This window comes from Triticum urartu, chromosome 5 (assembly GCF_003073215.2).
Source record: "Triticum urartu cultivar G1812 chromosome 5, Tu2.1, whole genome shotgun sequence".
NCBI lineage: Eukaryota > Viridiplantae > Streptophyta > Magnoliopsida > Poales > Poaceae > Triticum > Triticum urartu.
The window spans coordinates 181,586,487-181,657,949 of NC_053026.1; the positions used below are offsets into that span (position 1 = coordinate 181,586,487).

The window sequence follows — 71,463 nt, forward strand, 5'->3', positions numbered from 1 at the left end:
GTTAGACAACGGTGAACCTTCGAACTATGAAGAAGCAATGGCGGGCCCAGATTCCGACAAATGGCTGGAAGCCATGAAATCCGAGATAGGATCCATGTATGAAAACGAAGTATGGACTTTGACTGACTTGCCCGTTGATCGGCGAGCCATAGAAAATAAATGGATCTTCAAGAAGAAGACAGACGCGGATGGTAATGTGACCATCTATAAAGCTCGGCTTGTCGCTAAGGGTTATCGACAAGTTCAAGGGGTTGACTATGATGAGACTTTCTCACCCGTAGCGAAGCTGAAGTCCGTCGAATCATGTTAGCAATTGACGCATTCTATGATTATGAGATATGGCAAATGGACGTCAAAACGGCATTCCTTAATGGTTTCCTTAAGGAAGAATTGTATATGATGCAGCCGGAAGGTTTTGTCGATCCTAAGAATGCTGACAAGGTGTGCAAGCTCCAACGCTCGATTTATGGGCTGGTGCAGGCATCTCGGAGTTGGAACATTCGCTTTGATGAGATGATCAAAGCGTTTGGGTTTATGCAGACTTATGGAGAAGCCTGCGTTTACAAGAAAGTGAGTGGGAGCTCTATAGCATTTCTCATATTATATGTAGATGACATACTTTTGATGGGAAATGATATAGAACTTTTGGAAAGCATTAAGGCCTACTTGAATAAGAGTTTTTCAATGAAGGACCTTGGAGAAGCTGCTTATATATTAGGTATCAAGATCTATAGAGATAGATCAAGACGCCTCATAGGTCTTTCACAAAGCACATACCTTGATAAGATATTGAAGAAGTTCAATATGGATCAGTCTAAGAAGGGGTTCTTGCCTGTGTTGCAAGGTGTGAAATTGAGCTCAGCTCAATGTCCGACCACGGCAGAAGATATAGAAGAGATGAGTGTCATCCCCTATGCCTCAGCCATAGGGTCTATTATGTATGCCATGTTGTCTACCAGACCTGATGTAAACCTTGCCGTAAGTTTGGTAGGAAGGTACCAAAGCAATCCCGGCAAGGAACACTGGACAGCGGTCAAGAATATCCTGAAGTACCTGAAAAGGACCAAGGACATGTTTCTCGTTTATGCAGGTGACGAAGAGCTCGACGTAAAGGGTTACGTCGACGCTAGCTTCGACACAGATCTGGATGACTCTAAGTCACAAACCGGATATGTGTATATTTTGAATGGTGGGGCAGTAAGCTGGTGCAGTTGCAAGCAAAGCGTTGTGGCGGGATCTACATGTGAAGCGGAGTACATGGCAGCCTCGGAGGCAGCACACGAAGCAGTCTGGGTGAAGGAGTTCATTACCGACCTAGGAGTCATACCCAATGCGTCGGGGCCGATGACTCTCTTCTGTGACAACACTGGAGCTATTGCCCTTGCCAAGGAGCCCAGGTTTCACAGGAAGACCAGGCATATCAAGCGTCGCTTCAACTCCATTCGTGAAAGTGTTCAAAATGGAGACATAGAAATTTGTAAAGTACATACAGACCTGATTGTCGCAGATCCGTTGGCTAAACCTCTCCCTAGAGCAAAACATGATCAACACCAGAATTCCATGGGTGTTCGATTCATCACAATGTAACTAGATGATTGACTCTAGTGCAAGTGGGAGACTGTTGGAAATATGCCCTACAGGCAATAATAAAATGATTATTATATTTCCTTGTTCATGATAATTGTCTATTATTCATGCTATAATTGTATTATCCGGAAATCGTAATGCATGTGTGAATACATAGACCACAATGTGTCCCTAGTGAGCCTCTAGTTGACTAGCTCGTTGATCAACGGATAGTCATGGTTTCCTGGCTATGGACATGGGGATGTCATTGATAATGGGATCACATCATTAGGAGGATGATGTGATGGACAAGACCCAATCCTAAGCTTAGCTCAAAGATCGTGTAGTTCGTTTGTTGTAGCTTTTCTGAATGTCATGTATCATTTCCTTAAACCATGAGATTGTGCAACTCCCGAATACCGTAGGAGTACTTTGGGTGTACCAAACGTCACAACGTAATTGGGTGACTATAAAGGTACATTACAGGTGTCTCCGAAAGTGTCTGTTGGGTTGGCACGAATCGAGACTGGGATTTGTCACTCCGTATGACGGAGAGGTATCTCTGGGCCCACTCGGTAATGCATCATCATAATGAGCTCAAAGTGATCAAGTGGTTGATCACGGGATCATGCATTACGGTACGAGTAAAGTGACTTGCCGATAACGAGACTGAACAAGGTATTGGGATACCGACGATCGAGTCTCGGGCAAGTAACGTACCGATTGACAAAGGGAATTGTATACGGGGTTGCTTGAATCCTCGACATCGTGGTTCATCCGATGAGATCATCGAGGAGCATGTGGGAGCCAACATGGGTATCCAGATCCCTCTATTGGTTATTGGCCAGAGAGCCGTCTCGGTCATGTCTACATGTCTCCCGAACCCGTAGGGTCTACACACTTAAGGTGCGGTGACGCTAGGGTTGTAGAGATATTAGTATGCAGTAACCCGAAAGTTGTTCGGAGTCCCGGATGAGATCGCGGACATCATGAGGAGTTCCGAAATGGTCCGGAGGTGAATAATTATATATAGGAATTGCAGTTTCGGCCATCGGGAGAGTTTCGGGGGTCACTGGTATTGTACCGGGACCACCGGAAGGGTCCCGGGGGTCCACCGGGTGGGGCCACCCATCCCGGAGGGCCCCATGGGCTGAAGTGGGGAGGGGAACTAGCCCCTGGTGGGCTGGTGCGCCCCCCCTTGCCCCCCCCCCATGCGCCGGCCCTAGGAGATGCAGACATGCACCGAGAATTAAAGTAAAGTAATTACATGACGTTTATGTTGACACGCGGGTCATAAATAAATAAAGACAACTCCTATGGCTCTTGTCGGTTGTCATACTCATCGACATGCAAGTCGTGATTCCTATTACAAGAACATGCTCATCTCATACATCACATATATCATTCATCACATCCTTTGGCCATATCACATCACAAAACACTTGCTGCAAAAACAAGTTAGACGTCCTCTAATTGTTGTTGCAAGTTTTTACGTGGCTGCTATAGGTTTCTACCAAGAACGTTTCTTACCTACCCCAAAACCACAACGTGAATTGCCAATTTCTATTTACCCTTCATAAGGACCCTCTTCATCGAATCCGATCCGACTGAAGTGGGAGAGACAGACACCCGCCAGCCACCTTATGCAACTAGTGCATGTCAGTCGGTGGAACCAGTCTCACGTAAGCGTACGTGTAAGGTCGGTCCGGGCCGCTTCATCCCACAATGCCGCCGAATCAAGATAAGACTAGTAACGGCAAGATAATTGACAATATCGACGCCCACAACTGCTTTGTGTTCTACTCATGCATAGAAACTACGCATAGACCTAGCTCTGATACCACTGTTGGGGAACGTAGCAGAATTTTAAAATTTTCTATGCATCACCAAGATCAATCTATGGAGTCATCTAGCAACGAGGGAGAGAGGAGTGCATCTACATACCCTTGTAGATTGCATGCGGAAGCGTTCAAGAGAACGGGGTTGATAGAGTCGTACTCGACGTGATCCAAATCGCCGATGACCTAGTGCCGAACGGACGGCACCTCCGCGTTCAACACGCGTACGGTTGGGAAGACGTCTCCTCCAACTTGATCCAGAAAGGGGGAAGGAGAGGTTGATGAAGATCCAGCAGCACGACGGCGTGGTGGTGGATGCAGCAGGATCCCGGCAGGGCTTCGCCAAGCGCAAGCGGGGAGGAGAGGTGTTACGGAGGGAGAGGGAGGCGCCAAGAGCCAGGGGTGCGGCTGCCCTCCCTCCCCCCCCCTCTTTATATAGGGGCCTAGGGGGGCGGCGGCCAAGGGGTGGCTTCCCCCCCAAGCCAAGTGGGGGGCGCCCCCACCCATAGGGTTTCCCAACCCTAGGCGCAGGGGAGGCCCAAGGGGGGGCGCACCAACCCACTAGGGGCTGGTTCCCCTCCCAATTCAGCCCATGGGGCCCTCCAGGATAGGTGGCCCCACCCAGTGGACCCCCGGGACCCTTCCGGTGGTCCCGGTACAATACCGGCGACCCCCGAAACCTTCCGGATGGCCGAAACTAAACTTCCTATATATAAATCTTTACCTCTGGACCATTCCGGAACTCCTCGTGACGTCCGAGATCTCATTCGGGACTCCAAACAACTTTCGGGTTACTGCATACTAATATCTCTACAACCCTAGCGTCACCGAACCTTAAGTGTGTAGACCCTATGGGTTCGGGAGACATGCAGACATGACCGAGATGCCTCTCTGGTCAATAACCAACAGCGGGATCTGGATACCCATGTTGGCTCCCACATGCTCCACGATGATCTCATCGGATGAACCACGATGTCGAGGATTCAATCAATCCGTATACAATTCCCTTTGTCAATCGGTACGTTACTTGCCGAGACTCGATCGTCGGTATCCCAATACCTCGTTCAATCTCGTTACCGGCAAGTCACTTTACTCGTACCGTAATGCATGATCCCGTGATCAACCACTTGGTCACATTGAGCTCATTATGATGATGCATTACCGAGTGGGCCCAGAGATACCTCTCCGTCATACGGAGTGACAAATCCCAGTCTCGATTCGTGCCAACCCAACAGACACTTTCGGAGATACCTGTAGTGTACCTTTATAGTCACCCAGTTACGTTGTGATGTTTGGCACACCCAAAGCACTCCTACGGTATCCGGGAGTTGCACAATCTCATGGTCTAAGGAAATGATACTTGACATTCGGAAAAGCTACAGCAAACGAACTACACGATCTTTGAGCTATGCTTAGGATTGGGTCTTGTCCATCACATCATTCTCCTAATGATGTGATCCCGTTATCAATGACATCCAATGTCTATAGTCAGGAAACCATGACTATCTTTTGATCAACGAGCTAGTCAACTAGAGGCTCACTAGGGACGTGTTGTGGTCTATGTATTCACACATGTATTACGATTTCCGGATAACACAATTGTAGCATGAACAATAGACAATTATCATGAACAAAGAAATATAATAATAACCATTTTATTATTGCCTCTAGGGCATATTTCCAACATTGTCTATGTACCCTCGTAAACCGTAAGCGGAAGCGTTATGACAACGCGGTTGATGTAGTCGTACGTCTTCATGATCGACCGATCCTAGTACTGAAAGTATGGAACCTCCGCGATCAGCACACGTTCGGCTCGGTGACATCCCACGAACTCACGATCCAGCAAAGTGTCGAGGGAGAGCTTCGTCAGCACGACGGCGTGATGACGGTGATGATGATGCTACCAGAACAGGGCTTCGCCTAAGCACCTCTACGATATGACCGAGGTGGATTATGATGGAGGAGGGCACCGCACACGGCTGGAAACAATCAACTTGTGTGTCTATGGGGTGCCCCTGGCCACGTATATAAAGGATGGAGGGGGGAGGAGGTCGGCCCTCATAGGGCGCGCCCAAAGTGTGGAGTCCTACCAGGACTCCCTAGTCCTAGTAGGATTCCACCTCCCACATGGAATAGGAAAAAGGGAAAGGAGAAGGAAGGAAGGGGGCGCCTCCTTTCCCTAGTCCAATTCGGACTAGTCCATGGGGAAGGGGCGCGGCCACCCTTGAGGCCTTTCTCTCCTTTCCCGTATGGCCCATTAAGGCCCAATACGAATTCCCGTAACTCTCTGGTACTCCGAAAAATACCCGAATTACTCGGAACCTTTCCTATGTCCGAATATAGCCTTTAAATATATCGATCTTTACGTCTCGACCATTTCGAGACTCCTCGTCATGTTCTCGATCTCATCCGGGACTCCGAACAAACTTCGGTCATCAAATCACATAACTCATAATACAAAGTCACAGAACGTTAAGCGTGCGGAGCCTACGGGTTCGAGAACTATGTATACATGACCGAGACTCATCTCCGGTCAATAACCAATACGGAACCTTGATGCTCATATTGGTTCCTACATATTCTACGAAGATCTTTACTGGTCAAACCGCATAACAACATACGTTGTTCCCTTTGTCATCGGTATGTTACTTGCCCGAGATTCGATCGTCGGTATCTCAATACCTAGTTCAATCTCGTTACCGGCAAGTCTCTTTACTCGTTCCGTAATGCATCATCCCGCAACTAACTCATTAGTCACATTGTTTGCAAGGCTTATAGTGATGTGCATTACCGAGAAGGCACAGAGATACCTCTTCGACAATCGGAGTGAAAAATCCTAATCTCGATCTATGCCAACTCAACAAACACCATCGGAGACACCTGTAGAGCACCTTTATAATCACCCAGTTATGTTGTGACGTTTGGTAGCACACAAAGTGTTCCTCCGGTATTCGGGAGTTGCATGATCTCATAGTCATAGGAGCATGTATAAGTTATGGAGAAAGCAATAGCAACAAACTAAACAATCATCATGCTAAGCTAATGGATAGGTCAAGTCAATCACATCATTCTCTGATGATGTGATCCTGTTAATCAAACGACAACTCATGTCTATGGTTAGGAAACATAACCATCATTGATTCAACGAGCTAGTCAAGTAGAGGCAAACTAGTGACACTTTGTTTGTCTATGTATTCACACATGTACTAAGTTTCTGGTTAATACAATTATAGCATGAATAACAAACATTTATCATGAGATAAAGAAATATAAATAACAACTTTATTATTGGCTCTAGGGCATATTTCCTTCAGTTACGCCTTCCGAGAATAGTGCCGCACTTATAACCGTCAGTAAATTTTGAGCCCGTGTCCTGTCACATTCCAAATTGCAAACCTGTTCACAACGATCAAAACCTAAATGGTTTCCCACTTAGGAGCGTATTAGTACTCGGTTATAAATACTACTACTCCAAGATGACTGCACAATTCTGCTCAACTCCTCATCCACAAAAACAAACAAGTCATTCATCATCGTTCCCTTGTGTTCGCCATGCTCGGCGTGAGTTTTGGATCGAGAGATTGCCACCAGGGAGATGCGAGCATGGAAGCGGAAGCACGAGAGATGTCCCGCCTCGCCGCGAACGCAGCCGACATGTCCTGCCGCGCGGCCGTAGCAGCACCGAGGCCCCGCCGTGCCGCCGAAGCAGCACGGAGGTCCCGCCGCATCATCGATGCAGCAGACTAGTCCGGCCGCTCCACGGAAGCAGAAGAGATGTCCCGCCGCGCCACGAATGCAGCAGAGATGTCCTCCCGCGCCATGGCGGCCTGGAAAAATGTCTCGCAGGCAGGCGAGGACTCTTACAAGCGCATGCATGCGATCGTCCATAGCCAGATGGATCAGATCTCCAACTAGGAGAGGTTGGAGGACGATATGAAAGCCTCTTTTTAACAGGCTACCGGTGTCATCCGACAACTAAATGAGAGCAATGTGAAGCTCCTGGCCGAGCGCGACCTGCTAAGGGCGAAGATCGTCGGAAGTGCGGAGCAGTAGGAGGAGACCACTGCCTTGTTGAAGAGGACCGGTGTCATCGTCGAGAAACTTATGGACGAGAATGCCATGCCGCACATCGAGCGCAGAAGGCTGGTGGAGAAATCCGTGGATGCTCTCAAGCAGTATCTTGAGGACGAGAAAGAGCTCATCGCCGCTCACCGTGGAAACTAGTTCCCGCGGCCTGCAGCAACGCATGAAAAAAGTAGAGATCAGTGAGCCAGATCGTTGTCTTCCTTCTTCTTTTGCCCTTGTGTATTTCGGGCGTTGCCGCATGTGGCTTTTTTTAATTATGTTCCTAAATATGCAAGACAATTATTATCCATTGTCATCGTCCTTATAATCATCATGCTTGCTATAAGTCGCAGTCGATGCTATATAGGTCCGTCGGATCTTACATCAAGATCCATGCAAAACTTTCTTTTCAGATTTTTATTTTTCTCTCTTAAATCTCAATCCAGTGAGACATATAGCCACACCGTAGAAAAGGGGCTCGGGCGCCATTAATCAAGACGTTGGGAGGGAGGTGCGCGGCGGGTAGAGGTCAAAGGGTTCTCATCTCGATGAGCACGCGCAGGGGTCTGATCGCATGCCTCCCGTACTCAAATAGCTACCCCGCACGGCACCTCCTAGTCAATAAAAAAGGGGATGCATGGCGGCACGTAATTGGCAAGTAGAACGCCCACGGTGTCAATAATACTTGTGTTTCCGATTTGTACGTAACGTAACACCACTTGCTCCAAAATGACTTTGTTGATTGTTAATGTGTGCGCCTTCGCAAATCGGACAGAAAAATTACCACAACATGTTGGTGCCATGTCATGACACCATGCCAAGTTTCATGATTTTCAGGCGTGTTTTGGATTTATAGGAATTAAAAACCAAGTTTCTCAATCTTTCCGGCCGAGCCACAATGCCTAGATGTTTGAATTTCATTCCCATTTTTTGCATGGGACCTAGAAATTCACCCAAGGACACATATGTGATTTTTCAACCAACTTTGATGCACTGGAGCATGTGCTTGTAGTTCAAATTTGAATTATGCACATTAAATGCCCAGAAACTCAATTAATGTGTAAAAAAGGCCAAACGAACCCGGAATAATTCCAAAAGTTAGCACGGTACTTCTATTTGGCCTAATATGCATGTGTAAAAAATTTAAGATGGGAGAAGGCAGTGTACGTATGTCGTTTCGCACACGTAAGTGACACGTTCCCTCTCGGAACCACGAGCCTTCTTGAGGGAAGCTCCGGTTTACAAGAAGCTTACACCAAAGCTTGTCACAGTTCGGCCAAAAAAATTACTACAGCATGTTGGTGCCATGTCATGACACCGTGCCAAGTTTCATGATTTTGAGGCGTGTTTCGGATTTATAGGAATTAAAAAACCAAGTTTCTCAATCTTTACGGCCGAGCCACGACGCCCAAATGTTTGAATTTCATTCTCATTTCTTGCATGGGACCTAGAAATTCACCCCAAGGACACACATGTGATTTTTCAACCAACTTTGGTGCATTGGAGCATGTCCTTATAGTTCAAATTTGAATTATGCACATTAAATGCCTAGAAACTCAATTAAGTATAAAAAAGGTCAAATGAACCCATAATAATTCCAAAATTTAGCACGATACTTGTATTTGGTCTAATCTGCCTATGTAAAAAAATTAAGGCGGGAGAAGGCAGTGTACGTATGTCGTTTCTCACACGGAGGTGACACGTTCCCTCTCGGGACCGCGAGCCTTCTTGGGGGAAGCTTCCGTTTGCAAGAAGCTTACACCAAAGCTTGTCCCAATTCGGCCAAAAAATTACCACAGCATGTTGGTGCCGTGTCATGACACCATGCCAAGTTTCATGATTTTCAGGCGTGTTTTAGATTTACAGGAATTAAAAAAATCAAGTTTCTCAACCTTTCCGGCCGGGCCACGATGCCCAGATGTTTGAATTTTATTCCCATATCTTGTATGGGACCTAGAAATTCACCCAAGGACACACATGTGATTTTTCAACCAGCTTTGGTGCACTGGAGCATGCGCTTGTAGTTCAAATTTGAATTATTCACATCAAATGCCTAGAAACTCAATTAATGTGTAAAAAAGGCCAAACAAACCCGGAATAATTCCAAAATTTAGCACGATACTTCTATTTGGTCTAATCTGCCTGTGTAAAAAAATTAAGGCGGGAGAAGGCAGTGTATGTATGTCGTTTCGCACATGGAGGTGACACGTTCCCTCTCGAAACCATGAGCCTTCTTGAGGGAAGCTCCGGTTTGCAAGAAGCTTACACGAAAGCTTGTCCCAATTCGGCCAAAAAATTACTGCGGCATGTTGGTGCCATGTCATGACACCATGCCAAGTTTCATGATTTTTCGACGTGTTTTGGATTTATAGGAATTAAAAAAACAAGTTTCTCAATCTTTCTGGCCGAGCCACGACGCCCAGATGTTTGAATTTCATTCTTATTTCTTGCATGAGACCTAGAAATTCACTCAAGGACACACATGTGACTTTTTCAACCAATTTTGGTGCACTGGAGCATGTGCTTGTAGTTTAAATTTGAATTATGCACATTAAATGCTCAGAAACTCAATTAATGTATAAAAAGGTCAAACTAACCCGGAATAGTTCCAAAATTTAGCATGATGCTTCTATTTGGTCTAATCTGCCTATGTAAAAAAATTAAGGCAGGATAAGGCAGTGTACGTATGTTGTTTCGCACACGGAGGTGACACGTTCCCTCTCAGAACCACGAGTCTTCTTGAAGGAAGTTCCGGTTTGCAAGAAGCTTACACCAAAGCTTGTCCCAATTCGGCCAAAAAAATTACCGCAACATGTTAGTGCCATGTCATGACACCATGCCAAGTTTCATGATTTTCAGGCGTGTTTTGTATTTACAGGAATTAAAAAACCAATTTTCTCAATCTTTCCGGCCGAGCCACGATGCCCACATGTTCGAATTTCATTCCCATTTCTTGCATGGGACCTATAAATTCACCCAAAGACACACATGTGATTTTTCAACAAACTTTGGTGCACTGGAGCATGTGCTTGTACTTCAATTTTGAATTATGCATATTAAATGCCCAGAAAACCAATTAATGCATAAAAATGCCAAACAACCCGGAATAATTCCAAATTTAAACACGACACTCATGTACTAGTTGCATGTTCACTGTACGGAAATGTTCTAGCAATTCAAACACCATCCTTTCCCTCCATAACACCATTTTGTTTTTCAAAACATAATGAAAAAAATCAGGTATACCATAAACAGTTACTAGAAAGAATCGTGCGGGATGCGATATAAAATATCTTGGCGCACCGTCTTGTCTGGCTTAGGCGGGAAGCTTCGTCGTCTACAGTCCACCGCCCCCGCTTGAACCACACTTGCGCGCCAGTTTCTCCTGGCACCGAGCGAAATTTGTTTGCCACCGCGGAAATATCTATCTCCCCGCCCCCTCCCTCCCACCAAAAGCCACATTTCCACTGTTCCTCCTTGCTTTCCAAGTTCAAACCTTCACTATTGCTTACTGGCAGCTGAGCCTCCTCATCGGCGACCCTTCTTCTTGCAGTGCTGCCTCCTCGCCAGCTACCCTTCTTCTTGCAGCGCCGCCTCCTCATTGGCGATCCTTCTTCTTGCAGCGCCGCCTCCTCGCCGGCGACCCTTCTTCTTGCTGCGCGGCCTCCTCGCCGCCGACCCTTCTTCTTGCTGCGCGGCCTCATCGATATGGTCAGGTAATCCACGCCCACCCACACAATCCTCCTCCTTTCCCGTCCCATATGCCCCGACCGACAGCGCTACACCTCCAGCCGAAATCACTGTCCCCCTCCTCCAACTAAGCGTCGCCCATGATACGTCTCCAACCTATCTATAATTTTTGATTGTTCCATGTTGTTATATTATCAATCTTGGATGTTTTATAATCATTTTATATCATTTTTTGGCACTAACCTATTGATATAGTGCCAAGTGCTAGTTCCTGTTTTTCCGTGTTTTTTACATCGCAGAAAATCAATATCAGACGGAGTCCAAATGCCACGAAACTTTACGGAGATTTTTTATACACCAGAAGGAACATGTTGGGCCCTGGTTGTACCTGGGGGGAGTCCCGAGGAGGGGACAGCCCACCAGGGCGCGCCAGGAGGCCCAAGCACGCCCTGGTGGGTTGTGCCCACCTCGGGTACCCCCTGGACTGCCCCTTTGCTCTATAAATACCCCAATATTTCCAGAACCCTAGGGGAGTCGACGAAATATTCATCCAGCCGCCGCAGATTCCAGAACCACCAGATCCAATCTAGATACCATCTCGGATGGGGTTCACCACCTCCATTGGTGCCTCTCCGGTGATGCATGAGTAGTTCTTTGTAGAACTTCGGGTCCGTAGTTAGTAGCTAGATGGCTTCATCTCTCTCTCTCTCTCTTGATTCTCAATACAATGGTCTCTTGGAGATCCATATGATGTAACTCTTTTGCGTTGTGTTTGTTGGGATCCGATGAACTTCAAGTTTATGATCAGATCTATCTTTTTATATCCATGAAAGTATTTGAGTTTTTTTGATCTCTTTTATGCATGATTGCTTATAGCCTCGTATTTATTCTCTGATATTTGGGTTTTGTTTGGCCAACTTGATCTATTTATCTTGCAATGGGAAGAGGTGCTTTGTAGTGGGTTCGATCTTACGGTGCTTGATCCCAGTGATAGAAGGGGAACCGACACGTATGTATCGTTGCTACTAAGGATAAAACGATGGGGTCTATCTCTACATAGATAGATCTTGTCTACATCATGTCATCGTTCTTATTGCATTACTCCGTTTCTCCATGAACTTAATACACTAGATGCATGCTGGATAACGATCGATGTGTGGAGTAATAGTAGTAGATGCAGGCAGCAGTCGGTCTACTAATCTTGGACGTGATGCCTACATAATGATCATTGCCTGGATATCGTCATAATTATTTGAAGTTCTATCAATTGCCCAACAGTAATTTGTTCACCCACCGCTTTGCTTTTTCTCGAGAGAAGCCACTAGTGAAACCTACGCCCCCCGGGTCTTCTTTCTCACATTATTTGCCTTTGTGATCTATTTTTATTTGCTTTTATTTTCAGATCTATTAATCCAAAAACCCAAAAATACCTTGCTGCAATTTATTTTATTTGGCATTCGATCTATCAATATTTATAATCTTTTTCCCGTCACACACTAATTTCTGGCACCGTTACCCGAAAGGGATTGACAACCCCTTTAACACGTCGAGTTGCGAGGATTTGTTATCTGTGTGCAGGGTCTGTTTACGTTGTGTTGCTTGGTTCTCCTACTGGTTCGATAACCTTGGTTTCATATATGAGGGAAATACCTACCGCCGCTGTGCTGCATCATCCTTTCCTCTTTGGGGAAATATCGACGTAGCTTCAAGCGACATTAGCCCACAACCATTTTGCATGCAGTATAACGTGGAGATCAGTAGCATGCGGCCGCACGCGCGCACGAGGTCGCTATGGCTGCCATGCGTGCCGACCGCCAGATCTTGGAGGAGCACCTCGTCTTCGAGGCCATCGTCGACACCGCCACATGGTTGTCTACTTTAAAATACAGTTCGTGATGTTTTCTCGAGGCCACCGCCAGTGCCTTCTAGTGATTTGTCCTCTGTGATGTTAATATGCAATCTGATGTTTAGTTAACAGTTTGGTCCTCTGAAATGTAATGTTCAGTTAACACTTTGGTCCAACAATTGCTACATTTCATAGTACTGTTCTCAAGTATTCTTTGTTTTGTTAACTGTCTTATCTTCTAGTACATGTTTCTATTCTGCAATGTCATGCTCAGTTAACTATTTTGGTTCATTTGGTCTGCTGTCCATTTAGCTGTTTGGTTTAGTTCTGCAATTTGATTTTCATTTGCTTTGGGTACAATTTTGTATTGTTATGCATGTGACACCAATCGAATTGGGCTGTACTCAATACATATTCTACTGATAGTATGGCAACTCTCAGTTAACCTGATCAAGATCTTCCTTATGTGTGTTGCAGGGAAACAATGGGAGACAATGCAGTTTACCATCGAGGTTTTCTCAAGCATGGTCCTTTGGCTAATAGCACATTATTGTGCAGTTGCAGGAATCATTCTAATATTTAGGTTTCTTACAATTTGGTCTTGCACATGTAGGTCCTGCTGTCAGAGGCTTAGACCCACTGTTCGACCCATTTTGCATATAGGGAAATGAGATGTCCATGAATATCAGTCAAGTCAAGAAACTCAGAAAGATTATTAGGATGAAGAAACTTGCAACGAATAACAGCAAGATCTTTGTTTGCACAAGGAAGAAGACATCAGTCAACTATAGGATGGTACTAACTCTTTTACCTTGTTTTTACCCCTTGCGCTGTTTCAAAATTTATAATGGCGATTTATGCATATCTTTGTTTTCAGTACTTTTCAAAGCAGTTCACTGATGATTACCTCTCAAACCACCTGCATGGTCAAGAGACGAGGAATGTATTCATTCAACACCCATGGTACAATATTGAAGTCTTGCTGAAGAGGACGAAGGTTGGGTGGGCAATTATCCATAGCCACTGGCCTAAAGTTGCAAGGACATTCAACATCACTGAAGGCTCAATATTTGCCTTCCGCTTCTGCAGTTTCCCAAATGAGATTCATCTGTCTATTTACCGTGTATGATGCTACTTTCCAAAGGTTTTTGATGCTGCATGTGAAATTTGGTGCTGTTGTGTAATGGCGTTACTGAGTGCCGAAGCTATCTGATGTAATTCGATTATGAAATCCTGGTTGTTGTTATACAGATATGAAATATTTGGTGTGTTTTATAAGAAATATCAATTTGATTAGTACATGGATTATCAATAATAGGCTAATTACCCTGCTTATTGGTGTTTTCTATTGCAGACGGTTACTCAGACAACACCGTGGGCGATGAAGTCAAACAACCCGCACGGTTTCTAGAAAGTAGGCGTGTTCGATCAACTAATAATCACACACGGCTTCCGGCAGAGAACTATTTGTGTTAGGCCACCTTGCACAAACGTTTCCACACAAAAAATTGTGTGTGATATACGTACGAACGGAAATGATTTTCTGGGATTCATCGTGTGGGATGTACATACGAATCGAAACAATTGGGTTTCCATGCCCCGCTAGATCGCACACGAGCTCATTTTGTGTGCCAGGAGGGCCTATCCCCGACGTTTTCTGAGTCGTGTGGGAAGGACCCCCTATCGCCTTCACTCACTAGGCGACGGTTCCAAATGCCGTCGTGGAAAGGGGTTAAAAATCGTTTGTATAGCACATCGTTGTACCAGTGATAGGCATCACGTCCAAGATTAGTAGACCGACTCCTGCCTGCATCTACTACTATTACTCCACACATCGACCGCTATCCAACATGCATCTAGTGTATTAAGTTCATGGAGAAACAGAGTAATGGAATAAGAACAATTACATGATGTAGACAAGATCTATTCATGTAGGAATAGACCCCATCTTTTTATCCTTAATGTCAACGATACATGTGTGTCATGTCTACTTCTGTCACCGAGAATAAGCACTGCAGGATCGAACCCATCACAAAGCACCTCTTCCCGTTGCAAGAAAAATCAATCTAGTTGTCCAAACCAAACCAAAGTTTCGGAGAAGAAATATGAGGATATAAAGATCATACATATATATAAGAGTTCAAAGAAGACTCAAATAATATTCATTGATAGATCTGATCATAAACTCACAATTCACTGGATCTCAACAAACACACCGCAAAAAGTCATTACATCAAATACATCTCCAAGAACATCGAGGAGAACATTGTATTGAGAATCAAAAAGAGAGAAGAAGCCATCTAGCTACTGCCTACAGACCCGTAGGTCTGTGGTAAACTACTCACGCATCATCAGAGGAGCACCAATGAGGATGATGAAGCCCTCCATGATCGTTTCCCCCTCCGGCAAGGTGCCGGGATAAGGCTCTAGATTGGATCTCGTGGTTCTAGAACTTGCGGCGGCTGAAATTGTGTTTCGTCAACTCCTCTATGGTTTCTGGAATATTGGGTATTTATAGAGCTGAGAGGCGGTGGAGAAGCTTCCCGTGGGCCCCACAAGGCATCAAGGCGCGCCCTGGTGTCTTGTGGGCCCCATGTGCCTCCTCTGGTGCACCTCTTGTGCTCCCTGGGTCTCTTCTGGGCATAAAAAATCTCCAACGAGTTTCCCTGCATTTAGACTTCGTTTGATATGGATATCTTGTGAAGTAAAAAACAAGCAAAAAACAACAACTGGCACATGGCACTATGTCAATAGGTTAGTCCCAACAAAAGATATAAAGTTGCTATAAAATGAATATAAAACATCCAAGAATGATAATATAACATCATGGAACAATCAGAAGTTATAGATACGTTTGAGACGTATCAGGACACCCCCTTTCCCACTTGGGAGGCCGAATTGGAGTGGGGGAAGACTCATCCTCCCAGAAAAAACAAGGAGGGGGTCCTTCCCTCCTTGTGTGGCCCCCTCCTCTCCCCTCCAACCTATATATACTAGAGGACTTTGGCACTTTTGAACACACAAGTTTTTGAAGCCTCCTCTAGTTCTCTAGTTCTAGTTCTAGTTGGTCCTAGTCGATCAATTAGATCTAGACCTAGATCCTCTAATCCTCATAATTAGAAGCTCAGTGTGGTTCTAATCTCCTTCCTCTAATTTTTTGCGATGATTAGCTCTGGACGGCAAAGCACAGCCGGATCGTGAAGACCGTATGCTTGCAACTCGTAGAGAGGCCGTGCTTTCAGTCGAGGAATTGTTCCTGGGTGGTTCGCGAGATCGTTCATCTACGTTTTGAGGGACTCCAACTGCGATGTACACCAACTCGCCTTTTTCTGCTGCAACTTGGAGTCAGCAACGATCGAATCCAAACCGTTAAGGCATCTTCATATTGTTCCTGGGTGTTCGCTGGGTGTTTTTTATCTTTCTACTACGTTTTGCAACAACTATGACCTTGAGGTAGATGCTTGTTCTCTTGTCACACATATCGGTATCACTACCTCACATTTGCATGCTTCGCCCCGTAGAGTGATATTGCTTCTTAGCCATGATTATGATGCCTTCCATTGTGCTCGATTCACATGCTTACATGCCATGCCACAATCCTTTGTCACACCATATGCTATGCATGATGATGACACTTGTTCGGTGAATCACCACTTGAATGCTTGGTTTTGCACTAACGCTAACCACATTCGTTTTTTCCAAGTATCTGTTGTCCTTGCTTCTTTGAAGGAAACACAAGATGGTGCAACATTGGAGAGTGCCCATTTTGAGCTCCAAGATGATGAATGTTTGGTGATCGTCCACTTCTACACGGCGACGGCCTCTCTTTCCCATGGTGATTTGGTTTTTTATCCGAGTCTTTCCCAAGGGGGAGGGGATGATGCAAAGCATCCTACGGACATCACCATGTCAAAATTCCATTTGGCAAGTGACATGTGTGACATCCACTCAACATACATAAAGGTGAATCATCTCCTTTACACGTGCTATGATGAGGACATCAATACCATTGTTACACCCACAGCCCCTGCTGCTATACACACTGGACCGATTACTAGAGCTCGCGCATGCCAATTGAATTATCAGGTACTTTCGTTTCTTGGTAATGATTCTAATGTTCATGAGAATATGATGCTGCCTAAATTGGATACATTTGTTTTGCTTACAAATGAAGGGCCTAGCTTGGACAAGAAAGATGAACCTTGGAGCAAGTTCAAGCATGGAGATGATGGCATGCCCAAGGGGAACAAGAACGGAGTTACAAGTGATGATTCTAGGACTCTGAAGCCACCATAATGAGTGCATGAAGCATGGGACGAAATATACAATATGCCACTTCATAAATTTCGTCCAGAGGCTATTTTAGGTGCTGCGTCACCTTATTATTGGGCCAGGCCCATGTATTTTCGAAGTACTTAAGTATAGGCTGTTTTTAGAGTCCGTATGTGTGGGGAAACAACAGTTAGGGTTGGTTTCGGACCCCTCCACCAAGGGCCACGAAATTCCCCCTCTCTCCTCCATATATACAGCCCTTAGGGCATCGTTTAGGCTTTGTGTTTTGTTTAGATTAAAAGTTCGCCATAGCTGCAACTTCGCGTACTTCGTTTGTGTCCAACGACCAGACCAAGACGTCACAGAACCCCACCTTGATCAATAAAGCTTTCATCTTATATTCGCAATATCCAGATTGCAATCTCAGTTTCTTGCTTGTTCTTCGTTTGCTCGCGGGAAACAGACCCTCGTGGTCAGGTTGATCGTGCTCCGGCGTGGTCAATAACCCTCGGAAGTTGGTTTAGCGATTGCTAAGGCGCGACGTCTCGCACGTTCGTAGTCGGATCGTCAAGGTCGACTCCCACAGAAAATGATAGCCACCATCTCATCGAAACATCGGGACACCTTTGCCTCTATCATGCTAAGCGTTGAGGATGGTATACTACTTGACACTTCCCTCGTGTGCATGCACATGTATTATCGGATCCTCACGGATGATGAGGAGGAGTGCAAGCGCCAAGGAATGCACACGCCATCCGCGAGGGAAGCGTGGAAGCAAAGACGAAAGAAGACAAAGTTGCTGAACCTACAACGCCCGGACATCCGGGCCAAGGCCGGACATCCGACGCCTGTGCAGCCGAGAAGGAGCTGCACCAACGGATGACCGAAGCGCATCAGCGGCCGGACATCCGGTGCTACACGGTCGGGCCGGACATTCGGGCCCCTGCCAGAAATCTGGCAAGAGGTCACCCGAAGGTTGACCATTGCTTGGCCGGACATCCGACACCACGAGAGGCAGGACATCTGATGCCTTCGTGTGCGCAGTGTTGGGCCAGAGGCCCATGTATCTCCCTCTCACTTACTCCTTCGTGGACTAGCCTATAAATGGACCCCCTCCTCACTTCTACGGTTAGCTAAGATTAGAACTACACTTGAGCTTAGCTTATGTATCTCCCCTTGTGGGACTCCTCTTGAGAGAGAGAGAGAGACTCTATCAGAGTTCAAGACCTCCATTGCAGAAGATCCTTAGGGATTCAAGACCCATCTCTCCATGAGATTTGGATGAACTACCTTTGTATCTTTATTTCACTTGTTGTTTTTGGATCATGATGCATCCCATGTATTGCTTGTGATTTGAGGAGTACTTGATGCAAATCTTGTCCAATAAAGTGTTTCCCCTTGTGATATCTTAGGTTTTCCTCTCATGTTCTTCGTGTTCCTCCTCGATTCCACCTTCAATTCATGAATATCAGGCCACCCAGGGTTTTGCCCTATATCAAATATTCAATGTGATCAGATTGGATGTTCTTCGAGAAAATGTTTTGATGTTTGAGTGCCCTGTTTTAGGTCCGTTGTTGAAGATTTTTGTGTCATTAATTTTGCTTCAACTATATTTCTATTTTTAGAATTGTATTTCAACCATTTTTAGGGCAGCTGTTTTTTTTTCTTTTGAGGGTTATAGGGCTGCTGTTGGAGACGTGGAAACAATGCACCACACATATGGCAAGCCGCCCCCGGAAGCGTGGGGGGTGGGGCATTTCGTCGTCACGGAAAGACCATTTTATCCCTGGTATGGCATCGAATTTACTTCCCCACACCTCGCGCCTACGTCACTCGAGCCATCATCGTCTTCCTCTTCTTTCTTCCCCTCCCCCACTCCTATCCTTCTCCCTTAAGTGCTCCAACTACCCATTAGTACCCACCAACCCGCGAACCTTCTACAACACGCCGTCGGTTGAGCGAGACGGAACCCTAGGCGAGCGTCGGAGCTTGGAGGGAACGGACGATGCGCGCCCGGTGACCTCTCGGGCGGCGGCGGAGGGTTTGCGGGGGGATGGCAGTGGCGGCTGAGGGTGGGAGCGTGGAGGAGGGCGTGGGGGAGAGCTCTTCTCCTCCGCGTGAGGCGTCGCCCGCGCCCGCCGTGTCGGGCGGGAGCGGCGGAGGCGGGGGAGCCCCCCGCGACATCTGCACCCAGGTGTTCGAGCGGCTCGTCGCTGACGGCAACGAGGAGGCGGCAGGCCCCGACTTCCGCGTCCAGCTCGAGGCCCATTTCGCGCGGCTTCCATTCAGGTGATCGGTTAGCTCTGCCAATGTCTCTGTGCTCGGCACCGCGTTTCAGATTGTTTTGGGCTTCTCCATTAGGTCTCGCGATGGTTAATGGCTAGTATCGTGCTAGCATATAAAAACTGTTGCCGCGGTGACATTCGAGCTACCTTCCAGTGTTCACTGGTGTTTCATTCGCTGGGAGTGGTGTTGTGTTTGACTTGGCTACGGAATTGAACCGTCAGTATTTTTGCTGGGGAATTCGATTTGTTTAGATTTTATCTACAGTTATGTCGAGTAGGGCAATCAGCATTCTTACTGTGCTCACTCGATTTTGAACTGGTCTCTTCTGGGCTTATGCTAAGCTTCAATTTAATTCAAGTGAATATTACTGGATTCAGACCATTATCTTCCAGAAAGGAGTTCTTGTTCTGGACGCTTGCCCTTTACTTTTTCTTTTTTCCAAGAAACTGAGCTTGCCCTTTACTTGGTTGCTGGCTTGTTATGCTTCTGGTTATCTGGTATTTTATGTTCGTATAGCATGAATGAATTATTGGTTAGATTCTTGCATTATTCTCATACTCGCCATTTGCAAATCCTGTTCTCTCTGGGAATTGTTCCCTTTTTTATACTACCTCATATCTGGAAATGAAGCTGTTGCAGTCATTATTTTGGATTCAATATTCCTGGGCCAGTTAATTATTCCTTCTTTGTCTTTTGTACACTCATAGGGCTAATATTGGTTCATCTTTGTTTTTCTCATTCTGTAGCTATCAACTTGATATCAATGTCGACAAATCAGCAGATGTCTTGGTCCATCAGAAGGTCTTGGCGGAAGCAAAGGATCCTCTGAGGCGCCCTGCTTTCCGTGTCCGTTTTTTGAGGGTAAAGCTCTTATGTTAGTTGGATTTTCGACAAGCAGCTAATTAGTGCTATGTGACAACTGTACCTTCCTTTATTGGCTAGTGGATGGTTGTTGGATTCTAGCTAGTAGTTACATATGATGCTTCTGCAGAAACACTCCCTCGGTGTTATTATTTGGCTAATTTTAGTTGGAAAGAAATGGTGACACTGGCCTTATGTCTCGGCCTGCCCCTGACAGTAGAAATTCTGTATCAAATGAATATTGGTACGAATATTGGTACACATAAGCGACTTAAGCTGTCATACCATAATAGAATGACAGTTGATTATCTTGTGGTGAAAATTGTCATAGGACAGGTGACTTGTGAAGCTTGATACATGCTATATTGTTTATGTGAAGCATGTTTGTTTGGCTAATACAATGGTTTGATATCTCATGATTTAGATGGAATGATCGTCAACAGAGAAGGTTCCTTAGCTTCTACTATATGTCTACTCATTTTCTCTCTCTCTCTCTCTCTCTTATACATGTTTGTCCCGGGGCATTAATAATTGTTTACCTTTAGTATCATAAATATAAATTGAAGTTGTAGAATTTACTCTCAACTCTGGTTAAAGGTTGAAGACATGGATTCAGCGTATGGCTCTGATGCATCTGACGAAGGGGCTGATGATGGTGATGATCTCTCTGTAAGGTACTCATGCACTGTTATCTGATGCTTCTTGTTTTGAGGAGCCCCAAGCTGAATGTAACATGTGTTTCATTGCTATTTCTCATTTGCCATAACTGATAAAAAGATATCTTCTGTTGTCTTCACTAAGGCTGTGGTTCTTTACACTGTTTGTAGATCTTAGGATAGCTTTACATTCATGGACGATTGGTGAAATAGCCTACAGTTGAGTTAGGATGATATACATCAAGAACCAGAAAATCAGCTGGACATGAAGAAAAAATACGGGGAACATACAACACATCTATATAATAAAATGTTACTGTGGTTTCTGTAAGTGGGTGCAAATTGCACTCTTGCATCTGTTAGTTCCAATAAACACATCATTTTACTTTGCATGCAAAAGGAGCTTTATGAATATACATTCTTTACAAAAAAGGGTGTAGAAATAAATAAACTCTGATACGACATTAAATTCGTGTGCTCATGGTCTTCCTACCATGTAATTTGCATAGCCTTCCTTGTATGTTTGCATCCTAAGGCTTGTAATTTGCAACCCTTGATGTATTTCCTCTGTTTCTGACTAGGCACGTCTGATCTTTTTCTCTATAAATCCTTCACACCATACAGCCCTGAGATGAACTTCCTCAAACTACCCCTATTAAACATATGCCTTCCCCCAAGTTTACCAGCTTGTTTTACACGCTTCAGATATTACAGCTTCTACCAAAGAAAATGTTTGCCTACATATGTCTGTGTTGATCAAAACTGAAAAGTGCCAAGTATTTGGAAAAGGGAGGACAAAAGGAGTACTAATGCATCCACACTATAGCTGTCCCACTTTCTGTCGTACAGTTGAACCATACAGAGTAAATGCTTAGGTGTTTCTGTAGACAAGCAATAGCGGTGTCAGAACGGGAATCAGGGGGGGGGGGGCAACCTCTCTAAATAATTCCAAATTTGATGCACTTTGATGCAAATAACACAAAATGGCAATTTGCATCTGCATAAACACTACTTGATGCCCATGTACACAAATGTGCGCCTTCTTCCAGATAAATCTGTTTATATCTAGAATTTTACGAATATACTTCTCTTGGCTCTGTATTTCACAGGCAGGACACACCGTACACACACATTCATGAGATAGTTTTCTCCACAATTGACAAGCCAAAGCTCCTTAGTCAGGTCAGCAATCTTTGACGCCTTTCAACTTGAAGTCATAATACATTTTTAACTTCCCTGCCTGGCAGTATTTTTCATCAATGCTGTATAAAGCATCAATTTTTTCACGCTTGCTGTTTTAAAGTCTAATTTGACATGCCTGCTTACTTAGTATTTGTACTTATACTCTAGGAATCTTAGTAAAGGACAACATTTCTGCATTTAACCATGTATTTGACTATACATGCTAATAATTTCTTTGGGAAGACTTTATCCTTTTAACCCCAGTATCCATTCTAACTACACTGTTCTGCCAGCTGTCTGCCTTGCTATCAGACATTGGACTGAACATCAGGGAAGCACATGTTTTCTCTACGGTAGATGGCTATTCTCTTGATGTTTTTGTTGTTGATGGTTGGCCCATTGAGGTAATCTTAGGTTCTTATCATCATATCATGTCATTTATTGAATGCAAAGTTTTTTAACTGATGTATTAGAGCGTTTCCACTGGCCTATTTATTTTTACAAATAAATGATGATTATTACATTTTGATATTGCTGCAAGAATCAAATGGATGTGGTGATAGTCCACCTTGAGATGAAGTTAACACTGCTACATGTAAAAACGTAGAGTCTTGACTTGAGCGAGGGTATAGCCAATACAAGTGCACAGTTTAAACTGATATCATACAGCTTATATTTTGAAGAGTTAATTGTACCGACAAGTAATCTAGTATCAGAAGTTATGTAAGCTTTTTTTTTAAGCACTAACCAGAATGAAAGATACAACTTTTCAAGTCATATCCTGAAGAAGTAACCCTGAATATGCCACATCCCATTTGTATTTCCAACAACAATTTTATTGAGGCCTGCCTTGGCATTCTGATAGAAACAACATGACAATGATGCCACGCTGTTGCATTCCTCCCTTACTCATGTTGCAATGACCAATGATAATGCATGTCTATTAACACTACAGGGCCTATGCCAATAAATTAGCTAAGGTGTTATGATTCTATTTATATGTGGATTACATTTTTATTCTACTTAAATGATGGCAACTTGCAATGGTATGATCAGGACACTGATGGTTTACATAAGGCGCTTGAAGCATCTGTTTTAAGGAATGAGGTAGATTCTCAATCATTCAAAATAGATAGAAGTTTGCATGCAGATGTTTCTGATTATGTTTCTGCTAGTTATTGATGCATGAAGCAATATAATCAACCCGTTCCTTCTGCGTGACAGGGTTCATGGTCTGGTTCATCTCACTCCTCAGCTGCGGAAAGAACACTGCCATTCCAGGTAAAAGGTGGGGAATGGGAAATTGACAAGCGGCTTCTGAAGATGGGAGAGATGATTGCTTCTGGTTCTTGTGGAGATTTGTGAGTGAATTGTATACTATCGAGTTACTGAGGCTCTGTATTCAGTACTGCTTTCTTCTTAAGATGTCTTATGCTTATGTGAAGGTTTCATGGGACTTACTTTGGCGAGGATGTTGCTGTTAAAGTTCTAAAAGCCGAGCATTTGAATAATAATGTTTGGAACGAGTTTACACAAGAAGTATATATTCTAAGGTATTGACATTTTACATTTTAGGAGCATATGTAAGATTGCCATGCTTATAATTTGGTTGAAGAAATTTAAATATTTCGTTATATGTAGGAATGAGCACATCACTACTCTCAGTTAAGCATACATGAATTGTGTTGTCCCTTGCAAGTACCAAAACTAAATTACTTCACCCTTTCAGGGAAGTTCATCATACCAATGTTGTGCGATTCATTGGTGCATGCACAAAACCACCAAAATTTTGTATAATTACAGGTGAGCTTTATGGCAGCATCCGCTGGATCTGATATTGAGCCTTATTAAGAATTGCTTGTTATAGAGAAAAATAGATCTGGAAATGTTTTACACAATAGCTTATGATCTTGTAATGTTGGCCAAATATAACTTACAGATCCAAGAAATTATGCTTCCTACCCTCCGCTTCTAAATATAAGTCTTTTTAGATATTCCAATATGGACTACATACGGAGCAAAATGATTGAATCTATACTCTAAACTACGTCTATATACATCCGTATGTAGTCCATATTGAAATCTCTAAAAAGGGCTTATATTTAGGTACAGAGGGAATGAGGAAGATGATGTGTTTTTTTTGTCTTTGCTTAACTGGTGTGTTTGTTACTCAACAGTTATTTTCATGTCATACAGAATACATGTCTGGAGGAAGTCTGTATGATTATGTGCACAAGCAGTGTAATGTCGTTGATCTCCCAACTCTGCTGAAGTTTGCATGTGATGTATGCCGAGGGATGTGTTACTTGCATCAGAGGGGTATTATCCACAGAGACTTAAAGACAGCAAACCTTCTAATGGACAAAGATCATGTACGTAGCATATAACTTTTTAATTTGTCATGAATATAGAGAGAAAACAATAGCAGAACACAAAGACAAGCAGTGAATGTGGAGGATACTGTCGGTGCACATTGTGTTTATCTAGGTGCTCCTATCTGTCGTCAGAGCTTTGGGTCATGCATTATGTTGTATTTTTACCAAGACTATTCTAACTGATGATTGTTTGTGCTGTCCTTTTCTAGGTTGTTAAAGTAGCAGATTTTGGTGTAGCTCGGTTCCAGGATCAAGGTGGTATCATGACAGCTGAAACTGGAACATACAGATGGATGGCGCCTGAGGTATGATGGGTGGCCTAAACTCAAACCAACCTAAGTTATAAACTATGTTCAAAATGGGTCTGTGATTTCGTTTTTTCAAGTCCTGACTAGAATTGATAGTATAGACTGCTGATATCAAACACATCATGCCTCTGAAATCACTAATTTGGATTAGTTTAGGCCCCGCTTGGAATGTCTGAAAGTTTACAACTGTAAACGATTATCCCCGGATATTACTGTATGCCAGTAAAATACAAACGAATATATTACCCCTGTAATCCGCTGCTGCCGGCTCAGCCAGAGAACGAGGGCAGCCCTGCACGTCCAAGACCGATGCTGCACAATCCGAACTGGCACATCGGCTGGGGAAAAGCCCCGCGTAATGGTCGCGGACTCCAGTTCGGCTGCCTCTGGACGACGAAGTTGCCAAATCTGCTGCCGTCCGCCACACACCAGAGACGAGGCAAATTCGGCGGCCATGACCGACCATGGCGGCCGTCTGAGATGCGTCAAGGGATGGTCGCATGATGCGACTCGCTTCAACCATGACTGACCATGGCGGCCGTTTCACGCAGCTGGAGTAGCTCTCTGCCTGGCCAGGACCTCGGGCCGCCTGCTCGTCGTCGCCTGAACCCGCCGGCCGACAGGAATTCCTCCGTGCGGCGGCGCCCACACAGGCCGGCGGTCCTCGGCCCGCCCCCTGTTGCTCCGGCCTTCCGAGGTAAAGCAGCTGTCAATCGAGAAGAGAGAGATACCGGGCAGAAATGACGGACCGAGGTGTGTTTCAGAAACCAGCGAAACACCATTGTAACTTGGAAATCGGGTGTAAAGTTTACAGCCCAGAAACGACGATCCAAGTACCTAACAGAAGACCACCCCGTTTTCTTATACGGAGGTATGTTTTCCAGGTGTAAATCGCTGGAAAATGATGATCCAAGCGGGGCCTTATTGTGTCAGTGATCTGAGTATTAATTCAATTGTCTACGGCCTATCATATTTGCATTGTTATCTCCACTCACAACTACTAAAGGGTTGAAAACAAGAAACTCTACTCTATACTAACGTGCTTTTCTGCTCCATGTGTAGGTTATAAATCATCAACCCTATGATAACAAAGCAGATGTATTTAGTTTCGCTATTGTGCTTTGGGAACTCCTGACGTCCAAGGTATGTATAATTTACACGACTGGTTAGAGTTCTTACCAAACGCAAACAGTTGATTAATCATTGCAGTTGTTAAGGTTGTTGATATTTTTTTATTTCTTTGGTTTCCAGATCCCATATGATACCATGACACCTCTGCAAGCAGCTGTAGGTGTGAGGCAGGTAGGTAATATTGTAGATTTTGTACGTAATATGCTCATTGTGTGAGATGTGCTCAGTATCCGAACACTTGACTGTCATACTAGGGGCTGCGCCCAGTGCTGCCAGAAAAGACACATCCCAAGCTATTAGACTTGCTGCAGAGATGTTGGGAAACCATCCCAGCAAATCGGCCTGCTTTCCCAGATATATTAACTGAACTGGAGGGTCTTCTGGCAGAAGTTCAGGTACGTGCAGAATCACTCTTCCTGTATTTAGAGAAAGATACCCCTTACCAGATATAAAATCAGGAATTAAAGAACCGTAACAGTAGATTGTTCTCTCCTTCTACAGGGAACTTCAGGTGAAACGAGCAAACAACTGAAGGATATCTCGGCCTCGACAGACTGACCCTCTGCACATACCTGACATACTAGGATCCGGAACACTGATGTTGAGGAATGTAGCGTATCATTTTTGGTTTTGGTTTACCTTTTGTTATGTACAATTTGAACAGTCATCTTGGGGCCTAATGTTTTTTTCAGGCTGTGTTTCACTGTTACTACAAAGAAAATCGAATTTTCTGTTAAGTATACTGGTCATAGCTTTGGTATGTAAACATGTGCCCTAGAATTTACTGCTTTGGCCATCTCTTGTTGTGAAGGATGTTTATATCTCGTGTATCATGTACACCAAGTTGTCTTTTCTGGTGAATACAGCCCATCATCGAATTTTCTGTTAAGTATACTGGTCATAGCTTTGGTATGTAAACATGTGCCCTAGAATTTACTGCTTTGGCCATCTCTTGTTGTGAAGGATGTTTATATCTCGTGTATCATGTACACCAAGTTGTCTTTTCTGGTGAATACAGCCCATCATCGAATTTTCTGTTAAGTATACTGGTCATAGCTTTGGTATGTAAACATGTGCCCTAGAATTTACTGCTTTGGCCATCTCTTGTTGTGAAGGATGTTTATATCTCGTGTATCATGTACACCAAGTTGTCTTTTCTGGTGAATACAGCCCATCTCTTGTTGTGAAGGATGTTTATATCTCGTGTATCATCTACACCAAATGCAGGGAATCATGGTTTTATCTAGTCAGTTGTGCAGTGTTATTGAGCTACATGGGATGTAAGCCAAAGAGGATCTAAAACATGGCAATCAGTTATCTGACTAAAAAAAAATGGTATATCTCAAGGGTCCTGAATCTGCAAAAATTATTGAAGATGGATTGAAGTAAAGCAGAAATGCTTTCATCTGCCCAAGTATACAGGGACAGAACGAACATTACACAAGCAAAATAAAAGTTATTGTTCCCACTGCCAAAATAATTGTGTTTGCTTGTTTTGACAAGTTTTAGCAACAGATAGAAGGAAGCTCCTTGTTACAGGTTCAGCACAATCAGAAATCAGGACAGTGGATCGATTTATTGGGGTCTGTGGCAATCAGCGCCACCCCATCCATCATTTGAGCTTCTCAAAGAGCTTTGGTGCTACCTGCAAACACATGTTCAAAGTATTAACACTCCACGAACGGTAGTTTGGAACTAGTCGATGTACAGGTTGTACTTACACATTTGTCAACGCATGACCAGTAGTCGAAGAATTGCCCGGTGCAGTGCTTCTGCCCAGTTTCATCATTCTCGACTCTCTTCACACATCTCTGCAGAGTAAGCATGCAAGCTTGACACGTAAATCACGTGTTCCCTCAGACAGAATGGAACATAAATTGACAAGACTAGGTTGAGCATAAATGGAACATAAATAACAGTCCACCTGATCCATATTTGTTATCATGCAACTCAAGCAGAATCTATGTACAAGTCATCCATGCCATATGGTACAGCATGCTACCACCTCATCCAGTAAACTAACTAGTGTGCTAGAGGGCTAGGCACAAAGCTCAGATGGGCATCCAGTAAATTCCAACAAGATACTAAATGTAACAGTAATAATCACCAGTTTCTAGTAGAACAGGACTAACTGTGAAACTACAAGTGTGCACAATGGAAGTGTTTATAGCAAAACAAAACCTATATCTAGGTGCTTGCATTAGACGAGGTGATTCGCTCTTACATAGGTGCTTGCATTAGACGAGGTGATTCACTCTTACATGGGTGCTTGATGATGCGGCTATATTCTAAGCACTCGTCTAAATGAATTTTGCATCCTGAAGGCCATTAGGGCCATATATTCAAAAGCAATTTGTACTAAATATAGCCATGTGCAACATCTTTCTGAAAGTTAGTCCATGAGTGAATTTTGTTTGGCTCTAACATCCTAAATAGATCAGCTTACTAGAGGTCCTAGCTTGTTTAGCAAGCAATTTACAAGAAATGACTAGCTACCACTTATTTTCCTGATTCACTCTAATAGTTTGTCTTGTGGTTATGAGAAATATGGCACTGACCTCATAGTCATACAATGATTTTACACATTGCGGCTTGCAGCGTTCCTCAAGGTAATTCTTTGGGTCAATAGGTTCATTGTCCGCCCTGCCATGAAACAAAACATGTTTACAAAACCCAAACGCTGGAAGGTAAACTTTGCTGTTATCAAGCATTACAAGAATAATGGAAGCAATGATCTTTCTTGTACAGAGAATTATTTAAGAATGAATTATTGACTAAACACAGATAGAACAGTAACGACCAATCATTGCGAGATTATTGAAATTTGACGATAAGTAGGCAGCAACTTGTTTAAAAGTTCTCCAGAAGATTGTTTTCCCTTTTCCCTTCATACATTGGGAGTTAAATCAAGTATTAATAGCTGCAACATGTTCCCACCATGGTCAGACAGGTTGACTCCCTTGAGATTCAGAAGAGATGCATTATTTGCATCAAACCGACTTGGGTTTAATAAATGTTCCATTTGGCGTTAAGTTATTTGCATAAAGTTAATGCTTGCAGAAAAGTGTTGATTATAAATAAGTATATGAACAATCTACTGTACAAGCAAATCTTTGCTTGTTGTCATCGCAAGCAAGTACGTAACACAGATTTCAATTTGCAGTCAATATAATAAATGTACAAGGAAAATATATAGGAGGTATGAAACAAACATAATGTAAGTACATGTCAATCACACTCAAGGATAGATAATTTAGCGTTTCATCTCAACATAAACTAAAAACAAATGAAGAATATAGCTAATAAATAAGTAAAACACGATGCAAGTCAAGCACAGTTTGCTGCGATCATGACAGCGGCATCACCGATTGGTTGCGCGGATGTGGTCACAACAGGCAGTCAAAACCTTATTATAGCAGTTACAGTAGTGGTTTAATATATGTATGTCCACATTATATACATCGATAAAAAATAATTAGACATTCGAGATGTCAAATGCCAATGAAATGTAACCAGGGGTGGGGCATTTTATTGTGTGGATTAAAGCAAATTATTTGCATCACAATGCTCAAACAAAATATCCTACTTCCACCGTGATTAATGGTCAGGACAAACCTCACTCCGCCTACGGATTTGAAGCCATTGCATCAGAACCCAAGAACAAATACATGTGTTACTTTGGAAGCATACTCCTAGGATCCCAACTAATGAAATGTATAATGAAAACAACTATAGCAGAGAAACATTTAATTTGTGTTATTGCCTAGATAAACGCACCGATTCATCAAGTTTCCAATCGGCTGATGAGATCATCACTATTTCGTCCAAGGTGAAAAAAAATCGGCTGGCTCAAATTGCGGGATTTAAGTCGCACTGTGTTCCAAAAATACAAATGTGCGCTCTTGCCTTCAAATGTAATTGATTCGCCATGCTTCTGATGCCCCGTTAGATTTCAAATTCGTTTCGGACACAAAAATCATGTATAAATACGCGAATTGCGTTACCATACTTCAACGCTGATAGTGAGAAGGAAGATCTAAAACTGCCCCCAACATATGCACAAGATCAAGACACGATCGAAGTTCATAGACTGAACGAGCGGTAAAAAGAACTTTCGAGAAAAAGAGAGCGAGAGAGAGAGAGAAAACATACATGGCAGCTGCAAGATCTCTAGCGAAATTTCTTACGGCGTCCTGCGTCGAAGAATGTCAAAGACCGGATCCAAGTGATGGGAGACTAGGGTTTCGTTCGGGTGGATGCGGAGAAGAGGAGGAATGGAGGGGAAGAGAGACGCGAAGGGCCAGCTCGACCTATGGTTTTTTCGGAACCTATGGGCTTTGTTCCGCTTCCGGCCCAGACCTGGCCAGATGGGCCAGCGCGGCCCTGCACGGCATGGCTCACCGAGGACTAACAATCATGGACTAACTTTCAGAAAGATGTTTAGCACGGCCGCCTTAACACGGGCCAGGCTGGCGGCACGTTTAGCCCACATGGGTCGCGTTTATTTAGGCAATAATACCAAATTCAATGTTTTTTTGCTTATAGTTTTTTTTCATTATACATGTCATTAGTTGGGATCCTAGGAGAATGCTTCTAATGTTGTGCATGTACTAGATGATACCCCGCGCGTTGCCGCGGAATATTTTGTAAGAATCAATTGCTTCCACATATGTGCAAACTAACAATCAGAAGTAACACATTTTCTTACAATTTCAAGAAAATCTGACGGTTTTAGCTCTCGGCGATTAAATGGACCTGTTTTTTGGCCCCATTCAAAAAAAATTATTACCCCTTCCTATCTATTTTTTCCAAGTTGTCTGCACATTTTATTAACTAAATAAGTAAAACAAACCAGTTATATTACAAAAAAACATAGAAGTCTCTGACCAAGTGCCCATGCAACTGGAAGCATGCAATCCATCGATGCTCCTATCCGTAGGAGAAATAGAGTGAACTGAGTCAATAAACCATGATTATATGTAAAAATAAGTGAGTTCAGCCAGTTAATGTTTAAAGTTAAACGGAGGACAAAAGCATACCTTGCTGAACAATCGAACAGGGAGGGCAGGGCATGGTTGTTGTCTGTATTTACCAGAACAGGGTGCCAGTTGCTGCCCCGTTTGAGGTACCCCTGCGGAATTTGTTCTCTCTAACGGGTGCAGCAACAATAATACGGATGGTCCTAGATCTTGCAGTGAGACGGGTGGGATCTGACCAAATCTAAAAATAAGCTTGTCATCCAACACAGTTACGATGTTTAGTTTTCTAAATTAGCAAATATAGATTCATCAGAATGATATGCTCTCTGAATGATATGAGAGCAATGTACAATGCGAACAACAATAGTCATATGGAGCAACAAAGAATCATCAATTTTGCACCAACGAAGAACTACCCTTGTCAGGCAAGATGTCTAGCACCTATATAGTTGTGGCGGAACCTGACAAAATAAAATAAGCTCAGTCATGGAAAAAACCTGAGGAGGCTCTCTGACCGACCCTCTTACCATGGGGAGGACTCGGGCATTTCTACCGCACGCCTCCATCATGCTAGAAGCAAGTGAAGCAACCGTCTGTTTCCCGGCCGTGAGGGATGCTTCCGGGAACAGGCACAGTGGCCCGCGGTCGCGGTGAGCAACCGAGCGTATACATCTTGCCTTCCACGACCTACATCGAGCTTTTAGCCTTGTACAGAGACGTCGGGATCCTCGTGAGGTCATCGTAGTACCTGGACAGGGCCTCCCATGTTAAAGTTCATAGCCTCAAGCACCTCATCGCCGAGGCCGAGCGAGTGGGGCAGGACGGTGCTGGTGTAGCCAAGCAAGCCTCGTTTAGCCTAAACTCTCTCACATGTCGAGGGTCGCGAGCTGGTCCCCGTCCTTGCCGCCGCCGACGCGCCCGGCGAGACTTGGAGGCAGAGCGATGACACACGGGCTGCCGGTGCTCCCGAGGACCGTGAGCTGGTCCTCCATCCCTGCCGTTGATGACGCGCTCGGCAAGACTCGGACGACCACTGCTCCAAGACCGAGAGGTTGCGCCACCGCGAGGGGAGCGTCCCGCGGCAGATGGCTGACTTGAGCGGCAGCGCAACCTTGTTGGGGAGCTCGGAGATGCGCTCCTCCCAATCCCCGCGCATCACCGCTCCTCCACTTGAGGGCAGCGCATGCTCGCTGCAGAACTCCGAGATGCGGTCCGTCCTCCGCCTCCTTTGCGCGTCGCCGCTCCTCCTTCTCGGTCGACCAAGATGATATGAAGGAGTTCAATGCGGCGTGGAGGCATTGACTAAGATTTCTAGATGCCAAAGAAGGTAAATAAAACGATCGGTCATGTCTCTTTGAATAGAGTAAATTGCGAAAAGCCACCACAATTGCGTCGCTTGTTGCGAAAAACCACCGTTTTCATAAAAGTTTGCAGAAACCACCGTTTTTCAGTAATTTTGTTGCACAGAGCACTAACTGGTCGCTTGACCGCGTTTTGACAGAAACCCTGACGTCCCGGGCCCAGCCGTCAGGCCACGTGGCAAGGGGCAGACGGCGCGCGCATGACGCCCGTTAGCGGCGCTCCCTTGACCTGGTTCGACCGGACCAGCTTGTCCCCGCGCCACCATTCCCCATCCTCTCACTCGTGACCTAGTTCTCCCTCAGATTCGGTGTCGCAGCTGGCACATGAGGTCGATGAGGAACCATATGTGAGTATCCCCACTGCTCTCTGGCTAGGGTTAGGGTTTGCGATTTTCGATTTTCAGATGAGAGATTGCATTTGTTTTGATTTTCTCCACTTTGCTCTACTTAGCGCCCAGCAACAATAGAGGACAGGGATTGGTCAGGCATTGATGCCACTGGAAAGCACCTTTGCAAGCATGGGAATGCTCCTGAGAGGCTTGTTGTGTTCGATGGGCTGAACACTGGCCGTAGATTTTATGGTTGCGCCAAGAAGGTCAGTAGCAAATAAGATCTAGATCTAAATATAGCTCTGTTACTTTATTTTGTTGGAATTCTTAGACATAACTCTGTTTTTTAGATTAGAATTAATTGATTTAGATATAGGTAATGTAATGGCTCTGTTTTAGGAATGATGTAGACACTAACTTTACAGAACTGAGAGATGTTGTTTTATTGTATTGAAATATGTATAAATGATTTACATATAGGTAATGCAATTCAATGCTGTGCTTTTTGTATTAAAGTAACCCAAAAAATTATGCACTTGTTTATAATTCACTTATCTGTTTATTGTATTGTTAACTAAAAGGAAAAAAATTGGTTGCAGGAGGGTAACAATTGTGGTGTTGTGGAATGGGTGGACAATGAATGGCCTTATGCACTAAAGAATTCATTGACAAAACTCTGGGATCTGTATAAGGAAGCCAAGGCAGGCATAATTAGAGATAATTTAGCTAATGAGGAGAAGATTTCCAAGTTAGAAGCAGAAATTAAGATGGTACAGGAAAAGTACAACCAGCACATTCAGCTTACCAAGGACTTTTGTGAATCTGTTCAGAAGTCTGTGCACAAGGAGAATTATAGAAAAATAATGATGGATGTGGATGAGGAGAATATACCTCTAGATGCAGCTGACAAGATGATCAACTTAGAGAAAGAGAACTTTGATCTGAAAAAGAAGGTTGAAGTGGCTGAAGAGGTTGCTGCTGAGCTCAAAAAGGAGAAGAAAAAACTTGAATATAACTTACATGACCTTTGGAAGGTTGGAGAGGAGAACAAGATGAAGCTGAAGATGATGAAGGCAATCTTGGAGGAGTGAAGATGATGATGGAGTGCTTAAATTATTAAGTATTTTCAGACTATTGTGTCATGTTGTTTGAGGCTATTGTGATGCTACATGTTGATCTATTCTGTCTTGTTGTTTGTGATGCTAGTTGAATTATGAGGTATGTTTGAGACTAAGTTGGGTTGAGCCTATCTTGTCGTGTCATATTGTCGAACCCAAATATAGGGTTGAGCCTATCTTGTCATGTTGTGTTGTCGACGGCACCCAAATATAGGTTGATGCCTACCTTCTCTTGTCGTGTTGTCGATGACACCCCAAACATAGGGTTGATGCCTATTTTGTCGTGTCATGATGTCGACGGCACCCAAACATAGGGTTGATGCCTATTTTGTCGTGTCATGATGTCGAAGGCACCCAAATATAGGGTTGATGCCTGTTTTGTCGTGTCATGATGTCGACGGCACCCAAGGGGAAATATCTAGTGCTACGGTCCTTGGCATGATACGCTGCTCCAGGTCTAGTGCTACGGTCAGATCTGAAATAAAGGGGCAGGATCAAGTCACTAATGCATTTACACCTTTCCCCTATAAAGTAAAATGTCTTCGCAAAAATTGCCTTAGACAGTTCTGTTGGTTGTTTCTCCTGGACCTAAGCACAGTACGTTGATCTCCATCCGAGCTTGAACTTTTAAATCCAGAAAAAAGAATTAAGACAATGAAACTAAAACTTCCATAGATAATCAGATCATTTACATGCTAAACACTAGCACCAGACACCAGTACTAGATCCAGCTGAATTACATGACCACCAAGGCTAGTCAGATTCAGCTACTACAAGATGAGCTACAGTCTGAGCGCAGTTACAGAATTAGAACCAAAACTGACCATGACAATGCCCAGTACTAGAACGAACCACTAAGTTGGTCGTGGCTTATCAGCAGACTAACAACTAACTAAACTTGAGAGCCGTGAGCCATGGAGTTTGCGCCATGTACACATCCATTGGTGGGCGCACATGAACACCTACATGATAAAATAAAGAATTAGAACCTAAAAAAGCCTTTCGAGAACAACCCAATCTTCTTCACTCTAAACTATAAGGAGAGTAACAAACCTTAGTTTTCCATTTCAGTGATTTCCACTTGCTGTGAAATAATCATCCCACTTGGTAGGCTTCCTCTTCCTCTTCTGTCCATGTGAAGGACCAGCAGCAGCCTGACTTGCAGCAGCTCTTGGAGGAGCATAAGGTGCCCTACCAGCAGCTCTTGTAGTGGGTGTTGATCTGCTTGTCCTGGCAGCACTTGATGATTGTCTTTTGTTCTTGGGTGTGGGAGCTGCTTGCCTTGTGTTCCTAGTAGAAGTACTTGTAGATCTTGTGGGCTTTGGAGCAACTGGAGGCTTTGGAGCAGCTGGAGGCTTAGTAGAAGTAGAAGCAGTTGCTTGGTTCTTCCTATTGGGCTGGAAAGAGAGAAGAATGTTAGTATAAATTAGAGATCTGCAATGCAAAATGAAATGAAGGAAGAGGTTGTGTACCTCATGTTTGTTCTTTCTCATTAGAAGTGATGGCTTGAGTGCATGTCCACAGTTGGTGTACCTATGACCCTCTTTACCACAATTGCTGCATGATATTGTGCCAACTCTAGATGTATCTTTGGGCTTGGGCACCTCAAACAGACCCTTTCTTCTCTTGGTCTGCTTTCTTCCCTTCTTCTTCTTGAAAACTGGGGGGTCAATGTCTCTGGTAGGTGTCTTGGTCCAAAGATCAGGCCCATGAGGGATATAGTAGGATGTATGTTGCCTATGTACATTTCTTTCTTGAAAAATGCAGAGACAAAATCTCTGGATGCTGCTTTGATTTATATATGGCAGAACACATCATGGTGGCAGGGGATTGCTGTCATGTCCCATCTTCTGCACCCACAAGTCATTTGTGCCAAATTTACAGCATAAGTATTTTCCCCACTCTGAACCTGATAAAGATCTGGACCAGCCATTTGCGCCTTGCAGTTCCTAGCCCACTTCTTTGACTCCTCCAACTTCTCTGAGTATGTTGGAGTTATCTCCCACCTAGCATTTTGGCCCCCTATTCTTTTCTCACTGTACTTAACCATCAACTTGGTCCTAATACCCTCACACATTGTCTGGATTGGTTTCCCCCTTACATCCAAGATCATCTTATTGTATACTTCACTTAAATTGTTGACAACCAGGTCTGTCTTACAATTAGTGTCCATTGCCCATCTAGCCCATGTTTTCTCCTCTATCTTACTTAGCCACTCCCAAGCCTCTTGGCTCTCTTGTCTCAAGTTCTCCATGTTAACATCAAACCCATGTCTTGTATAAGAATATGCAGCACCATCTATATACTTTTTAAGTTCCTCCCCTCTAAACCCAGCACTTTGAAAATTAGCATATATGTGTCTTAAACAGTATCTCTGAGGACAATTTGGAAAGACTGCATCTATGGCATTTAGAAGTCCCTGCTCACATGCAAATGCATAGTAAATACTTAACAAACATGTACATAAGAGAGTAGCAAACATGCCTTTCCAAACTCCTTTCCAAATGCTAGAAAATACTTAACAAGCATGAACAATAAAGGAGAGAAGCAGTTTTAATTAGAGCTCTAGAACTAACCTTCTGCCTATCAGAGATAATTGTATAGTATCCAAACTGCCCTTTTTCTCCACCAATAGCTATTTTCAATTGTGTGAGGAACCAACTCCAGCTAGGTGTGTCCTCTACTTCAACCACTCCAAAAGCAATAGGATAGATATTGTTATTACCATCCCTTGCAGTGGCAGCTAGAATTTGTTGTCCTGTGCTCAGCTTTACAAAGCACCCATCCAAACCTGAAATAATCACAATTTTAGGACTACAAAGATGATTAAATGTGCAATGTAAATAATTTGAAATTTGAAAACAATGAACATACCTATGAATGGCCTGCATCCTTTCAAAAAACCTTCAATTGATGCTCCAAGACACATGAACAACCTATGAAATCTGGGATTGGTACTTGGGTGCTCTCTCACAACGGCTACGTATAACTATACATCTAGATCCAGGGTTGTGTCAAGCACTGTCTGAAGGTAGTCCCTGATTCTTGTGTACTGCCTTTCCTGATCACCCAGGACCACTGCCAAAGCTAGTTTTCTTGCCCTGTATGCCTTGTTCTTGCCTACCTCCACACCAAACTTTTCCTTGGTGTTCTCTATCACAGTATCAACACATGTGCTAGGATCTGTCCTTAAGCTGCTCTCAATTGACTTTGCCACATACTTAATGGGCACTTTGCAGTTCTCACCAAGTACAGGACATGTGTGTTGCAGTTGGAGTTTCTTTATGCAGAAGGTTTTCTCTTTTCCAACTTGTGAGGCAGTCATATGAAAGTTGCAACCCTCTTGACTGCAGTCAACTATTATCCTGTCCTTGCAATTCCTATGATAGTGGAAATTCCTCCTCTGAGTTACATGCAAGTTCACTAGAGCCCTTCTGAACTGATACACATCCTCAAAACACATCTGCCAACAAATTTGATCTTTCAGGTTGTTGCAGTTCCTCATTATACCACTTCCTCACAGCTCTCTTCTTAGCTCTTGATCTCTTGCCAGTATTTGGGACATATCTTATCTCCTCCTCATCTGATAATTCACACTTAACATATTCCATGTTCTCATCAGAGGAGGGCACATAATCTGGTTCTATTGTTGCTGCAGAACTGCAGTGAGATCTGTCAGTTGGCCCTCTTCTAACTGGTAATTTTTGTGGTGGAGCTTGTTGTACTAAAACCTCATCCTCATCTGAACTATCCTCCTCACAGAAAAGATCTTCTGGATCTGTATCACCTTCCATGTGGTATTTAGGATCTTTTTTCTTCCTCTTTAGCTCACAAATCTTTTGCTTCAGTTCTGGATCATCAAGTTCTTCTCCTTCTGAACTATCATCAAATTGTTCTCCTTCTGAACTATCATCTACATTGTCATTTACAATGACAATCTCCTTCTCTTTCTCTTTCTGCAAATTGCAACTCTGCTGAGTTATCAAATACTCTGCTTGAGAGTCATCTGGCTGCATTGGGGTACACTCATGTGCATTAGCTTCAGAACTGCCTTGTGATTGAAACAACACACCATCATCATTTATCTCATAAACAATTGGATTACCAATCTCAGAAATGGGCACTTGATCTTCACATACAGCCCCTTTGTTAAGGTCTTTTAATGCAAACAAGTCAGGTTTGCTGGCACTGATCACAGTTATGTCACACTTTTTTCTCTGGCATACAATCCAAGCATCTCCTCCACATTGTCATCTGACATAATCAGGTCCATCCCTGCATGCAGCACCTACCCTTTGGATAGTACATTTGAATAACTTCATCATAACCTTGTTCCTCTTTGATAGCTACCAAATGACTGAATGTTATGTCAGACTCCCCTATCTGCTCTCCATAATTGTTCTTCTTCCAATGAAATTAAACTGACATCCCAAATTTCATCATCAAGCTACAAAAGCAAAAGAAAATAACAATGGTTTTAGACTAACAAACCTTTTCCAGTTATAATTACATCACCATGTACAAATTCTTCAGTTGTACAACATGTACAACACAATTTTTTTACATCATCTCAGAAGTATTTAAATGCCTAAAACCTATACAGAGCATATAACAGAATTATTTACAACATTCAGAAGTATTAAAATTACTACAAACCTACTCAGAGCATATAAAATAATTATTTACAGGAATTCAGAACTAGGATTTTGCACAACCAAACAATTGCTACATCTTTGACAACATTAATTACATCTAACACATTCAACAGCAGTACTAAGTAAACAAGCTAGCTAACCCTAATTCTACATTTCACAGAGGTGGCAGATGCATAGAGGTAGGAGAAGGAAATCTTACTCGACACCGCCAAGACCAGAGGTATAATGGTGGCTTTGGCTAGGGTTGGCCTTCCACACCTTAGCCAATGCCGCCGCCGACCTGGCTCCCACGTCGTACGACGCCGACGACTGGCTAGATGCGGCAGGAACTTCACCACCGCCGCCCGTCATCTTCACCGCGTTGTCGCCCTCCGGCCTCAGGTGCTCCTTATCTCCTTCGTCCTCTCCTTCGCCGCAGCCGCCGCCGCCGCTGCGTGTCGCCATGGAGGGCGCGAGAGAGAACTAGGTCACGAGGGAGAGGATGGGGAATGGTGGCACGGGCTTGAGCTGGTCCGGTCGAACCAAGTCAATGGAGCGCCGCTAACGGGCGTCATGCGCGCGCCGTCTGCCCCTTGCCACGTGGCCTGACGGCTGGGCCCGGGACGTCAGGTTTTCTGTCAAAACGCGGTCAAGCGACCAGTTAGTGCTCTGTGCAACAAAATTACTGAAAAACGGTGGTTTCTGCAAACTTTTATGAAAACGGTGGTTTTTCGCAACAAGCGACGCAATTGTGGTGGTTTTTCGCAATTTACTCCTTTGAATGCCCACGATTGATCATGTCTCTTCGGAAGCTTGCGTCTGTTCTTTTGAGTTGCCATCCTTAGAAGACCGAGAGTCATATGGGTATACGAAGCTATATTAGCGATTCAGTTCTCTCGTGGAAATAATAAATCCATGACATCAGCAGATGACGTGGATAATGTAGTGCAGAAATAGATGATATAGAAAATCATGTGTGGTCTTTTTTTGAACTTATGTGGGGTCTATTTGATGATGTGGATAGTTTGCATGTCAAAAAAAAATAGAATAGTGGGGATGAAGTATTTAGGTATTATAGATTTGTTTCTGGGTCCTGATGCAATGGCTTCAAATCTGTAGGTGAAGTCAGGTTTATCCCGAAGTGTGCATAGACCATTAATCACGATGGAAGTAGAATATTTTGTTTGTGCGTTCTGATGCAATTTTTTTGCTTTAATATACAATCAAAGGCTCCACACCTGGTTACATTTCATTGACATTTGAAATTAGAGCCAAGTTAGTGCGATGCAAATAATGTATGTGTTCTGAATCTTGAGGGACTCAATCCTGTCTTAGACCATGGTGGGATGATGTTGCAGCTGCTAATACTTGATTTAACTCCCAATGTAGAATCTGGCTCGATATACATAGACAACGCGTTTGGTTGGGTGGAAAACCCCCACTTCCGATTATAGCGCTTTTGTAAAACAGTAGCAGCTGTTTGGTTCGGTCGGTCTGTTTTTTGTTACGACGCTATCTCATACAGGGCTTCACATCCGCGAAAACGACCGATCCGACCGGATACAGAATCCCCTTTGCTCCGTACTCGCCTGTGCCCGAACCAAACAAAACGCGTATTCAAGAGAAAATTTCAGAAGCAGCGCTTCCCGATACTGAAAGTCGAAAACGATACAGGAGTGGGAACCAAACGCCTCGAGAATGTTTTGCTTGTTTGAATGGAGAAACGCTAGATCGTTATATTTGAGAGAAAAAAAGAAAACAATCTTCTAGGTATTGTTTATGCAGGGGATAATTGCATGATGTTGTTCTTAATTAATGATTGCTAGGTTTTGTTTTGTTTTTGCTAGGTTTTGTTTATGCATTGATTGCAGTTGCATCATGTCATGCTACTGATGGTTCATGTATTACAATACATATAAAAGCATATACTTTTTCATTTGGTTGTTTGTTCCATGCATTATTGATGGTGTACTAGACTAGGGGTACCCACCATGTTGTCTTTCGGCCAGGAGGGCCCAGCCGAGTACCACCGTGGCAGTTCAGTAGTGGGCCACTTGGAGCAACCCATGACGCATACGAGGAAAATTCCACAAGACTTGATATACAGGACAAGGACTCCTTTCTACTGATGTAGCCGACTAGGACTCATACTATCCTAGGTCTCTGGTACTTTATATAAACTGAGGCTAGGCTAGTCGATAGCACAATCTCAACACATCCTGGATATGAGACACACACAATCTCGTGGTAGATCAACCTGTAATCTATGCCCCATCGAAATCAATATAATCAGAAGCAGGATGTAGGGTATTATCTCTTCGATAGAGCCCGAACCTAGGTAAAACCCCATGTCCATTGTTACCATCGCATCAAGGCTACTAGCTCGGGGACCCTACCTGAGATCTACTATATTTAGCTCCATCATTGGTGGACCATGCAGGTCCTGCTAGGTGTCATCGCGGCGCGATGGGCGTCTTCGTCAACATCAACTTTGATCTCAACCAGATCATGGAAAACTTCATCCATGGAGCTCCGGGGCTCAACGTCAAACATTGCCCTCACACGCCCGTGCAGAATTTTTTGGACAACAAATTTGTTTTGGCCATCCCTGCTATCGGTGCTAAAACTAACATATCTCGGGTAGGGGGTCCCAAGCTTGGCGATCAGAGCTAGATGGTAACAGAGAGAGTAGGGACATGATGTTTTGCCCAGGTTTGTGCCCTATTGGTGAGGTAAAACCGCATGTCCTGCTTCTTATATATTGATTGTGATGGGGTACAAAGTACATATTGATCTACCTCGAGATCGTATGAGTTTGTTTAAGCTCTAAACCTTGCGAATGTGTCTCTCCATACTAAACCCTATGGCTTATATAGACGGTAGGGGTACCTAGGGTTTACACATGGTCAGTTAGGGATAAACACGCTAATCTTCCAAATACGCTTAAAGTGTACGCCAAGTCTTCAGAAGATCTTCATATTGATCACAACGAGGGGCAGGACCAATATGGCTATGTCATCAATCTTCAGTGGGTCCTCGGCCCGACCCATTACCGACGGGCTGACGCGGCAAATACCCCTAATCCTGGTGAAAGTGCAACTATCCCTAGGTGGTTTTGGTAATTCATAACAACATATAGCTCATTGAGCTAATGCTATTCCAAGATGACTATTTCAGGAAAGCTCAATGATTGGCATGGCATGGATGTGAAAGTGGAACCCTCAAAATGCTAAGGACAAAGGATTGGCTCAAGCTCAAAAGCTCAAGACTCTTCATTTTATATTTTAGTGATCCAAGATCACACTGAGTCTTTAGGAAAAGCCAATACTATCAAGGAGGGATGAGGTGTTGCTTAATGAGCCTCTTGCTTCATGTGCTTAGTGATATGCTCCAAAACCCTCAACTACTTTCCCATATCCACATATGACCTAAACCCTAAGCCAAACTCGGTACTACCGATTCTTTCTATCCGGCGCCACCGAGTTTTACTTGTCATAAGCCACTGCCAAACTCTAGCAATTCGGTTCTACTGATAGGGATCTCGGTCTCACCGAGATGGGATTGCAAACTCTTTGTTTCCCTTTCGTAACTTTTCGGTCTCACCGAAAGAGCAAATCTGTCCCACCGAGTTTACCCGACAAACTCTCTGGTTAGCTTATTACCAAACTCGCTCTCACCGAGTTTGTGTAATCGGTCTCACCGAGATTACTTTATGCCCAAACCCTAACCATATCGGTCCTACCGAGTTGCATGTCAGTCCCACCGAAAATCTCTAACGGTCACTAGGTTTACCTTTTCGGTCCGACCGAGTTTGTTGATTCGGTCCCACCGAGATTGGAAAACTGTGTGTAACGGTTGGATTTTGTGTGGAGGCTATATATACTCCTCCACCTCCTCTTCATTCGTGGAGAGAGCCATCAGAACACATACACAATTCCAACTCATATGTTCTGAGAGAGAACCACCTACTCATGTGTTGAGACCAAGATATTCCATTCCTACCATATGAATCTTGATCTCTAGCCTTCCCCAAGTTGCTTTCCACTCAAATCTTCTTTCCACAAAATCCAAATCCTATGAGAGAGAGTTGACTGTTGGGGAGACTATCATTTGAAGCACAAGAGCAAGGAGTTCATTACCTACACACCATTTGTTACTTCTTGGAGAGTGGTGTCTCCTAGATTGGCTAGGTGTCACTTGGGAGCCTCCGACAAGATTGTGGAGTTGAACCAAGGAGTTTGTAAGGGCAACGAGATCGCCTACTTCGTGAAGATCTACCGCTAGTGAGGCAAGTCCTTCGTGGGCGATGGCCATGGTGGGATAGACAAGGTTGCTTCTTCATGGACCCTTCGTGGGTGGTTGCTTCTTCGTGGAACCTTCATGGGTGGAGCCCTCCGTGGACTCGCGCAACCATTACCCTTCGTGGGTGGAGCCCTCCATGGGCTCGCGCAACCGTTACCCTTCGTGGGTTGAAGTCTCCATCAACGTGGATGTAGGATAACACCACCTATCCGAACCACGGGAAAAACATCCGTGTCTCCAATTGTGTTTGAATTCTCCAAACCCTTCCCTTTACATTCTTGCAAGTTGCATGCTTTACTTTCCGCTGCCAATATACTCTTTGCATGCGTGCTTGAATTGTGTGATGATTTCTTGACTTGTCCTACAATAGCTAAAATCTGCCAAGAACTAAAATTGGGAAAAGGTTAAGTTTTTATTTGGTCAAGTAGTCTAATCACCCCCCCTCTAGACATACTTTCGATCCTACAAGTGGTATCAGAGCTTTGGTCTCCATTTGCTTTGGTCTCCATAGCTTTTGGTGGTCATAGCCTTGGTTTCACAACCTAGGAGAGTATGGCGTCTAGCGAGGGAAATTATCACCGTAGAGGTCCTTACTTTGATGGTACTAATTTTGCTAGTTGGAAGCATAAAATGAAAATGCATATTCTTGGACATAACCCCCCGTTTGGGCTATTGTGTGTGTTGGTTTGCAAGGTGACTTATTTGATGGGAAAGAACCAAACCATGAAGCTACCGCGGATGAGTTGAAGATGTTGCAATACAATGCTCAAGCTTGTGATATTCTCTTCAACGGATTGTGCCCCGAAGAATTCAACAAAATCAGCCGTCTTGAGAATGCAAAGGAAATTTGGGACACTTTGATTGATATGCACGAAGGTACCGACTCCGTCAAGGAATCCAAGTTGGATGTGCTTCAAAGTCAACTTGACAAGTTCAAAATGAAGGATGGTGAAGGTGTCGCTGAAATGTACTCTAGGCTTGCTCTCATCACAAATGAGATTGCCGGCTTAGGAAGTGAAGAGATGACCGATAGATTCATCATCAAGAAGATTCTAAGAGCCTTGGATGGAAAATATGATACCGTGTGCACATTGATCCAAATGATGCCCAATTACAAAGATCTCAAGCCAACGGAGGTGATTGGAAGAATTGTTGCTCATGAGATGTCACTTAAGGATAAAGAGGAACTTCACAACAAATCAAGTGGTGCCTACAAAGCCTCATGTGAAGCCCCTACATCATCAAGTGAGAAACAAAACTTCAATGAAGAATTGAGCTTAATGGTGAAGAACTTCAACAAGTTCTACAAGAGTAGAAGCAAAGATAGAAGCTTCAAGTCAAGGTCCTACAATGACAAAAGATCTTCTAGTCGAGAGCGAAACTGCTACAGTTGTGGAAGACCCGGACACTATTCCAATGAGTGTACGGCTCCCTACAAGAGAAGAGAAGATTCTCCAAAAAGAAGAAGCAAAGAATCACCACCAAGAGAGAGAAGGAGTAGAGATGATCGTTATGAACGAAGATACTCACGGAGAAGCAAGGATTCGGAAAGGAAGGAAAAATCATCAAGGAGCTACACAAAACGAAGACATCAAGCTCATGTTGGTGAATGGGTATCCGGCTCCGACTCCGACAGCCACTCCGAGAGAAGTTATCACTCCGACTCCGAAGATACTCAAGATGAAGGTGTTGCCGGTCTAGCACTTGTGTCAACCAACTCCTACGACATATTTGACTCACCAAATGAAGGAATTGGAAGATGCTTCATGGCCAAAGGTCCTAAGGTAACACACCCCGAGTATGTTGATTTCAATAGTGATGAAGATGACTTGTTAGGTGATGATTTGCTTGTTGACAACTCTAGTGATGAATACTATGATGAAACGTCAATTAATCATGCTAATCAAGATAAAACGAATGACAATGATAAGGAGAAGATTGAGGCTCTAACTAAAGAACTAAACACTCTTAAGTTAGCTCATGAAACTATCTTCGAAGATCATCGAGAACTTTTAAGAGCTCATGAGAAATTACGCTTTGAAAAGCTCAATCTTGAGCAAGAGCATGAGTTCTTAAAAGCAATCAATGATGATCTCCAAGAAAAGTTCTTCTTACATTGCCAAGCGTTTACTCTTATCCACTTACATGCCTCAAGTCAAGTCTAGTAACAAGAACAAGAAAGATTCTTCCTCTAGCAGTAACAATGATCATGCTAAATCCAATATTGTTGCTTCTAGTAGTTCTCTTGATTCCACTAATGATTCTCTTAGCCAAGTTACACTTGAGCAAGAAAATAGCTTATTGAAGGGAATTATAGAGAAAGGAGTGTACAAAAGCCTTGCCGGGAGTAAGCAATTCGAGGAAATTGTGCGCAAGCAAGGAATGCACCGGAAGAATCAAGGTGTTGGTTTTGAACGAAAGTTCAATGCCAATGGAGTTGAGTGGGAAGAAGATCAATACCCCAAGACAAAGTTTGTTCCTCAACAAGAGAAGTATGATACTTCTTTCAAGGGGACACAAGCTCAAGATGATCTTCCACCACAAGACTACAAGCAAAAAGGCAAGGACAAGCTTCAAGAGGAAATTGATGCATTTGAAGAAGCTCCTAAGACCTTAGTCAAGTGGATTCCCAAGACTACTTCAAGTTCCACTTCATCAAGTACGACTACAACTCCAAGGATTCCCATCAAGATGGTGTGGATCCAAAAGAAGAAGAACTAGAGAGTTCTTGAGGGTGACTCCGCCAACATACTTCACTCTTATCATTTTGGCAAGAACAAGTGCAATCAACTTCCACATCTTGCACTAGTTCAAGGAGTCACAAACCCTCTTGTTGGTAAGACAAGGGACAAGGTAACTAAAAGTTTTCATGGACATCATCTTGTGTGTGCATCACTCTATGTCTATGGATATCCTTGTTTGTTCCTTGTGGGACTAACCCATGTAGGTATTGAAAGTGCAATTCACTCAAATGGATAGCTCCAAGTGATCTACATCAACATTGAGCATCCACATCTTCAACATCTACATGAAGTCATCATCGACAAAACCCGAGGTTAGTTCATCCCTCTAAGGGGGGATATCACATCTAGGGGGAGCTTTACTCTAAGACTTGAGCTAAAGCAACTCTAAAGATGTGAACACAACAATGCTTTATGTAAAAGTGGTAACCCCACTTGAGCTTAAACGATGAGTATGACCTATGATCAAGTGTTCTCACTTGACTCCTAAGTCAATATACTCATATATAGATGACCTTGTCATCGCAAATTGCTTGATAGATGCTAGAATTGGTTGTGCATGCCTTGTCACATATTTCATTTGCCATCTTATTGTGTGAGCATGCTGGTTGCATATTTTACTCATTCGAGGACATCCACTTGTTGTTTTGATTGTTTGGTTTTATTTCCTTTTGCCAAGTGGATGGACAAGAATGCCTAAGAACCTCCTCTAGCTATCTATGCTTTTCTCGTCTCAAACTCTATTCATGCTACATCACAAAATTTGATCAAGTCAGATTCGAACCACTCTGTGTGAGGAGCGCTCGGAGTCCCCGATTCGTCATAGACTTAAACTTCCAAAACCTCTTTATGATTCTCGGTCTGACCGATACCCTACTTTCGGTCCTACCGAGATCATTAAGTTGATCTAGGTTTTCGATCTCGGTGCAACCGATTTGAACCATTCGGTCACACCGAGTTGCAACAACTGTATACAGTTTTGCATCTCGGTGCCACCGAGTTGTTCCACTCGGTCACACCGACAGGGTCGGGCTATATATAGTCACGGGCAAAAATTTGGAAATTTCTCCGAACCCCTTCGCCCGCGCGATAGCCTGCTCTGCCAACTTGGTCTCCGGATCGTCTCCTCGCCGCCAGCCGCCTCCAGTCGCTGGTCTCCGTCGCCGTCAACGGAAATTCAACCCCGCCGTTGCCGCCGTAGCGAGTCTCCGCCGAACTAGGGTATGGACTCGATCTTTGTGCTATTCCCCAATCCGATTCTTAGCACATTGTGATCATCATGATTCTTGCCACGTTTGTTAAACTTCTATCCAGTCAATGAACTCGTAGATTAGGTTTAATTCGAAAATTTTAGGGTTAGGTTTCCGCCGAAACCATCTCGGACCCACCGAGTTGAAAAACTCGGTCCCACCGATTTGGCTTATGCCATTGCACAAGTGAGACTCGGTCTGACCGAGAATTACTTATCGGTGTGACCGATTTTGGAACTCTGTGAAACCCTAGCAGTCTCGGTGCCACCGAACTGTGACTCGGTCTGACCGAGTTCACTAGTTTAGGTGCCAAAACTGCTTCGGTATCACCGAGTTTAGAAATCGGTAGATCCGAGATGCTTTCAGTGGGAAACTAAAACTAAGTTTTTGAATTATTCTTTTGCAAAAATCTCTGCATTTTGTGATGCTTATCCACTCTATCTCATCTATAACCTATTCACAGGGTCAGCAGTCAGAGTTTGCATCATGTCAGACCAAAGTGATAGCCAGAACTTGTCAGAGCAGCAAGTGCAGATGAGTGAGGGCACTAGTCCCTCAAGTTCCTCAGATGATGGCAGCAGGAGCACCCCTAGCAATCTGCCTAAAGCTGCCACAAGACAGAGAAAGAAGAGAACCTCAGACTCAGAAGATGAGGATTATGTGGCAGAAGAGGAAGCAACTTCCAAGAGAGTTGAGCCAGCACAGGGCATAAAACCAGGGATGAAGATCAAAAGGCCAGCAGGCAGGCAGCCTATGTCAAAGGCCAGAGCTTCAACTGAGAAGCCCACTCCCATTGAGCCAGTTGCTGCTGAAGGCAAGAAGAGGAAAGAAAGGGTGAAGAAAACTGTAGCCAGAGTGCTTGGCAAGGCTTCCATCATGGAAGATGAGGAGGAAGAAGAAGAGGTAGCTGCACCAGCACCTAAGGCACCCAAGCTGATGGGTGATGCCATAAGAACAGGGGCAGCTGCTTCCAAGGCCAAGCCAGCTCCAAAGCCAAAGCCAAAGAGGAACACAAGAAGCATCCCAGCTACTGAGAAGAACAAGGCCCCAGTGCCTGAAGCTGCAGAAGAAGAAGAAGAGAATGTTCTTAGAAAGCTCAAGCCCAAGATCCCAGACCACAACGATGCTCATCCTGTGGCTGAGGATATGAAACATTTATGTCAACTTAGCACTATGCATTTTCTAGGAACTTTTTGGTAACTTGTTGCCAAAGGGGGAGAAAATGTATAGATCATAGGCTTCGAGAGAGAGTGTTGCGTTTATTCTCTCTTGTTTTATTTGGTGGTTTTTCGAACTTTGTTTGCTTTTGTGTGAGATACTATGTCATTGCTCGTGAGACATTGATGATCATGTGTTTGATCATAAGCTACACTTAATGTTTGCTTAATATTATCATCTTATCTATCTTATGTGATCATTCGCTATTCTTGGTGATGAGTGCATGTATTTCATTCTTATCATTTTAAGTGCTCCACCAAGATGTATGTGACATGGAAGAGTAACCCATGACTCTAACTCTTTGTGCATTTGCAGTCCAAAGCAAATTTTAAATATGCACAAATTTAGGGGGAGCTATTACTTGTCACATACTTCTCAAAGCGACGATATATTTCATGCTTATTATCATTTGTCGAAGCTTTGATCTATATGTTGTCATCAATTACCAAAAAGGGGGAGATTGAAAGTGCAACTATCCCTAGGTGGTTTTGGTAATTCATAACAACATATAGCTCATTGAGCTAATGCTATTCCAAGATGACTATTTCAGGAAAGCTCAATGATTGGCATGGCATGGATGTGAAAGTGGAACCCTCAAAATGCTAAGGACAAAGGATTGGCTCAAGCTCAAAAGCTCAAGACTCTTCATTTTATATTTTAGTGATCCAAGATCACATTGAGTCTTTAGGAAAAGCCAATACTATCAAGGAGGGATGAGGTGTTGCTTAATGAGCCTCTTGCTTCATGTGCTTAGTGATATGCTCCAAAACCCTCAACTACTTTCCCATATCCACATATGACCTAAACCCTAAGCCAAACTCGGTCCTACCGATTCTTTCTATCCGGCGCCACCGAGTTTCACTTGTTTAAGCCACACTGCCAACCCTAGCAATTTTCGGTTCTATCGATAGGGATTCTCGGTCTCACCGAGCATGGGATTGAAATCTTTGTTTCCCTTTCGTACTTTTCGGTCCTCCCGAAAAGAGCGAATCGTCCCACCAGATTGCAGTGGTAAACTTCTGTTTCCTTTTTGTAACTTTTCGGTCTCACCGAAAGAGCAATCGTTCCACCGAGTTTGCCTGACAAACTCTCTGGTTAGCAATTATTACCAAACTCGGTCTCACCGAGTTTGTGTAATCGGTCTCACCGAGATTACGTTATGCCCAAACCCTAACCATATCGGTCCTACCGAGTTGCATGTCAGTCCCACCGAAAATCTCTAACGGTCACTAGGTTTACCTTTTCGGTCCGACCGAGTTTGCTTGATTCGGTCCCACCGAGATTGGAAAACTGTGTGTAACGGTTGGAATTTTGTGTGGAGGCTATATATACCCCTCCATCTCCTCTTCATTCGTGGAGAGAGCCATCAGAACACATACACCATTCCAACTCATATGTTCTGAGAGAGAACCACCTACTCATGTGTTGAGACCAAGATATTCCATTCCTACCACATATGAATCTTGATCCTCTTAGCCTTCCCAAGTTGCTTTCCACTCAAAATCTTCTTTCCACAAAATCCAAATCTATGAGAGAGAGTTTGAGTGTTGGGGAGACTATCAATTTGAAGCACAAGCAGCAAGGAGTTCATTACCTACACACCATTTGTTACTTCTTGGAGAGTGGTGTCTCCTAGATTGGCTAGGTGTCACTTGGGAGCCTCCGACAAGATTGTGGATTTGAACCAAGGAGTTTTGTAGGGCAAGGAGATCGCCTAACTTCGTGAAAGATCTACCGGCTAGTGAGGGCAAGTCCTTCGTGGGCGATGGCCATGGTGGGATAGACAAGGTTGCTTCTTCGTGGACCCTTTGTGGGTGGTTGCTTCTTCGTGGACCCCTTTCGTGGTGGAGCCCTCATGGACTCGCGCAACCATTACCCTTCGTGGGTGGAGCCCTCCGTGGACTCGCGCAACCGTTACCCTTCGTGGGTTGAAGTCTCCATCAACGTGGATGTAGGATAGCACCACCTATCCGAACCACGGGAAAAACATCCGTGTCTCCAATTGCGTTTGAATTCTCCAAACCCTTCCCTTTAACATTCTTGCAAGTTGCATGCTTTACTTTCCGCTGCCAATATACTCTTGCATGCTTGCTTGAATTGTGTGATGATTGCTTGACTTGTCCTACAATAGCTAAAATTCTGCCCAAAGAACTAAAATTGGGAAAAGGTTAAGTTTTTATTTGGTCAAGTAGTCTAATCACCCCCCCTCTAGACATACTTTCGATCCTACACCTGGACACCAAAAGTAGCACCCGAACTAGCTTTCAAGCCGAGGACATTGGGCGTCTTCGGGGTGTCCTCAAGTCGTAGGCAAGTTCTATCCTCCACACCGGCTTACGGTTTCGAGGTCATGATCGGTTCTGAGGTCTTCTTGGCTTTCCTGACTGTAACCTCAAACCCCAGGGATTTACAGAATAAGGCAAACATCTCATGGCGAGACTTTTGGTCATCATCGTCTCCGTTGTTGGTTAAGGAAGAAGACATGATGAACTAGATCACCAAACCCTGGAAGAAACAAGCTCGAAACAAAAACAAGAGGAAAGTGTGATACACAGATTAAAAACTCATGGGGATTTTATAGGGACTTTTTCCGTGAGAAACAAGCAATCGAGCAAAAAATGGTGCCGCTACACGACCATGTGTCGTGCCTAGGGGGTAGGCCATGCCTCTTGGTTGTGTGGCGCCCTTGGGCACCAACTCAGTTGCTTCTGTTTTTCCAAAAATTCTTAAATATTCCAAAACCACAAGATATATATTTTTTGGAATTTTTAGAGTCGGTTTACTTACCATACCCTGTACCTCTTTGTTTTCAAGGTTCTGGAGTCTTCTGGAAGGTTTCTTTGATCTACTCTTCCACTATAATTACTTGAATAATGTATGAATCTATGTTAATAGGATTACATGCAATATAATGTTTAAGTCTTTGCCCACTAACTACCTTCGGTTTATTTCCTTCAACGCTATTTATCTTGATAGCTCCAGATCGGTAAAAAATTTCAATGATATATATACCTTCCCACTTGGAAAGAAGTTTGCCTGCAAAATTTCGGAAATGAGACTTGTATAAAAGAAATTTATCACCAATATTAAATACTTTCTGAATTATTTAATCATGTTCTCTTTTAACCTTTTCTTTAAATAACTTGGCATTTTCATAGGCTTTGGTTCTCCATTTATCTAAAGAACTCATACCAAACAACGTCTTTTCTCCAACAAGTTTAAAATCATAATTTTTTAATTTCCAAATAAGCTTTATGTTCTAACTCAGGAGGTAAGTGGCATGCTTTTCGATAAAACATTTTATAAGGGGGCATTCCCTTATAAGCAGTTCTATGTGCCCAAAGTGCATCATCCAGTTTTTTTAGACCAATTCTTTGTGGATTAATTAACGGTGTTTTGCAAGATTGATTTAATTTCTCTATTAGTTAATTCAACTCCCCCGCTAGACTATGGATGATAAGGTGATGCTAATCTATTGTTCACATCGTACTTAGCCAAAACTTTTCTGAAAGCACCATAAAATAAAATGTGAACCACCATCAGTCATAAGATATCTAGGGACTCCAAACCTCAGAAATATAACATCTTTAAGCATTTAAATAGAAGTCTTATGATCAACACTTTTAGTTGGAATAGCTTCTATCCACTTAGTGACATAATCAACAAAAACTAAAATATGAGTATTACCATGCGAAGAAGGAAAATGTCTCATATAATCAAAACCCCAAACATCAAAAGGTTCAATAACAAGCGAACAATTCATATGCATTTCCTGACGTCTACCAATGTTACCAACTCTTCGACATTCATCACAAGAAAGGATAAACTTACGTTGTAACGCCCAAGATGCGGCTATATCTCCCACGTGTCGAGGCACGACTTAGAGGCATAACCGCATTTTGGTTTTGTCACAAGAAGGGTCATCTTCACACAAATCCCATGTAATGAACAAGGAAGTAAATAGTTGGCTTACAATCGCCACGTCACACAAAGATCAAATAAATCATACATCATTCAGAGTACACACAAAGTACGACTACAGACGAATCCAAATGAAAAGAAGATAATCCCAAATGCCAAATCCCGATCATCCCAGCTAGGCACCACTACTGATTATCCGGAAAGGAAACATAGTAATGGCCAAGGTCTTCGTCAAACTCCCACTTGAATTCAGTGGCATGACCTTGTAATGCCCCGAGTCCGACGCGCCAGGTGTCTTCCAGTTATTCGTCGTCGTTGCCATGCCATTCGTTTGCGTGTTGCATCTTTGCCATGCCATCATGTGCATTGCATCATCATGTTTTCAAAACTTGCATCCGTCCGGGTCTCCCAGTTCTTTCCGTTGTCCGTTCTGAGCCCAGACACACTTGCACGCGCCCGCGGCACCACCGAAATATTATTTTATAAGTGGCCGGAAAATGTTCTTGGAATGGGACGAAAGTTGGCGTGCGGTCTTATTATAGTGTAGATAAACTGCCTGTCAAATTTCATCGCATTCAGAACTCGTTCGATAGCCCAACCGTTAAACATATAACGACATTATAGCTGGTCAAACGTCGGACGTTTTCGGTCTCCGGAAACCTTGCCGGGCTGCATTTCCGTCTCTCTCTTCTCAGCCAGAGACCTCTCCTACACAACTCACTAACCCCATCTAGGCCCAACCAACCTCCCCACCGGTGCGTCAGATCGCGATCGGAGGGCTCCGAGACGGCCTCAAACCCCCTAACCCTAAACCTGTCCTATATAAACCTCCCCCCTTGCCATTTTTGGGCACTTCCTAGCCTCCACCTACCCCTAGTCTTCTCCCACCTTGCAGCCGCCGCCACCTCTAAATCCGTGCCCGGCCGCTCCCCCTCCGCCACTTGGCGCCGCCGCCAGCACCCCTGCAGCCAACCACGTCATGCCACCTCATCCCTTAGCCGCCTCCCAGCCAGTCGGCACAAGCCATGTGGCCTCCCTGCACCCCAGCGCCGCCGCGGCTCGCGGAAGCCCGCAACCGGCCCGCCCCGGATCTGGGCCCGACCGTGCCCCGAGCCGCGATAGCCCGAGTGCCCGAGCGCCCCACGCCTCATCCCGCAGCGTCCCCGAGCTCCCTCTGCACCCGACCCGCCGCCACCTCGCTGAACCCCGATGGCCACCGGGAGCTGCGCCGGCGAGCACCATCGCTGCATCAGGCGACCCCGCGCTCCCCTCTTCCTTTCTTCCCTGCTACCAGCTATCGCTCCCTCTCACCTCTTGGCTTCCTCCTTGTCGGTGTAAAAACCGGCGGATCTCGGGTAGGGGGTCCCGAACTGTGCGTCTAAGGTCGATGGTAACAGGAGACAAGGGACACGATGTTTACCCAGGTCCGGGCCCTCTTTATGGAGGTAATACCCTACGTCCTGCTTTGATATTGATGAATATGAGTGTTACAAGAGTTGATCTACCTCGAGATTGTAATGACTAAACCCTAGGGGTCTAGCTTGTATGGCTATGATAATGAGTGTCCTATCCAGACTAAGTCCTCCGGTTTATATAGACACCGGGAGGATCTAGGGTTACACAATGTCGGTTACAAAGAAGGGAATCTACATATCCGATCGTCAAGCTTGCCTTCCACGCCAAGGAGAGTCCCATCCGGACTCGGGTGCACTCTTTGGTCTTCGTATCTTCACAGCCCATTAGTCCGGCCCATGGCTAACAGGCCGGACGCCCGAGGACCCCTTAGTCCAGGACTCCCTCAGTAGCCCCTGAACCTGGCTTCAATGACAAGGTATCCGACGCGTAGTGCTGTCTTCGGCATTGCAAGGTAGATTCCTCCTTCCGAACTTCAAAATAGTCTTCAGACGAATTGATTGTGTCTGGACCTATAACATACAGCCGTAGAGCGTATAGTATTCTACGAATCCAATGTGCTGACAACTTTTAGTAATGTGACGTCATGCTTCTCGGTCATTATTTCAAACCATTTCCCATCCCGCCGTCCCACTTTTGGGGGCGTGGTTGTCATTAACACGTCTTGTCGAAGCAGAGATCGTGTCCCCTAATTGCGGGATTTTCATCAATACAAGTGTGGGTAACCCAACCGTCCTGCGGGAAAGATTCCTTAGGAATAGGCAGGTTCTTAGGCTTGGGAGGAGGCGTTTAATACCCGCTGCCTTTATAAAGGAACCAAGGGCCGTTTTTATGCCAAACCTTTCCTCATCCTTCCCGACCTCGAGTTCTAGCACCCAAGGTTCAACTTGATCGTTTCAAGCCTCCCATCATGTCCGAACCCAGCTCCCAAGGCCGATGGGTGGCTTCCTCCATCACGGAGGAGGATATCACAAAGCTTCAGGCAGCCAGATATTTGACTGCGGAGGTGCACCACAGGCTTTCTGCTCAAGGACAGGTTATTCCGACCCCTAGATCTGGCGAGAGGGTCATATTCATCTCCCACTTCCTCCGGGGGCTAGGGTTTGCTCTTCACCCCTTCGTCCGGGGGCTAATGTTTTATTATGGACTAGATTTTCATGACCTAGCCCCGGACTCTATCCTCCGCATCTCGGTGTTTATCATTACATGCGAGGCCTTCCTCCGAATCTCCCCACACTTTGGCTTATGGCTCAAGACCTTCAGTGTGAAGCCGAAGGTAGTCGACGGGGAACAGGTGGAGTGCGGCGGTGCTATGATCAGCCAATTCACCAGCACTCCTTGGACAAAAGGTTCTTTTATCGAAACTTCCAATCACTGGCAGCGGGAGTGGTTTTACATTACGGAGCCCCGCAGCACCAAGTGGGTAGCTGCACCCACATTCCGTCCTGGACCACCGTTACAGCTTGCATCATGGGTCAACAAGGGGCTGGATTGGGGATCAATTGATGAAGTGCAGACTTTACAGAGCCGCATCTGAACCCTCCTCGAGAGAGACATCGATCTTGTCAACGTGATCCAAGTGATGTTAGTTCGCCGAATCCTGTCGTGCTAGTGCAGGTCTCGCCGCATGTGGGAGTTTAATCCAGAAGGACCACAAACCCTTCAACACTTCTTCGACACCACACACAAAGGGATGCGGAAGTTATTTTTCGGGAAGCAGAAACATTGGTTGAACACCACCGAAGATGCTGGCCTTAACTGCAACCGTCCGGATACCCCGGTAAGCACTAGGCTCCCAAACACTTTGTAATTATGTATATCGTAATATGGTACTAAGCAAGCTATCTTCTTCCAGGGGTGGACCAACAAGGCGGAACTAATTATGTGTTCGGCCCCTCTGCCCGAGGGCCTAGCGAATCCTGTTCTAGCAAGGATGCTGGCCCTGGCACCATACCAGATGCTTGTGAAGGAGGGCGAGGTGGAGAGTGAGAGGACCAAAGATGGCCCCTATTCCAATGGTGCATCAGGCATTGTGTCTGGAGGAATCAAAGTCCCCCTATCCGAAGACAAAAGTGAGGGGGGCCACTGTCTCCCTTCCTCCTAGGAAGAGAAGGGCCGCCTCCGAAGATGGGGAGAAGCATGCTTCTAAGAGAGGCAAGATGCCTCAGGAGGCTGGCTCAGGCTTGGAGGACGTCGAAGCATAGTCTCATGACGAGGACAAGCCTCAGGCCAAATCATAAGTAAATCAAGGCTGTTTTAAACATGTCCCATTCCTTTCTTATAATGCCTGGAATGTATATTCTTTGTTTTTACAGTTCAGCACACAGTCTTCCTCAAAAATCCTTTTCCTCAGGGGACCTTCTCCCAGAGATGATGGAAAGTGAGACGCCCCCACCGGATTCCCCATCCAATAGGGCAGACGACTTGGAGGTGTCGTCGCGGAGGGTCTCCCCCGACCAACAAGTGGTGCAAGGGATGATGAAGACATTACCCGAAGGTAATACTTCGGTGGCCCAGGGTCCAGGGGACAACAATGAGGGCCCCGAACAGTCCGATATACAATCGGATACAAATGAACGGATCCCTTCAAAGGGTGGTCGTACTCTTACGACAGCCTCCGGAGACCCAGAGGCGCCGGATATCTTGACGAACATGCTGCGACAGGCGTCTGTCTGAGAGGAACATCATACCTTAATGGGCACAGTGGTTGAAAAGGTCCAGTCCGCGAAGAGCGGATTGGATGAGGCCTTTGCGAGCCTACTAAGAGGCTTCGAGGTTTGTACTGTAATATGTGCAATTGTGTTTTATTCGCAAAATACACCTGTGTATAGATAGTAGCCCCTGAGACTCAGGTTGGCTTCCCATGGGAGGCGAACAGAGGATCAAGAAGAAACATTCAAGGACTAATCAGATTGACTTGAACACATGCTGCTTCCCTCCCGGCTACTTCACAGACTACGGATACTGCCGAGCTGCAACGGAAGCTTGATATGGACGGGGATGACATTGCGTTAATCAATGTGCATCTTGACGAATCGCAAGGTATGTGTTCGGGGCAGTCCCTTCACACACATGTTTGTGATATAAGCATAATGTTGAAATTTATATACTGTAATATGCATGGTTGCAGATGGTGCTGCCGCCGTTGAAATTCTTCGGGCGGAGCCGACCCGGGCCAAGGAGCAGACCTGGTGTAGTAATGCGGCTGCCGAAAAGGCATCAACTGATTTAAAGGCCGAACGAGTTGCTCGGCATCAAGACGAGGAGAAAATATCCACGATGGCGCTCGAACTAAAAAATGCTGCTAGCCGCTGTAAACTCCTTGAGAAGGAGAATGAAGCCAAAACGGTTGAAGTTGAAAAGGCCTTATGGGAGGTGAGGGAAGCGCGGTCTGAATCCAGAGCCGCCCGTGAGGAGATCCGGCAAGCTAGGGAGATTGCGGCTGGTGAGCCATTTTTGTTACAGACTAAGTTCGGCGATCCAAACTATGCTCAGCTTAACCAATTATGGAGTTCTCCGAACGAGTTTTTAGACTTGCCGAAGAGTTCTTGCGGTGTAGTTTCACCAGGCGCGAGAGGGGTATGCAATGGAGAAGCTTTTCTGGTCACAATTCAGCGCGTTGAAGCGCCCCCTGTTGCTAAATGAGCAGATGTCCCAGTGGGACGAGCTTCATAGGATATCCGACGCTGCCATGAAGAACGTCATAACCCGGTTATGGCCAACTGAGCCTGTTCCAAATAGTTACTTCGGCTTGGTGCAACGGCTTGTTGACGTGGTACCATGTATCGATGCTATGAAGCGGTCGGTGTGCACCGAGGGTGCACGGATGGCCCTTGCCCGAGTTAAGATGTTCTGGGGGAAGATGAAGGCCATTGATGTTGCAGTGAAGAGTCCACCCAAGGGCAAGGACCGCCAAGAACTGGAGCATTATTTTGAAGACGTCCTAGTGGCTGCCCACTTGATAGAGGGCCGGTGCTCGAAAGACATAATGTTCGAGTGAGGTGTATGAGAATTGTACGAGACAATTTTATGGTTAATCTGTTTTTATATATTTCTTGAAAGTTTGTGTTCCTCCTGTGCGGCCGTTTTAATATAATCTGAAAGTTTTCCAGTCGTTGGCTTCAGCCCCCTCGCGGGAAGTACGGGGGTGTTCGGAAAAGCATTTGATCACTCTTGACCCAATGTCTTGGTCCGTGAAGGAGGTGTCAATGCGGCGAACCAGGCAACCAGACTATTGGGTGTTAACACTTTCACTTAGCCATAGGAGTTTTATGGTGGGTCTACGACATAGCCCCTGGTATGTATGTGGCTTATTCATACGATGCGTGTACATATTTATCCGAAAAGAGGTCCTTCATGTGAAACGGAGGAATCACTAGAGATTTCGATAAGTCATCGAGTGGTTGACCAGCTCTCGCCACATCATGACAGTCAGTTTTCGGATTTCTCTACTGAGGTGCTGAGCCAGGTGAACCGGAAGCACAATCGCAATAGTTCTCTCTTTACTATCCTAGCCAATAGAGTGGAACATAGGATAGCAAGCACAGGAGCCGGGCAACCCAACTATTGACCCAAGACATGATTCAGAGCTGATGCATATAAGGCCAAACTGACGACGCCGAAGTATGCTACAAAAGTTGTTCAGACTTTGTTGGCAACTCAATTGTTCCCGTACCGAGCCCCTGGCAAGTTTAAGCCGGGGTATATCTGTGAAGCAACCATAGGAGGTGTGTTCAATTGCGGAAATACGCGGATAAATAATACTGGTAATGTGAACTGGGACCTGAGCGATATGCCAAAGATTACTTGATATATATAAAGGCCATGACCCCGGCTATTTGATATGCCCTGGTTCGAAGGCAGAGGAAAAAGGCATGTTACAGGCTCAAAAAAGAGTGCGGTCTACAAAAAGTTATTTTGGACCTCCTGTCGCACGTCTGCGTCGCCTGTCCTCGGCGAGGGGAATCCTTGAAGGAAGTAGGCCTATAGGTGAGTGTACGGATCCGAACTCCGATAGAGTCGGTTTTAGATGTTTCTCCTTCGCGCCACCTGTTTTTAAGAGGTAATGAAGAAAGAAAAAAGGAAAGTAGATAAAAAATGTTACCGGAGTGCTTGCAGACTTGTCCGTATTATGCTTCCGCCAATGCCCATGGTATCTTAAGCGCGTAGTTCTGTATGCGCAGTATAGTTTTAACGGGTATATGAGATGGGCAACAGAAGCCGAACTGATATTTCTGCTCCGGATTTGCTCGATCTTCTAGGGGAAATTCCTTCTGGCCTTCGACACTTGGCTGGTGAACCGTTCCGTCGTCCCTATTGTCTGGCGGCCCCCTTCCCTTGTGTTCGGCGTTGAGCTTGCCGGCCTGCTTGAGGACCCAACAGTTTCTGTTGGTATGATTAGCTGGTTTATTGGGGTGGCTGTGAATTTGGCAGGGTCGGTCCAGTATCCTGTCTAGGTTGGATGGTCCGTCTCTGCTTGCCTTGAATGCCTTTTTCCGTTGACCAGACTTAGGATTGCTGAATCCAGCGTTAACCACTGTGTCGCGTGATCTTTCATTATCATTGCGACTGTTGTGTTTACTTTGTCGTGGCTTACCGTTGCCATCTTGGATTTCGGAAGTGCCCGGGTTGCTGGCGCTATTGCTTCTACGAGCGAGCCAGCTATCTTCTCCCGTGCAAAAGCGGGTCATTAGAGCGGTAAGGGCTGTCATGGATCTAGGTCTTTCTTGACCGAGGTGGCGTGCAAGCCATTCATCTCGGACGCTGTGTTTAAAGGCCGCGAGGGCTTCCGCATCCGGACAGTCGATGATTTGGTACTTTTTAACTAAGTACCTAGTCCAGAGTTGCCTGGCTGACTCTCCGGGCTGCTGCATTGTGACTTAAGTCATCGGCGTCCGATGGCCGGACGTATGTTCCTTGGAAGGTTTCACGAAAGGCGTCCTCCAAATCTTCGCAACTGCCAATAGAATTTTCGGGCAGACTATTTAACCAGTACCGATCTGGTCCTTTGAGTTTTAGTGGTAGGTATTTGATGGCATGAAGGTCGTCTCCACGGGCCATGTGGATATGGAGGAGGAAGTCCTCGATCCATACGGTGGGATCTGTTGTTCCATCGTATGATTCAATATTCATAGGTTTGAACCCGTCTGGGAATTGATACTCCATTACTTCGTCTGTGAAGCAAAGAGGGTGCATGGGGCCTGTATGTTGAGCCACACTGTGACGTACCTCCAATGGAGTCCGTTTGCGGTTTTCGGCCCGGGCGTGGCTAGGTTTGTCACATCTGGATAGGTGGCCGTCGTCGCGTGTCGAGGTAAGTCCTCGCGATCCGTAGGTCGCTCTTGGGTGTCCTGCTCTGCTACCTGAGGCCTAGTGACGGTCGTGTGCACAATCCCGAGCTGTTTTGTTCTTGCCTTTACGGCGAGGTGGGGCGGTCTGGTGTTCGGCTTGAGTTGCCGCTTTACCTGGACCAAGTTGTGGTTGACCTGACATCCTGTGCGATAATGGCGCGGGCTCGAGCGCCCTGTCGTCGCGCTGGGGTAGCAATCTACTCTTTGGGTGCTTTGGCTGGGCCACTAAGGCCGTATTGTTCGGCGGCTAGGACTTCGGTCCATCTATCATTGAGCAGATCTTGGTCGGCTTGAAGTTGCTTCTGCTTCTTTTTCAGGCTCCTTGTAGTGGCTATTAGTTGGCGCTTGAAGCGCTCCTGCTCAAGAGGTTCCTCAGGCATGATAAAATCCTCGGTGCCGAGGCTCACCTCATCCTCAGAGAGCGGAAGGTAATTGTCATCCTCCGAATCTTCGTACTTGGCCTGCTTACCAGGGCTAACCTGCCCATCTTCCCGTTCATCCTGGATTAGCTGTATCAACGGGGTCTTCGCTGTCTTCGGCATCGTCGTCCATACTGTCAATGTTCTCGGAGTCACAATCAAGTGTATCGGTCGAATCCTCGACTGTGGCTATGAAGTGGGTGGTGGGTGGGAAGCGAAATTCTCCGCCGCCAGCCCCTGGTTTGAGCCGGATATAGTTCGGCTGTGAGTCCTCTGTCAAGGACATGTTCTTTAACGAGTTTAGCACATCGTCCAAAGGTGAGTGCTGGAAGATGTCCGCGGCGCCAAATTTGAAGATAAATAAATGATCAAGCTAGGCGTTTGCGAGCTCACATGGTTCGGAATTTACGGCCGGAGACAAGTCCGGAGTTCCGGTGACCAAGACATCATGAGAGGTTGAGTCTATGTGCGGCTCCAACGCCGTGGAATCTGTGGCCTCCGTAGTGGGATCAATCCTCCCGTCCTTGGATGGCGCGGCTTGCTCCGGAGCTAGGGCAAGAGCAGTTATAGGAGCAAACTCCTGGATGCGGCTAGATGACAGATTTAGGTCATGATCATCTGGGTGACCGGGAGCGGCCACCGCGGTCTCGAATCTGGCGACGATCAAGTCTCCACGGATGTCCGCAACGTAGTTCAAGCTCCCGAATCTGACCTGATGGCCAGGGGCGTAGTTTTCGATCTGCTCTAGATGGCCAAACGAGTTGGCCCGCAGTGCGAAGCCTCCGAACACGAAGGTCTGTCCGGGGAGGAAGGTTTCTCCCTGGACAGCTTCATTATTGATGATCGAAGGGGCCATCGAACCTTTTGGCGACAACACAGAGGAACTCTCAATGAAAGCACCAATGTCGGTGTCAAAACCGGCGGATCTCGGGTAGGGGGTCCCGAACTGTGCGTCTAAGGTCGATGGTAACAGGAGAGAAGAGACACGGTGTTTACCCAGGTTCAGGCCCTCTCTATGGAGGTAATACCCTACGTCGTGCTTGATTGATATTGATGAATATGAGTGTTACAAGAGTTGATCTACCTCGAGATCGTAATGACTAAACCCTAGGGGTCTAGCTTGTATGGCTATGATAATTAGTGTCCTATCCGGACTAAGTCCTCCGGTTTATATAGACACCGGGAGGATCTAGGGTTACACAAGGTCGGTTACAAAGAAGGGAATCTACATATCTGGCCGTCAAGCTTGCCTTCCACGCCAAGGAGAGTCCCATCTGGACTCGGGTGTAGTCTTTGGTCTTCGTATCTTCACAGCCCATTAGTCCGGCCCATGGCTAACAGGCCGGACGCCCGAGGACCCCTTAGTCCAGGACTCCCTCACTCCTCGCAGGTGCGCCTCCGCCATGGATAGCCGGTGGAGCTCCGTGCCGCCCTGCCGGTTGACCGTGCTGCTGGCTGGATCCAGCGACCCCGCCCCGGATCCACCCATCCCCCTCATCCCCAGACCTCTGACCGCTCCGGCCGCCGTTCGTCCGAGTCCGGTGAGCTCCTGTGTGTCGGCCTTGCCTTTGCTTTGAGCGACAGAACAATGACACTCGCCTGCCCGAGGCCTCCTCTGCATCTCGCGAGGCCCAACTTCCCACACCGCGCCAAGCCCAGCGGCCTCTCCTCCATCACCGGGCCAAGGCCCATTAGGTGAGGCCACCCCCCGCGCACATGTCCTGTTCCGCCTAGTGCATGGATTCGGCCCATGTCATATTTTTTTGGCTCTGCGATTTTAGCAATTATTCCAGGATTTACCTGTTTTGCAGAAAACCCCCTAGACATCATGCATATAATAACTTCTTAACCATGCCTTGGTTTATAACAAATTATATATGAAAAATGCTTAGATCTTTGTCTAGTTTCATAATTTCCAACTTTCATCCATGTTTAAATTGGTTAAATTGTTGTTTGCATTTGTTTTGCATAATCCCATGTTAAAATGATTTATTTCATAACTTTATAACAATAGCTCCAAATTTAATAAACTTTATATGCAAATGGGGTAGAAAAATGCCTAGTTTAACATGGTGCACTCATCTTGCATGTTTAACAACTCTTAAATATGGTTTAGGGTAGAACAGTACCAAATTCATAATATGCATATGTGGTTTTTCTGAAATTGTTGTTTGTTGTTCCGGCCTCATTTAAACTTGCCTAGATGTGTAGTTTACATATGCTTCACCTCTTGCCATGTTTAACAACATTTAATATTGTTGTTTACCTAAACGGGGGTGAACTAAATAAATGAATGTGATGTTTGATCGATATGCAACTCGTTGCATATTGAGCTCCACTTAACTTGTAGTGTTGTTTGTTGCATTTTTCCATGCCATGTCTCATTAAACCGGACATGCATCATACTTGATTGTGCATCATGCCATATTTATGCTTGTTGGTTTACCATGTTGTTTTCTCCTTTCTGGTGTTGCTTCTTCTTGTTAGTTCCGGTAACGTCGCGTTTGTGAGGATCTGTTCGACTACGTCCATTTGTCTTCTTCATGGACTCGTTCTTCTTCCTTGCGGGATCTCAGGCAAGATGACCATTACCCTCGATATCACTTCTATCTTCACTTGCTAGTTGTTCGCTCTATCGCTATGTCACGCTACCTACCACTTGTTTATCATGCCTCCCATATTGCATGTCAAGCCTCTAACCCACCTTCCTAGCAAACCATTGTTTGGCTATGTTACCGCTTTGCTCAGCCCCTCTTATAGAATTGCTAGTTGCAGGTGTCTTGCAGGTTGTTCCATGTTGGAACATGGATATGTTTGGGATATCATATTATCTATTGTTTACAACACATCTATATACTTGGTAAAGGGTGGAAGGCTCGGCCTTTTGCCTGGTGTTTTGTTCCACTCTTGCCGCCCTAGTTTCCGTCATACCAGTGTTATGTTCCTTGATTTTGCATTCCTAACGCGGTTGGGGTTATGGGACCCCCTTGACAGTTTGCTTTGAATAAAACTCCTCCAGCAAGGCCCAACCTTGGTTTTAACATTTACCACCTATACCTTTTCCCTTGGGAGTCGCGCTCCCGAGGGTCATCTTTATTTTAACCCCCCGGCCAGTGCTCCTTGAGTGTTGGTCCAAACTAGATCCCTTTGCAGCGCCACCTCGGGGAAACTTGAGGGCTGGTTTTAGTTGTACGAATTGCTCATCCGGTGTGCCCTGAGAACGAGATATGTGCAACTCTTATCGGGATTTGTCGGCACATTCGGGCGGTCTTGTGGTCTTGTTTTACCATTGTCGAAATGTCTTGTAACCGGATTCCGAGTCTGATCGGGTTGTTCCGGGAGAAGGAATATCCTTTGTTGATCGTGAGAGCTTGTGATGGGCTAAGTTGGGACACCCCTGTAGGGTATAAACTTGCGAGAGCCGTGCCCGTGGTTATGTGCCAGATGGGAATTTGTTAATATCCAGTTGTAGAGAACTTGACACTTGACTTAATTAAAATGAATCAACCGCGTGTGTAGCCGTGATGGTCTCTTTTCGGTAGAGTCCGGGAAGTGAACACGGTCTTGTGTTATTCTTGAACATAAGTAGTTTCAGGATCACTTCTTGATCACTTGTAGCTTCACGACCGTTTAGTAGCTTCTCATCTTACTCTTACTTGCATATGTTAGCCACCATATTTTCTTAGCGCTTGCTGCAGCTCCACCTCATTACCACATCCTACCCATAAGCTTAAATAGTCTTGATCTCACGGGTGTGAGATTGCTGAGTCCTCGTGACTCACGGATACTTCCAAACAGTTGCAGGTGCCGATGATACTAGTGCAGGTGATGCTACCAAACTCAAGTGGGAGTTCGATGAGGAACTTGGTCGTTACTATGTTCTGTTTCCTGATGATCAGTAGTGGAGCCAGTTGGGACGATCGGGGATCTAGTATTTGGGGTTGTCTTCTTGTATTTTGGTTCCATAGTCGGACCTTGCTTGTACTCTGGATGATGTATGTTTAACTTGTTATTTGTGTGAAGTGGCGATTGTAAGCCAACTCTTTTTCCCTTTCTTATTCAGTACATGGGATTGTGTGAAGATTACCCCTCTTGCGACAAAACCACCATGCGGTTATGCCTCTAAGTCGTGCCTCGACACGTGAGAGATATAGCCGCATCATGGGCGTTACAAGTTGGTATCAGAGCCATCCCCGACTTAGGAGCCCTTGCTTGATCGAATCGCTAACATTGTTGAGTCTAGAAAAAAATGTTTGGAGTCTTAGGATTATATACATCGGAGAGTAGGATTCTTTTTACTCCTCAGTCCCTTCGTCGCTCTGGTGAGGCCTCCTGACGTAGAAGTTTTGACTTTCCTCTCCTCAATTTTTCACTAATTTTTTTAGGATCACACGGGTATCTTGGAATCGTTCTGATATTCTTGTGACGAGAACATTGTTCTTGGTGCCTCCTGATATTTAGGGATTGTGGCAGTGTCCTAGGGAGTTGAGCTCCGAGGTGTTGTCGTCACAATTTTATCGTTGCAGTTCTGGAATACCTGAGTTCGCCGACATCGAAAATCTCTTTTATGCAGAGATAACCTCGACGCCACCTAGTACTGGGGTGGGAGTTCGGGGGTATTGCCATAACTCGTATAACGGATGCTTTTCGAAGATTGAGGTACACGATTTCCGAAATTCTTGGTTATGTGTTGACGGATGGATACAGTTGGAGCGTAGGGCTTGTTAGTTGTGTCATATGTATTGTGCCTCCCTGTATCCCCAACACTAGATTGCATAACTAGAAAGTTTCGGGAGTTTATAGGTGGGAATTCAAGTAGCTCCTAGGATATCTTTCCGACAAATGCATGATATGAGATTGGAGTTCGACGTCTAGTGGTCCGCCTATCCACGGGTTTTACAGTTGTCTCGTTGTGTATTAAGAGTCCTTGGCTATGCTGACTCGGGGATGCTTCGTATGTCATGTGCACTGCCTTGTACATGATGGTGCTACATGATTGAGCCCGTGTGGGCCCCACCACGAAAACTTCGGACAAAATCTCTATCATTTGTTTGTTCCGGCTTATCATGCAAGCCAAATCCTTTGTTTTGTTTTGAGTTGTGGTATTCGAGTTGCTTCAATGTCAAGTGTGGATTCCTTACCTTTTCTAAACGGTGTTCTCATATTTCTATGGGAGTGCTAATCCTTTTGATCATCGAGATTGTCTTGTCAATCCTTTTCAATCGGTGCTTTCACCTTCAAGTTATTCCATCCACTTCATCCTTGTAAGATCAACTCTCATCTTCTCAACGGTGTCGTTTCCCCGTCCCCATTTATTTTCTTTACCACCCTCCGGCCCTTTTGTTCAGAGAGTCTGAAGTCGCTAATCGAGTATCCTTTTATTCATGCCTAATGGTCATGCCAATTCTTTTCCAACTGACGTGCTCCTATTCAAGTGGATCCGATCATTTTCAACATCCGCAAGATCAATTCTAAGTTCTCTCAATGGTGTTTGTTTCATCCTTCCCAAGTTGTCTTTGTTTTCCCGCCCTCCCACCCCTTTTTCTTCAAGGACTCAGATTTCTTAATCAAGTATCCATCTTATGGATGTGAAGACTCCTCATTCTTTTCTTTCAATGTTCTTATCCGGTGATTGTCATGAAGATGGTCAGAAGTTTCAAGTTCATCATTCTTCATTCTCTTTCTTCTCTGGTGGTCTAAAATCAAGCTTTCGGTGTTGATCATATCATTTTCATTGGTTCACATGCTTTCCATGTTGGAAGTTCTTATCAAAGACTCTCTTATTTATTCACCTCTCGCTATTCATTTGTTCCGGAGTGCTGAAGATATCTCAGAAGATTCGCGTTTCCATTGCTAATTCGCTTAAGCTATTTCGAGGTTGGTATCCCATTCAAGCGATTTAATTCAACCTGCACAATCTCTCTTTTAAATCGTTCAACAATGTATCTTTTGTGTGGGCCTTAACCCACATGTCTTTTCCCTGGATCTTACCTGACTCTTCTAACTTTTCCGGAGCTATTCCCAAATTCATTTCAAAGTTTGACGTAAGTATGAGTTCCATCAGTCAAATGCCTTTCTCCAAGATCTTTCAAAGTCTTTTCATTGTTGGCTCAACCTCTTCGCTTTTCATTCCCTCGGAGTATCTCAACAATTCATGGTGGTGTTTCTCGTCGTCATTCTCGGATTTTGAAGACCGAAGAAGAGTTTCTCTCCAATCATATCTCTTCTCTTGAAGATTCATGGTTCTATCTTGATGCCATCCTCTCATAATTGTTTTCGATTGTGAGAATTCTTTTCACCCATCCGGAACAATTCAAGAGTCTTTTTAGTTTGATTCTCCGAAGGCCATCATTTCGGGTTTATTCATTCTCAGCTTTCAGCTCTCATTCTCCAAATCTTAATGGTGGTTCGTTCAAGATTCCTTTCCTCTTGTTATCATATCAATTAATTTATTCGTTGTTTCAATCCTACCGGTGGTTCGTTGATGACCTTCTCAAGATTACGCTATATCTCTCCTGAATCATTTCCAATGAGAATGAGTAGTATGCCAAATCTATTGTGTGTCATCAATTTAATTGATGAAGGATAAGCATAATGTAATTCTTATTATTGTTTCATCGAGTGAATTCAATTCCTTATTCCAGAGGTTCATCAAAATTCTCGGTTTCAAATGTTTCATCTTTCTTTTTCCAGAGTTCCAAGTTTTCCGCATTATCTCATCGCGAAGCCCCATCTAAATCATCGCAAGGCTTCACCCTGTGTTTTCAACTTATCTTTCTTTTTGATCATTCTTTTATTACCGGAGTTCTTCATGGAGGCTACATGGTGGTTCGTCAAGGATTCTTTTCATTCTTCAATTGTTCTTCAAGATATCTCTTGAAGTTATGATCCGCCAAGCTATACTCTAAATTAAACAGCGTGCTCAACACATGTTTTGTTTTGAGGAGTTCAAGTATTCTTCATCTTGCATTCCGAAATGCAATTTGTTCTACTTTATCTTTCGAGGTGGTGTTATGTCACTCTTGACAATTTCCCTTCGTGTTTCATGATTCACAAGTTCTCCCGGAATGACATATTTTAAACCCATCATTTTCAATTTGTTCATGAGATCCTTTGCAACCCATCAATCTCTTCATTGGAGTTATCTTAGTTTATATTTCACCTAAAGCTTTCTCTAAGGATTGTTGCTATTTATGGTGCTTATAAATGACCCAGGTTCTTCATTATTCCTCCCGGTGAAATAAGTTTCTCGTCTCCTTGTTGATATCAATCCAATCTATTGTTTCCGTTAGTGGCAGAATTTCACCTCATAGTTTTGAGATGTTCTCCATAAGCCCACTACAAGCTTGTTCTTTTCGTGGTTGATTTTCCAACAACTCCGTTCAACCTTTTCTTCGTAAGCATGCTCTTTCAATTTTATTTGCAAGAGTTGTCATTCTTCTTCTCCGTTCTTTTTCTTTCCAACCATCTAGTTTTCCATTCATTTGTTCCGGGGGCATGGTGATGTTGCTCTCTTCGTCCCATCATCTCGTTTTGCCAAGATCATGCTCTTTACTTTGCCTATCCATTCAACCAGAGCATCGTGTCCTTCATTCAAGTTCTCTCATCTTGTCAAGTTTTGCCTCCCTTCTCAACCGGAGTGTTGTCTGAAATCTTTCTTACCCATTGTGCCATTCTTTCAATAGTTCTAGAGGCAGTGTGTTGTTGCTTTCATCAAGTATCCTCTCATCTTTTCAAGTTCATGCTCAATTCCTTCCATTTATAGTCGGAGTGCTGCCCAAATTATATCATTCTTATTCCTTCTCTATCTTGTTTTAACCGGAGTGTTGTGTCTATCATTTCTCTTCTAACCAGAGTCTCATCCAAGTGCTTTCATTTTGCCAAGTTCATATTCTATGCCTTCCATTTCCAACCCGAGTATTGTCGTAATTGATCTTTATCGTTCTTTGTACATCTTGTTTCAACCGGAGTGCTTGCATGTACTTCTTGTCCATTGTAACACTTTTCTTATGTTTTTCAACCTACAAGGTTCTCGTGATGTTCCTTGTTCCTCTTTTCTAACAGAGTGTTTTCAACTTTGTTCATCTTCATTGTATTCTTTCTTTTAATTTCTTCAACCTCGCAAGGTTCTTTGGTTCACTCGTTTGTCAAAGAAGCAACTTAGTTTTACCTCTTGTCTTCCTCTTCCATTTCTCTTCGGTGCCATCCTTAGATCTCAGGACGAGATCCTCTTGTAGTGGAGTGTGGTAACGCCCCGAGTCTGACGCGCCAGGTGTCTTCTAGTTATTCGCCATCGTTGACATGCCATTCATTTGCGTGTTGCATCTTTGCCATGTCATCATGTGCATTGCACCATCATGTTTTCAAAACTTGCATCCGTCTGGGTCTCCCAGTTCTTTCCGTTGTCCGTTCTGAGCCCAGACACACTTGCACGCGCCCGCGGCACCTCCGAAATATTATTTTATAAGTGGCCGGAAAATGTTCTCGGAATGGGACGAAAGTTGGCGTGCGGTCTTATTATAGTGTAGATAGACCGCCTGTCAAATTCCGTTGCATTCGGAGCTCGTTCGATAGCCCAACCGTTAAACATATAGCGGCATTATAACCGGTCAAACGTCGGACGTTTTCGGTCTCCGGAAACCTTGTCGGGCTGCATTTCCATCTCTCTCTTCTCAGCCCGAGACCTCTCCTACACAGCCCACTAACCCCACCTAGGCCCAACGAACCTCCCGTCTCGACCTGTGCGTCAGATCGCGATCGGAGGGCTCCGAAACGGCCTCAAACCCCCTAACCCTAAACCTTTCCTATATAAACATCTCCCCTTGCCATTTTTGGGCACTTCCTAGACTCCACCGCCACCTCGAAATCTGTGCCCGGCCGCTCCCCCTCCGCCACTTGGCGCCGCCGCCAGCGCCCCTGCAGCCAACCACGTCGTGCCACATCATCCCTTAGCCGCCTCCCAGCCAGTCGGCGCAGGCCACATGGCCTCCCCGCACCCCAGCGCCGCCGCGGCCCGTGGAAGCCCGCAGCCGGCCCACCCCGGGCCAGATCTGGGCCGACTGCGCCCCGAGTCGCGAGAGCCCGTGTGCCCGAGCGCCCCGCGCCTCATCCCGCAGCATCCCCGAGCTCCCTCTACGCCCAACCCGCCGCCACCTCGCCGAACCCCGATGGCCACCGGGAGCTGCGCCGACGAGCGCCACCGCTGCATCAGGTGACCCCGCGCTCCCCTCTTCCTTTCTTCCCTGCTACCCGCTGTCGCTCCCTCTCACCTCTCGGCTTCCTCCTTGCAGGTGCGCCGCTGCCATGGATAGCCGGTGGAGCTCCGTGCCGCCCTGCCGGTTGACCGTGCTACTGGCTGGATCCGGCGACCCTGCCCCGGATCCACCCATCCCCGTCGTCCCTTGACCTCTGCCCACTCCGGCCGCCGTCCGTCCGAGTCAGGCAAGCTCCTGCTGCGTTGGCCTTGCCTCTGCTTCGAGCGACAGAACAGCGCCACTCGCCCGCGCGAGGCCTCCTCTTCATCCCCGCGAGGCCCAACTTCCCGCACCACGCTAGGCCCAGCGGCCTCTCCTCCATCACCGGGCCAAGGCCCATTAGGTGAGGCCACCCCCAGCGCCCATGTCCTGTTCCGCCCAGTGCATGGATTCGCCCCATGTCATATTTTTTCAGCTCTGCAATTTTAGCAATTATTCCAGGATTTACCTGTTTTGCAGAAAAACCCCCTAAACATCATGCATATAATAACTTCTTAACCATGCATCGGTTTAAAACAAATTATATATGAAAAATGCTTAGATTTTTATCTAGTTTCATAATTTCCAACTTTCATCCATGTTTAAATTGGTTAAATTGTTGTTTGCATTTGTTTTGCATAATCCCATGTTAAAATTATTTATTTCATAACTTAATAACCATAGCTCCAAGTTTAATAAACTTTATATGCAAATGGGGTAGAAAAATGCCTAGTTTAACATGGTGCACTCATCTTGCATGTTTAACAACTCTAAAATATAGTTTAGGGCAGAACAGTACCAAATTCATAATATGCATATGGGGTTTTTCCGGAATTGTTGTTTGTTGTTCCGGCCTCATTTTTTACTTGCCTAGATGTGTAGTTTACATATGCTTCACCTCTTCCCATGTTTAACAACATTTAATATTGTTGTTTACCTAACCGGGAGTGAACTAAATAAATGAATGTGGTGTTTCGTCAATATGCAACTCATTGCATATTGAGCTCCACTTAACTTGTAGTGTTGTTTGTTGCATTTTGCCATGCCATGTCTCATTAAACCGGACATGCATCATACTTTATTGTGCATCATGCCATGTTTATGCTTGTTGGTTTACCATGTTGTTTGCTCCTTTCCGGTGTTGATTTTTCTTGTTAGTTCCGGTAACATCGCGTTTGTGAGGATCCGTTCGACTACGTCTGTTTGTCTTCTTCATGGACTCGTTCTTCTTCCTTGCGGGATCTCAGGCAAGGTGACCATTACCCTCGATATCACTTTCTATATGTGCTTGCTAGTTGTTCTCTCTATTGCTATGTCACGCTACCTACCACTTGTTTATCATGCCTCCCATATTGACATGTCAAGCCTCTAACCCATGTTCCTAGCAAACCGTTGTTTGGCTATGTTACCGCTTTGCTCAGCCCCTCTTATAGCGTTGCTAGTTGCAGGTGTCTTGCAGGTTGTTCCATGTTGGAACATGGATATGTTTGGATATCATATTATCTATTGTTTAATTTAACACATATATATACTTGGTAAAGGGTGGAAGGCTCGACCTTTTGCTTGGTGTTTTGTTCCACTCTTGCCGCCCTTGTTTCCGTCATACCAGTGTTATGTTCCTTGATTTTGCTTTCCTAACACGGTTGGGGTTATGGGACCCCTTTGACAGTTCGCTTTGAATAAAACTCCTCCAGCAAGGCCCAACCTTGGTTTTAACATTTGCCACCTATACCTTTTCCCTTGGGAGTCGCACTCCTGAGGGTCATCTTTATTTTAACCCCCCCGGGCCAATGCTCCTCTGAGTGTTGGTCCAAACTAGAGCCCTTTGCAGTGCCACCTCGGGGAAACTTGAGGGCTGGTTTTAGTTGTACGGATTGCTCATCCGGTGTGCCCTGAGAACGAGAAATGTGCAGCTCCTATCGGGATTTGTCGGCACATTCGGGCGGTCTTGCTGGTCTTGTTTTACCATTGTCGAAATGTCTTGTAACCAGGATTCCGAGTCTGATCGGGTTGTTCCGGGAGAAGGAATATCCTTCGTTGATCGTGAGAGCTTGTGATGGGGCTAAGTTGGGACACCCCTGCAGGGTATAAGCTTTCGAGAGCGGTGCCCGCAGTT

General features: G+C 44.9%; 4 protein-coding genes across 4 annotated transcripts; 2 read left to right on the plus strand and 2 right to left on the minus strand.

The window, feature by feature from the left end:
- The first annotated feature begins 19,105 nt into the window (after nt 1-19,105).
- LOC125508326 (serine/threonine-protein kinase STY46-like) lies at nt 19,106-26,968 on the plus strand. The gene is made up of 15 exons (XM_048673010.1): nt 19,106-19,569; nt 20,313-20,427; nt 21,025-21,101; nt 22,193-22,265; nt 22,559-22,669; nt 23,322-23,372; nt 23,490-23,626; nt 23,711-23,818; nt 23,995-24,068; nt 24,462-24,637; nt 24,850-24,945; nt 26,011-26,091; nt 26,200-26,250; nt 26,334-26,474; nt 26,581-26,968. The coding sequence occupies exons 1-15, from the start codon at nt 19,334-19,336 to the stop codon at nt 26,635-26,637; spliced, it is 1,584 nt and encodes a 527-aa protein (XP_048528967.1). The 5' UTR covers nt 19,106-19,333; the 3' UTR covers nt 26,638-26,968.
- Nucleotides 26,969-27,437: 469 nt separating this feature from the next.
- Nucleotides 27,438-30,394, minus strand: LOC125508328 (cytochrome b-c1 complex subunit 6-1, mitochondrial-like). Its single transcript, XM_048673012.1, has 4 exons — nt 30,232-30,394; nt 28,638-28,722; nt 27,801-27,890; nt 27,438-27,724 (listed from the first exon to the last, which is right to left on the minus strand). Coding segments are annotated over exons 1-4 (210 nt in total). The 5' UTR covers nt 30,234-30,394; the 3' UTR covers nt 27,438-27,691.
- A 154-nt stretch (nt 30,395-30,548) lies between these two features.
- On the minus strand, nt 30,549-32,376 carry LOC125508327. Its single transcript, XM_048673011.1, has 3 exons — nt 31,929-32,376; nt 31,586-31,806; nt 30,549-31,299 (listed from the first exon to the last, which is right to left on the minus strand). The coding sequence occupies exons 1-3, from the start codon at nt 32,212-32,214 to the stop codon at nt 31,168-31,170; spliced, it is 639 nt and encodes a 212-aa protein (XP_048528968.1). The 5' UTR covers nt 32,215-32,376; the 3' UTR covers nt 30,549-31,167.
- LOC125506903 lies at nt 32,264-33,999 on the plus strand. The gene is made up of 4 exons (XM_048671611.1): nt 32,264-32,312; nt 32,723-32,766; nt 32,871-33,014; nt 33,348-33,999. Exons 1-4 carry the CDS (start codon nt 32,264-32,266, stop codon nt 33,837-33,839), a joined length of 729 nt encoding a protein of 242 aa, XP_048527568.1. The 3' UTR covers nt 33,840-33,999.
- Nucleotides 34,000-71,463: the final 37,464 nt, after the last annotated feature.

Coding starts and splice junctions, on each gene's coding strand:
- LOC125508328 (XM_048673012.1), bottom strand. Junction 27,891..28,637: donor AATCATTGTATGACTATGAG/GTCAGTGCCATA, acceptor CTTACTCTGCAG/AGATGTGTGAAGAGAGTCGA. Junction 27,725..27,800: donor GGTCATGCGTTGACAAATGT/GTAAGTACAACC, acceptor ATGTGTTTGCAG/GTAGCACCAAAGCTCTTTGA.
- LOC125508327 (XM_048673011.1), bottom strand. CDS start 32,214: ATGCGCGGGGATTGGGAGGAGCGCATCTCCGAGCTCCCCAACAAGGTT. Junction 31,807..31,928: donor CAGCTCGCGACCCTCGACAT/GTGAGAGAGTTT, acceptor GGCCCTGTCCAG/GTACTACGATGACCTCACGA. Junction 31,300..31,585: donor ATGCCCGAGTCCTCCCCATG/GTAAGAGGGTCG, acceptor GCTTATTTTTAG/ATTTGGTCAGATCCCACCCG.
- LOC125506903 (XM_048671611.1), top strand. CDS start 32,264: ATGCGGTCCGTCCTCCGCCTCCTTTGCGCGTCGCCGCTCCTCCTTCTC. Junction 32,313..32,722: donor GTCGCCGCTCCTCCTTCTCG/GTCGACCAAGAT, acceptor GTTCTCCCTCAG/ATTCGGTGTCGCAGCTGGCA. Junction 32,767..32,870: donor AGGTCGATGAGGAACCATAT/GTGAGTATCCCC, acceptor TGCTCTACTTAG/CGCCCAGCAACAATAGAGGA.
- LOC125508326 (XM_048673010.1), top strand. CDS start 19,334: ATGGCAGTGGCGGCTGAGGGTGGGAGCGTGGAGGAGGGCGTGGGGGAG. Junction 19,570..20,312: donor TTCGCGCGGCTTCCATTCAG/GTGATCGGTTAG, acceptor CTCATTCTGTAG/CTATCAACTTGATATCAATG. Junction 24,946..26,010: donor ACAGATGGATGGCGCCTGAG/GTATGATGGGTG, acceptor CTCCATGTGTAG/GTTATAAATCATCAACCCTA.